Here is a 70,445-nt window from a genome sequence, read left to right on the forward strand (position 1 = left end):
AAATTGTACTACCTTTCTGTTCATATCAAGTGCCGCTCTTGAGAGAACTATCTCTGTTTCCAAGTGATTCGTGGAGAACATTGAGTGCCAGACCACATGCTAATTAAGGCTTGTCACATACCATAATGGCACCTTAGTAATACACCAATTAACAGTTACTTTAATTACACCACTTACATGAAATTAATGAAGAGTCTAGCTGATGAGAAATAAGAGCCTGTACATTAGAGCAACACAGAACGTTCATCAAGTTTCTGATGAAACAGCCTTTGAGAAATCTGTTCCTGCCCATCGCCTCGTTAAAAAATATTTTCCGGGGGTGGGGGGATGGCTTTTGGTAAAACAAGCTGGCAACAAATGGAGAAAACATACTCATTCTTGCTGTAGAAAGGGCTAAGCCAAATGTCTGAGAGACTGAGTTCAAATCCTGCCTCTATTTATTCACTGTGCTGTGGATAAATTGGAAATAAAAGGACATTCCCCTCTTTGTCAACCTGACAAAGGCTACCTACAAAACACCTCCATTGCACTTAGAGGTAAACGATTGAATGCAACTTCGTAAAATCAAAACTAAGACAATGATGTGCCTCTCAACGCGTCATTCAGCATCACACACGGTAGTTTCTAGCTATTGCGACGAGACTAGATAAGCAACATGCGTCAAATTGGAAAGGAAACAGACCTATATCTGCAGGTAACACCATCACCTATGCACAGAGAAGCCAATGAATTCTGCAAAAAACCATTGCAAATAGTGAGTTTGCAAGGCTGCAGGTTGCAAGGTCAAGATAAACGAATCCGTTGTGTTTTATATACTCTGGGTGACTTTTGTGCCTGAGTCAGTTTTCTGATCTGCAGAATGGTAACAAATTTATATACTTTATAGAATTGCTTTGAGGGTTAAGAAAATGCAGGTTCCTAAGACAAGGTTCAATAAATATTGTTTTTTTCCCCATTTTTACAACATACCAGATGGAGCACTCGTGGGCCTAGCAGGCTGTCTTACCTCCCAGACAAGCATGAAAAACTAAATGGTGGGGGATGCGGGAGAGAGGGGTGGGGACTCACTCATCTGGAGCAATACCCGAGGGAACCTCTAAAGCTGGAAATTATGCAGATGGAGCAATTGTTAAGAGAAGTTTAAATCCTGTAGCCCAAGCTACCCAATTTCTCTCATTCATGCCCTCTAGACCCTCCCCCGCCCTATTCCCATTCCTTTAGTTTATGCCTGGACTTTTATTAGCAATCTCCTAAACAGTCTTTCTACTTTTGATCTTGCTCCTCTTAAATGCAGGCTATCCCTGGCCGCCAAAGCAAGCTCTCTTAAATGCAAATCGGAGCACCTCCTTGTGCTGGGTAACCCCTATTCGTCCTCCATTGAGTCAGCGCAAAGCCCAAGCAGCTTGGTCTGGCTTCTGCATAAACACTCCAGGCTTGAGCTCAAGCCCTCATACTTTTCCCCAGACACCAAGCACTTTCTTCTTCCCCAGCCTCCCTCCATTTGTTCCTGCTTCCTAAAATTCCTCCATTTTCCTCTCCATGTCTGCCAAACCCATCACAACCACCACCCCCAAACCTACTCTGCACCCTTCCAGCCCCCCAAGGTCATCTCTCTGCCGTCACCTAGACCACACGGTGCAGAATGAACTTCCACCTCCCTAGACCCCCTTCCACGGGGCACTGGTCACATTCTGAGCGTCTTTGAGCTTTATAAGGACAGAGCCACACCCTCTTGTCCCTATTTCTCCTATGCCCAGCAGAAGCTGGTAAGTATGTGCTGGATGTACTTGGAATTCCTCTCTGCTGCCTAACACCTTCTTTGTGCTACACCAGGCTGATGACTCCTACCTGCTCTGGCCTGCCACGATGGTCTTCCCTCCACTTCATCCTGTGGAGACCTCTGGCCCTGCTGGAATCCAGCGCCTTTCAGGAGCCCCGCCCAGGGTTTTGTTGCCACTGGATTCTGGCAGCCACGTCTGCTTTCTGAGTAGTTCAGGGGCTTTCTGGCGTGGGTCCTTCTGCCTCCTCTCCCTTACACTGGGCCCTCCAGCCTTGCTTGCTGTGAAGGGTCGCATACTGCACACACAACAGATTCGTTTATCTTGACCTTGCATCCTGCAGCCTTGCAAACTATTTGCAATGGTTATTCGCAGAATTCATTGGCTTCTCTGTGCATATCTCCCTGGTGAGATTCTGATGAACTGGGTCTTCGCTGGACCCAGGAGCAGAAACATCCTCCGTGGCTCTTGTCACCAGCCAGGCTTGGGGAGGCAGCCCCTTGGTGCGGATAGGGACGTGGGTCAGTCCTGCATGGCGGCTGAGCAACCAGCCTCCCCTGCCTTCCTGTGTTTCCTAAGGCCAGCTGACTCCAATTTCTTTTTCTGAAGTGAGCAGGGGCTTGGGAACATGGCGGGAGTAGGAGTGGACTCCACCTGGGAGCCAGAGTTCAAAGGGAAGCCCCTCTCATCCCAAATGTACCTGAAGAGAAACAGGTGTGAGTAGTTAAGGGAAAAACAAGAAAGAGAGAGATGAGGAAAAACTAGCACTCGCTTTTCATTTATTTTTTTGTCTTCAGCAATTTTAATATCATAAAATTAACAATTTCAAAGTAAAACAAATTAGTGCCATTTAGTGTATTCACAATGTTGTGTAACTACCACTTGCTGGTTCCTAGTTCCAAGGCCTTTACATCACCCCCAAAATAACCCCACACCCATTAATTCCTCTACCAGCCCTCCACAATTTTATATATGACAAAGGAAGCCATTTTTATACAGAAAATCATGCATTGAGAAACATACCATTTGCTGTTATCAACTGAATATTTGGCACGTACAATTTAAAAACTTGTATTTTAGGAATTGAAGAAAGTTCAGCTCATGAATAGCTTTTCACTCCAGGGAACATTTGGACTTGGGTTTCTAGAGAGAGCATGCACCCAGTGTTCTGATCTGGTCTAAGTCTAACTCTTCTTAAAACATATCTCTGGAAGGTTAGGTACTAGCTTCAATAGAAACACATGGATCAATGAAACCACAGCAACACGAAAATTAGCTCTAGAACACAAATCTTTTAATATGCGCTGCCATAAACCCCACCAAGGGAAAGATCATTCAGTAGATTGTGCAAGGACAGTTTGAAAGTTGTTTTAAAAAATTCATATTCTTATTTCATACACAAAACAAATTTCAGATGAACTAGAGAATTAAATATAAAAACACAAAGCATCAAAACCCCTAGAGTACATAAGAACTTTGCATTATGATGAAGAGAACCATTTAAATGTAGAAGCAATCACAAAGAAGACTAGTAGGTTTGTATTTAGAATCACCAATATTAAAAGATGTTTTAAAAGGAAGAAAAAATCTTTAACAAAAGGTTAATATCTGGTGGATAATGAGATTATCCAAATAAAGAAGAAAAACACTTAGACTTGTTTTTCCAACAAAGAGGACTTTGTTAGTGTACCTGAGAGCAAAGAAATGGTTAAAAATCATTTCACAATATTCCATGCCCTAGAAATCAAATGTTAGATAAAACTACAATGTGATTCTCATTGATCAAATTCCCAAAGATTTTTAAAGGTGAAAATACTGATTACTGATAAGGACACCATGAGACCGACTTTCTCTAATACTATTTGCTGGTGGAAATGTAACTTTATGAATTTGGTAGTAGGTTCTGAGAATCTGAAAAACAATTATAAAACAGGCAGGGGAGGATGCGGAAGGGGTCAAAAAAAATCTAAGACAGAAGCAAAAATTATTTGGGACATCTCTGGCTGGTGTGATTCATTTTTCATATTTGTTCTTTCTTTTAGTGTGCAAATTATCTCTCTGTAATAAGCACTGTAACTTTATAATCAGTAGAAAGTGTTGTTTTATTTGAATTCTTAATATATATATATATATTTTGTACACATGTATATGTACATCTCTTATATATACATATATGAGTAAGTGTGGGTAATGTATATGTACATCCACACAGTATATTGCAATTATGTATATTATTTACATGATTACATATATATACACACACATAGCTCTATAGAGATATATCTCTTCAGACAGATAAAGCTATTTGAAGGAAATAATCCAAAATAAGAAAAAAGTTGATAATGAACCATATATGGCCAGCAGAACACTATAGAACAGTTCAAAAATATCCAAAATGGGCCAATTATGTTCTATCTTCTTAGCAGTACTTTATGCAATTAAAGTGACTCACAGGAAGAGCTGACGATTGCATGGGAGCATGCCTATACCAGTGTGACTGTGACAAAGTCCACAACTTGCTGGTTTCACCGTCACTTCACAGTCACAGGGGCCGCGTGTGCTAGACCGGGGTTCTCGTGGCTTCTCCTGCCGGTTCCAGGGCGGCGCTGGTCTCTCCGGTGTAGGAGGCCGCCGGCAGCCCTTGGTGTTCAGCACGATGGCAGCCACCACACGGTGTGCGAGACCATGTCCAACTGCCCCTTTCATAAGGAGACCAGCCCCTTTGGCTCAGGGCCCGCCTTCCCCCCAACCCCATGACCTCATCGTAACACCAAGATCCTCAAAGACCGTGTTCCCAAATCAGGTCACATTCACAGGTACTGGGGTTCAGGACTTTGATGTCTTTGGGGAAACACTTTCAATCCACCACATGCTACATGTGATATGTTAAAAAGATTAGGGTGTCAGATACTATATGCAAGGTCGTATCCATGCCTTAAGACCATGCGCAGAAAAATGACTGGAGAGCAAAACACACAGATCACTTGGGGGAGCAGAATGATGCAGGGATTTGTTTCTTCCCCCCATATTTTCTAGACCAAGACCTATTAACAATCCTGCCCCCAACACAAGCCTGGCCCGCCCCCTGCACACTAAGAAGCTGAGTACTTATGCATGGAAGCTTTAATTCAACAACTGTATTTCCTCTCAGTTCCAAATCCACTTCTAGAATCGGTCATGCGGTGCTGGGGCTGGACTCTGCAGAGCTCGGTTCTGCTTGGCCAGCAGCTCCTCCAGGCCTGGTCTGTAGGGTGCACGGGCTGCTGGACTTGGTCCTCCCAAGCGTCACCCCTTCCCCCTGGTGGTCAAAGAACCTTCCCATAGTGGCAGCTGAATCCAATTTTCATCTCTCCCTCTGCAGAACTGACCTCCATCTCTGTTGCTCTCCAGATACCCCAGCACCAGCCGAGCAGGGCCCACATAGAGCCGACATTTAGCTCTGGGGCTCCCTCCTCTACAGGTCTTGAGTCAACCCTCCTGAAGTCATCCCTTTCCCAGAGCCCCGGGGTGGGGCCGCTAGTCAACGACTTCATACCTAGTTAACAATTCTTTATATATTAAATTCTCTGTGCTCTAATAATCTATGGTTTCTATGTCTCGACTGGACCCTGGGTGAAGCAGCTTGCTCCAACCAGAAGTGCCCCCACCAGCTGCTAGAAATGACCCCAAGGTTGAGACCAGTCCCCACTCACACCCCCAGAACTTTAGGAGTTGGTAGCTAAATCTGACTTTCTTTCAAGAGGAATAAGTGTCTTATTCTTCTTGCATTCAGACTTCCTCTCACCCTCTTGCTCCATGCCTCCATCCTTGTCTCTCCCTCTCTCTCATTCCTGTTCTACCCATCCAATCTGAGAAAGGATACACCTTTTAAAGCTTGATGACCACCCCTCTCACTTCACAAGGTGCCACTCTAGGATGATTCTAGAAGGCTGCTGGGCCGCAGCCTGAGAGCCTGCTCACCTCTTCGGGGCCCAGGCCGGCCTCCGCTCCGTTCCTCGCACAGGAAAAGGAGCAGCCACTGTGTCCCTGGCTCCCCTTGCTGCAGCAGAGCTCACAGAGGCCCCTTCAAGGACTTCGCAGAGTCTGGTCTTCCAGGCCCGACCACAGATGGGTGGGGAGGGCCCGCCGAGGTGGACCAGGGCCTGCGCCTCTGCATGCGTGTGATGTTGAGTGACCCCAGAGAACCACATCAAGGCTCCTCAGCTTGGAATTCAAGCTTTGGGGAGCAGCTTCACTCTAAAAGTCCAGATGATCTTCACAAGGCATTTTTACAGCTTTAAATTCCGGGCTCCCAGGGGGCTATGGCAGCCACCCCTAGAGTCTCCCTCACTCTGGCTGCAGTCTGTTCCCCTGCCTGCAGACTCTTGCTCTACCTTCAAGGCCTCTGAGGATGCATCCTCCGCGGTTGCGGTAACTGGATTGGGTGCCCTCTGCCGCGCTCTGCGCCCCGTGGATGATGGGACCCCAGAGTCACCTCCATCCCTGCCCTTCCCTAGGCTTGCTGGGCTAGAGACCGGGACCCAGCGCAGGACACGTGGGACTGAGGCCTGGTACCATTTGCCATGGATTCACTGGTGCTGGCTGAGCACAGCCCTGTCCTCACCCTGGATGACCTTCTGGTCCCCTGGGGGTGTGGGTCTCTCCAGGTGACCTGGGACATGGAGGGAGGGAGGCAGCAGCTGGGTGGAGTCGCCCTGCCCCTGGGCATAGCAGGGCCAGGCAGAGGCGGGCTGGCCTCCCCTTGATGAGGTCTGTCCCTCCACTGTGCCTCAGCGCCCGAGGCGCCCAGACGTGCTGTTCTGCTGCAGACGCCTCCGGGTCCAGAGCGGCTGAGAGCAGGACAGCTGCTGGGTAATTACGGCCGCGGCCTGGAGCGGCTCCTGGGCTGAGCGGGATCTGGCCTGGCCTGCTCCTCACCCGGCTGGCTGGCTGCCACCGCACCATTTTCTCTCCCACTTGCTTAGCTTGGGTGAAAAACAACAGCAAATGTTTTCTTGCCGAAAGGGCTTGTCTCTGCACCCATCTCCCACCCTGCACAGCCTCCGGTTTTATAAACGAGAATGCTTGTCCGGGGCAGCCTGCGGGGCTGATCTGGCTGCTCCCTGGCACCCCACCACCTGCCTGGTAAAAGCCTGGTTCCTTCAAAGTGGGGCTTAACACTGCCTCCTCTCTTGAACACCCCCAGCAGGATCAGAGGCCCCGATTTGGGGTCTGTGAGCCGCAGGCCTTTGTACCAAGCTCTTGGGCCAGCCCTGCAGCTGTTGCGGCCTGTCTGTGCCCTGAGTGGACGGAGCATCGTTCTGCATCTTTGCATCCCCAGTGTCAAGCATACACCCTCCGCAGGAAAGGCTCCCACTAGGAGCCCATGGGGAGGCCCTGTGTCCCCTCGGGCTCTGGAAGCTGACCTGATCCAGAGATGAGCCTGCTGCCTCGCTGGGGAGTGGAGGAAGCGGCTGGCCAGGGAGATGTGCTGCTGGGTTGCGTCACATTGACGATTCCAGCCTCAGCTTGGGAGCTCCAGAGCGGCCTGTTGGGCCTTGGTCCCAACCTCTTCTTGACCAATCAGAGGTGAAGCCCGTTTAGGGAAGAGAATTCACCTCTGGCAGTTGCTATGTGTGCGATGTCCACAGTACTCCAGGTGGCCTGGACAGGGCTTGGGGGCACCCCCCAGCCCACAGCATCCACTCAAGACCCCCGGATCATTATCCAGCCCACATTCCTCATCAGTGTGGGCTGCAGATGCCCATGCCCCACACACACCTGCCAGGGCCCGGGAATCATCACCATAACTGGGGTGAATTTATGTTTGCTAAGGTTTAAAGTGACTCCTCTAGGTCTATTCCCACAGCCCCCTCCCAGTTAAAGGCTAGTAACAGGAGAAACTGAGGCTGCAAAGGGAGAAGTGGCTTTTCTGAGACTGCACAGTGAAATGGTAGAAGGACCCAGAAGAACCCCCAGGTGCCCAGGAATGCAGCAAGGGCACAGGAATGAGAAGGGCATCTGGGGGTACTTGGGCAGCCTTGCCCCAGCATCATTCATGGCAGAAATTTCCTGAGAACCTGCTCCCAGGCCCCCAACCAATGCAGCGGTACTTGTGATAACTCTGCTCAGAGGCGTCCTGCCCCACCCTGCCCTTCAGACCCCAAAGAACCATCCATCAGGAGGATGGGACATAGTTGGTGCAGGTGTGTACCCTGTGGAACCGTGAGATCTACCAAGGAGCCCCTGAATTGATGTTTTAAGCTTGGAGGGGGGGCAGATCTTCTCATCATCAGGAGTGAGGGGCAGGGAGGAGGGGATTTGGTCTAAAGAGTAGCAGGGGTGCAGTCTACCCATCTGACAGCAGTCCCAGCCTCAGCGCCTTGCAGGCGTCAGCTCATCTAATCCTCCCAGTGATCCAGGGAGGCGAGTGCTAGCGTCACCAGCCTTTCACAGGTGAGAAAGCGCAGGTGCAGAGAGGCTGTTCCTCGGATGGCAGGTAGCACGGCCCTGAATTGCTGCAAGGGTGAGAGATTTTACACGTTTTTTTTCAGCTGGCTTTATTATTTCCATTTTACAGGGGAGGAGACTGAGGCTCAGAAATAATTAGCAATGTATTGAGATAATTAAAAACAGAGACAGATATGGGCACAGGTGTTTAGCATAAAGTGATGCCTTTGCATACCACAGGGGCCAGGACACCACACTTGCAAGCCAAGAGCTAGAAGGCGCATCTTTTATAATCCTCAAGCAGGTGGAATGAAGTCTGGGCATCGTGCAAGGAGGGCCGAGACCTGGGGGACACGCGTGAGTCCTGGGCAAGGTGTGGGTGCCCCTCGAGCAGCAGAGCCCCTGAGAGGGTTGGAGGGAGGACTCTGCACTTTCGGAGCTGAGGGAGGAGGAGCAGCAGAGGCTGGGGTGGACAGGGGCCGACTTCCCTGCAGCCACAGCCCATGGGGAGCAGCTCAGAGCAGCACGTGACCCTTCCCGGGAAAATGGAGGCTGCTTCCTGCAGATTTAATTCGATGTCAGCTGCAAAGCTCTATTAACTAAATTGGCCATCAACCCGAGTGTCTGTTCCACATAATGGGATTTTGTACAAAACGAGTTTTTCACTGCGTTAAAAAGTGTCATGTTTGAATCAAAACTTATTCCAACGTTCGGGCTAATGAAAGCCTCGAGTGAGACTTGATCAATGGGTACCCGGGCGTTTCCATGGAAACAGGAGGAGGGAGGCAGGTCTGCTCTGAAGCCAAGCGCTCCGAGGTGACGCTCTGGGGTGCTCACCGGTGGAGCTGCCATCCTCTCCTCGAGCTGAGCCCTGGACAGTGCGGTGGAGGGAGGACGGAGCAGGGTTCCTCCGCCCGCCTGGGAGTTCAGCCCTCGAGGTTTGCATTCAGGGCACTTGCTGGGGAAGCTAAACCTGTATTGAAGGGCTTATTGCTGCATTTTTGCTGGGTCTTCCCTGCCTCAGCTCCATGGCGCTCCAAACCAAGCACTAGCTGTGCACTTGCGGCTCCCGAGGCTGCAGCCTGGCCCTCCCGAGACCCCGGGGGCCAGGAACCGAGCTGGGGGCGAGTGCTAAGATGGGTGCTCACAGGGCACCTCCAGAAACCACTTTCTCTTGCTGTCTTTAAAACAGTGATTAAAACTGCAGCGTCCAGGGCGGGGAGACCTGAGTCCAGCCCCTTGGCCTCCCCTGATGGGGACAGCGACTGAGTCCTCCGAGGGTATTTCCCCATCCTTGGGTCCAGGAGGGGGCTCTCAAGTGCCCCTAGGAAGCTGAGGCAGGAGCAGGCATCTGACAAACCAGACACACAGACAGCCTAGGAGTTGGGGTGGCCACACTGGGACTGGCAGAGAGGAGGGGCCAGGTGGCCAGGGCTCCTGCTGGACCCTCAGGCCCTGAGCGCCCCCTCTTGCCTTCCCAAAGCCCGGCCCTCCCCAGCCACATGCCTCTTCCTTGGACTCGATACAGCCGCCCTGACAGGACCACTGTTCTCTCATCACTCCTGGGGTCGCGCGAGGGAGGCTGAGGAGTCCCCAGGGTTCTATCGCTGGGACTGGATGTCGCGGGGGCCCTAGCACAGCTGCTGTGTGGCATGTGAGACATAACCCAGGGTGCCCACCACTCCCTATGCCCATGTCCAAACAGCTGTCGGCCTTGCATTTCTCCCTGAGTCCAGGCTTGGGCCCCTGGACCCCACAGGCAGCCCTTCCGAGCTGGCCCGTGCAGGCTGCTGCAGGTCTGGCCGCCGGCCACACGTCCACCCAATTTCCCCACACAGCCATATGGCGGAGGGCTCTGCTTTGCTAGGGACGGCAGGATCCAGTGAATGGCCCATTCTGTGCCAGGGACCAGGGCCTGATTCAATTTAGACCTGCCTGTCCCGGGCCTGCCTGGGGGAATAAAGCCGGCTGTCTCTCAGAGACACGGCCAGAGACCCGGTAATCAGGTTTGCTGGGGCCGGCCTCAGCCACAGCCCCGGTCCGCGCCCCATTATCGCCTGCCTCTGAGGGGTCAGTGTGGTGGCACCCCTGCCCTGTGGCTTCGCAGGCTCTTCTTTCCCTCCTAATCGAATCAGTCTCCAGCCTGGCATTCCCGGGGCCTGAAGTCATCTCCGTCGTGTGGGGGGAACCAGACATAAGGCACCAAGAGCTGGAGGCAGAGCAGAGACCATGAAGCCACTGGTAGCTCGTCTTGCCTGGACACAGAGGCAGAGCCTGAGAGGGCCGGGCTGCTCCCACAGTGATCCAGGGGTGCATCCTTGCAAATGGAGGAGTTTGTGTGGTAGAAAGAGGCAGGAATTTTATTTTTTAAAGATTTATTTATTTATGCATACAAGAGCTGGGGTACAGGCCAGAGGTGCAGGGGGTGAGAGGATTCACCAGAGACAGAGTGGGGAGCAGAACAGGCAGACTGATGAAATACACTGCTGAGGGGAGCAGTGGGCGAGGCAGGAGAGGTCTGCTGCGCCATGTGGGTTTCTCTCTGGCCAGCTGGGCATCGAAATCGTGCTGCAGAGGCTGCAGATTGCTTCATAGTGCAGTGCTTAACCTCTTGTACCACTAGGGAGGTCCAAGAGGCAGGAATTTTAAAGTCACACAACTCCATAGTAATGGTACACAACTCACAACTGCACTTTGCACTCCAGGAGCAAGATGACAGCAGGCCCCTGGCAGTGCTGTTGAGGGCAAGAAAGGCTATAAGGCCTGGGACTTGACAACCTGATAACGGCCATGCCCTCCAACTGGTACCCGCTGTCCACCCCATGAAGGAATTCTCCCCGACCATCGTTTTGGACGATTCCAGCTACTACAGCAAAATATCACAGCACGCTCACAACGGAAATTTGCTTTTCTTATAGTTCTGGAAACAAAGTCCCATATCTGGAGCCAGCCTGCTCAGTGAGTGCTCCGTGAAGGCTGCTGGTGTCCCCGCACAGTAGAAGGGGCTTGGGGACTTTCCCCACACTGTTTTAGAAGAGCTACAATCCCTCTCCCGAGTGTTCTATCCCAGTGACCTGATCACCTTCCAGAGGCCCAAACACCAGCACCTTGACAGGAGGGTTTCAACATATGAATTTGGGGGGACACATATTCAGCCCCAATAAATATCATTCCAAGTCATTTAGGAGCAAATTCCCCTTCCTAACCCATTAGTGCTTAATAGAGACACAACTCATCTAAATGACTCAAAACCTGAAAAACACAATAGCCAGGGGGTCCTTGTAATGGGATTTTCTGGTGTGAGCACAGAAACAAGGAGCAGAGTTTGGGTCCCAGCTCACCTGTTTCAGGGCAGCGAGACCAGGTGGTAGTGACAACAGATGGCTGGGAGATGGGAGCTGTCACCCCGAATGGCTCAGTACTGCCATTCTCAACATCCATTTGGATTGGGGGGATCTCTGTGTAGCAGGATGCTGCTGGTACCCCTGGGGCTTGACCTTGGCTAGAGCCAGACTTGGTTCATGTACCAAATCCTCCAGCCCATCCCTCCCCAACCATTATCAGTGCAGGACACTCCAGCCACACACAGATGTACTTCTTCCTGGCACACACACCCCAGCTCTCCTGGCTCCGCCATATCCATCCTCACACCTGCCCCAGACGATCTCCAAACCCTGCCCAGTGAAATCCACATATCCTTTCAGACCCAGCTGAATCCTCCTTCTTCCAGCAAGCCTCTCAGGATCTCTTAGATGAATTCCTAGTGGAATTCCCACTCTGTCCCACTCAAGACTGCACAGGAATCTACCCTGGGTCAGGGTGTGTGTGTGTATGTGTGTGTGTGTTAGAATACGTATAATAAAATTTATCCTCTTAACCATCTTTAAGTGTAAATTCAGTAACATTAAGAACATTCACATGTGTGCAACATCACCATGAACCATCTTCAGAAATATTTCAGCATTCCAAGCTGGAAATCTATCACATCCCCCCTCCTCGCCTCCAACCGCTGGTACCTTCGATTCTACTTCCAATCTCCACGTATTTGCCTATTCTAGGTACCGTGTATGGGAAGAATAACAGTCTTTGTCCTTCTGTGTCTTATTTCCCTTAGCTAATGTCTCCAAGGTTCATCAACATGGCTGCTGATATTAAAATGTTGTCCCTTTTCATGGCTTAGTAATACTCCAGGGCATGTGTCTGCCACATTGTGGTTATCCATTCACCTGTTGATGGCTTCTTGGGTGTCCAGTATCTGAGTCCTTGTCTTCAGTTCTTTGGGAGCTATGTGGACTTGGGTTTGCTAGACCATGTGACAATTATGACTTTTGAGGGGCTGTGCGTGCTTCCAATGCCTACTTGGGCACAAACCCAGACTGACCGTGCCCCTGCTGCCTCCACCTCCACATGGCAAACCTGAAAGGGGTCTTTGGGGCCAGATTATCCCAGGTTCAAATCCCAGCTCTACTTCTCAATAGCTGAGCCTCCATTTTCTCATTGACGAAACACAGATTTTAATATCATGACATTCACAGGGTTGCTATAACATGGAAGGGCTAATAATAAACACATGGCTTTATGGGTGTCAGGTAAAGACTCATCCCATGTCCCTCACCCATGTGTTTCCTCATCTGTAGAAAGGCATCCTATTTACAAAGCCCCTCGCCAACCCCACCTGGGCTCAGGACAACTGGGTGAAACCGTTCTGCGGCAAGTTTCTTTAGAAAACATGCCCCCCTTTTTAAAAGAAGCCCATCATTCCTCCACATGCTTCCCCATCTGTTCCCCAAATGTGATAATTAGGAAACGTTGCTGTCTCTTCCCTCGTGAGAAACCGCCCTCCCGTGCCAGCGCCGAGCGGCAGCAGACGGACGAACAGGTCTTCGTGCTATGGAAGCCCCATCCCAGGCCCCAAGACTCTTATGTGCTTCAAAAGCCAGGCCACTCTTCCAAGGAAACAACCCGAGGTGCAGGGCGAGAGGCTGAATCTCAAGAGACCCCCAAGCACATTTTCCCATGACTCTTACTGGGTCTAGAGCAAGGAGCCTCCCAGACAACTTACCCTGTGCACCCCCACTATTGGCACCCACGGTAATACCCCACATCCTCTAAGATGCCATACCTTGTGCCAAGCAGTTCTCTGCGAGTGGGTGTTCTTGTCCTCACCCAGCTGCCTCACAAAGCCCATGGGCCCTTCCAATCAATGTGCTGTCTTGCCTCCAATCGACAAGGGGAGGTATTGCTTTTCCCAAAGTCTTAAGACTGAAGGAAGGGGATGAGCATTTCTTCGGTCAATGAGCACTTCCTTGGCCTGTCCCCTCCCCCCTGGCAGCAGCATGAGAGGGAAGGCTAGCACTGAAAGACACTATCTTCTAGGAAGCAGTGATTGTGGCCTTAAGAGCTCAAGATGTGTCATCTTATATTTATGTTATAAAATTCCAAATAATAAATTTGACAGGAGCACAAGAGGCATTGTCCCTTGCATTACCCTGCATGCTCTGGGTGAGTCTTGCATGGGTGGCTGTCATGGAACATCAATAAATGGTGTTGAGGAACCACAGAAGCAAGAAGTTCTACATTGTTTCAATGTAAGCAGATTCTGAAGCATCACAGCATCATGAATAACAAGGGCAAGGCAACCTTTCCTCAAGCTGGAGATGGGAAATTAGCCAAGAACCAAGCATTTGACAATAAATATCTTGATGAAACATTTCCTGGACCTGAACAGCAAGTGATGTTACCTGGGCATGATGAGGGACTTTCACAAACACTAATCAGGCAATAAACAAATATGTCGATTCTCCTTCACCGTCATTCCAAGCCTTCACCATGGAACCACTAGGCAGGAGAGCCTCCTTACTTATACATTCCTTATTTACTGCCGCACTAGAAATTTTTCACGACCTCAAAGTCAAATACATCGTGTCTTCGCAGTCATCCTCATGCATGTGCAAAAGAGTAGAACAGCCGAGTCCCCAAGTGCACATTCTCAGCAGAGAGCAAGCAAGACATTATTCTGCCTTCTAGTGTCAGCTCCTGTACTGTAAAGAAGTGCCCTCCTCATGGATGCTTAAGGTGACATTTTGCAATTTTATGCTTTTGGCTGGCAATTTATTGCCTAAAATGCCCTCTAAATGTAGTGCTGCAGTGCAAACTGCTAAGTGCAAGAAGGTTGGGATGTGCCTTATGGAGAAAATACCTGTGTCAGGGAAGATTCATTCAGGCATGGATTACAGTGCTGTTGGCTGTGAGTTTAATGTCAATGAACAACACTCTATTCTTAATAAGGTATCTTTAAACAAAAACACATAAAATCAAGGTTATTTGTTAATCAGTTGACAAAAACAAGAGCAGAGGTCTATAGCAAACTAATCCTATATTTCCCCATGAGCAAAGGCTCAGTATTTACCAACTCAGTATTTGCTGTTACTTGATAAAACACGCTTACCATGGATAGTTACTATAACCTGCACCTCACATGTCCCATAAATGTCGTCATTCATTTTTCATTTAAATTGTGTATAGAGAGAGGGTTTCAGCAAAATAAAATTTGTCCATGGTCCTGTATGGAACCCTTTTACACTGCTGGTGGGAGTGTAAACTGGGGAAATGGATCTACCATGTGACTCAGTGATTCCACCCCTAAGAATCCACTCCTAAGACACAAAACACTAATCCTAATGGAAACCTGCACTCCTATGTTAATTGCAGCACTATTTATAATAGTCAAGACGTGGCAATAACCTAAATGCCCCAAAACAAATGTGGTCAAGATGTGGTATAGATACACGATGGAAAACTACTCATTGATCAAAAAAGATAAACTCATGCCATTTGTGGCAAGATGGATGCTGGAAGGAATTATGTTAAGCAAAATAAGTCAGAAGGAAAATGATAAAATATTGGATGTTTCACTTACATGCAGAACTCAGAGAAACCAAACACAGGGTCGGGAAAGAGACGAAACTTGCAGGCTGACCATGGATCTGAGACATCCAGGAGGAAAAGGTGAGGGGTCAAATCAGGGAGGGAGGAGCACAAGGGACTATGGTGATGGATCATGCGGGCTGTGGTGGTGGGAGAACTACAAAAACTACATGGGAGGGGAGAAATCAAATACTGTCCAAAATTAGATATGAGATAAGAAAATAAATATAAAAAATAAAAAAATAAAAAGTCCCTTAGCATTGACATTGTGTGTTTGAGAGGCTTGCTCTTCCAGGGTTCAACAAGCAGGAGCACACTGGCCAGGAGAAAGGAGGAGACACAGTTTCAACCTTTTTATAGTGTGGTTACACAATTAACACAGGATCTGGATCATCAGGTTTTTTATTTTTTTAAAGATTTATTTATTTATACAAGCACTGGGTACAGTCAGACATGCAGGAGGGTGAGAGAATTCACCAGAGACAGCGGGGAACAGAACAGGCAGACTGACGAAATACACTGCTGAGGGGAGCAGCGGGCGCAGCAGGAGAGGTCTGCACACCTGGATCATCAGTTTTTTAAGTTAAAATTCCCAACCACAGATCTTGACTAGCTTTTAGATTGTTGAAGAAAATCCAAACGTATGCATTTATCAGACACTTCCACAGACCTCAAAGCAATTTATTGAAGTTTTTAGAAAGGAAGCGATTTTAAAAAGAAAAGTTAAGCATTACAAACAGACAATAATTTCCGGTAACTCAAAAAGGGACAGGGAAAAAGACTAATTATAATAAAACAAAAATCAAAATCAACAAGCAACTGTAAACCAGAGACACACGGGGTGGGGGGTGGAGGAGGGATTAGGGTCAAAATAAGGGGTGGGGATTGTATGGGGAATATAACTGTAGGGTAAAGAAAATGTCAGGCTTTTCTGCCCTCCCGCCATCAGGATAGATGATGGATCCTTGCGGTCCTGAATGCATGCCTGATGGCGGGCTCCTGGAGTGGGGTGTGGGCAGATGTAGATGGGATTCACCTGGGCTGAGACTGTGCTTTTAAGGGCGGCGTCACGGGGACACCAACAGAAGCCAAGAAAGAAGCCGAGGAGAAGCCGAAAGAAGCTGAAAGAGAAACCAAAAAGCAGATAACGAACAGAAGCCGAGAGAGAAGCAGAGGACGCCGGAGAGCCCAGATAGAGTGAAGACTTACTGGGGGCTGGGAGGTCTGCCAGCCTCCTGGACCCCCAGCACCCCTGCCTGCTGTGTACCTGGTAATCCCAATAAAAGACCTGCAAAAAGCCACTGAGGACTCTGACTCCTCCTTTACCCGGTCTGCATGGGATCAGAAAACCTGCGCTGTGTCCTGTCCTGTTCTTATAATAACCAAGATGAAAATGCATACATTGTGCAAAAATGAAAAATGATGTAAAAAATACATAAAATAAAATTAAAAAGTGCTTAAAAATGGAATTCTGGTTTAAAAAACAATGGAAGAAATATTTCAATGTGAAACTAACAAATATCTATTAAAAAAAACAGAAGATGAAACCAATTCTGAGTGTTCTGATGAATTTCATGGAAGTGGCAATTGGATGGAGTCTGCATTTTTAAATCCTTTATGAAATGGGGGGACATGAATACTTAGGGAAAACTATGAATATGACCGACACGAGAATTAAATGGCATAACCAAGGCGGGGAGAAAACTCTCCAGTGTTTCCTTCACCAGGATGCCCCGAGTCGGGGTGACTGCTTTTTTTATCTGCCCTGGCCCCGTACTTGCCTATTCTTGGAGAAGTCAAATTCACCATTAATAACCTACAATGGACCAATTAGGTTCAGCAGCAAAGCTGGAATTAGTTGAAATTTTAAATGTTCCCGTTTAGCTTAGGGAACAAATTAGACCAGAAAGTCCCATTTTACATAATCAGGCAAATTTACCATCATTAGTGGCAATTAAGATAAACTGTTAATGACTCTGTTTACCTTGGTGGGAAACAGGCGGGTGAATGTGCCGGACACGGGGCTTTGCCGGGGCTGAGATCACGGGGCCTGGAGGGTGTTCTTGCTTCTCTCCTCATGGGCCATCAGAAGACACACGGATCCTGAGGGGGAAACACTTCACAGGTGAGAAATCCAAGGCTGAAAGTGTGGAAGGCCCAGGACCCAGCCCGCTCACCTGCCCAGGGCCTGCTCTGGGGCGATCCCTGCCGCCCGCAGCTGCACCCCGAGCTCTTGCTGGCGGAAGGGGCAGAGGAGCAGAAGGGGATGGGACGTGGTTCATTCCACTTTCATGTTACAAAACGAACTTAACCCTAACAACGCCCACCTTCCTGGAGAGACCCGATTAGCCCCATTTTACAGGTGAGAAAACTGAGGCCGGGAAGCAGGGGAATCGCGCAAGGTCATGCATCTTACTCACTCTGCAGGTCAGTTCAACCCCTCCCCTTCAGACACCGACACAACCAGCCTCATCCTCAGCCTCCGAGGAGATGGGGAGTGGGAAGAGGCATCAAAGAGGGCCTGATGGGGCCTGCCTGCCTCTCCTTGGGCTGCCTGCCGTTGTAGGACAAGTCCCGCCAAAGTGGCTTTCTCCTGTGGCTTCCAGGCTGGGAACAGGGCAGCACCGCGGCATTCCTGAGCTCAGGAACGGGAGGCAGCAGGGAGATAATTAAGGGGTAGGGAGCAGGAGGGAATTGAAGCAATTACCCAGCTAATTGAGGCCCAGTGGCCACTTTCCCTGAACATCTGGGTGCCAGGCTCAGGAGGGTGACTGCCCAAACCATCCAGGTAATGGCAGCTGAGCAGTCCCCCAAAGTTGGAGGGGAGGTGTCTCTGGGAACCCAAATTTCTTGCTTCGGGGTGATGTCTCCAGTCTCGCCTTTTCTGGGTGAAGTCGGGTTGCTCGTGAGGTTATTGCCCGCAAGGATTTTCCGATCTAGAGATTGCTTTCTTGTACATGACATTAAAGAATTTTTTCATCCCCTCTGTCACACTGCTGCATCATCAAGGTGGTCCCGTTTGCTCGTGGAGAAACTGAGACCCAGACAGACGGGGGCGAGCGGGAGGGTGGGGTGAGAGGTTGCTCAGGGGCACGTCCCCCAGCAGAAATGAACGGCGATAGCTCGGGCCTCTCCCTTCCGAGCCCCACTTGCCCTGCACCTCCCGCTCCCGCCTGCTAAGAGTCCAGACACGTGTCTTCCATGCGCGCCTGCCCACCTCCAGCCCCCACCCAGGGCGACAAACCTCTTTGCCATCCCCGGAACGAATGTGGAGGTCACCGCTCAGGAGCTGGGATTCTCCTCGCTGCCGCGAGCCCAGCTCTGTGTTTGTTGTGTACACAAAGGCAGCCTAAGTTAGCACATGTGTTCCAGCGGCTTCCACCCCCAGCCCCTCTTCGGGGACCCACGGGGAATTCTGCTAAGATAATTATCTCCAACTGGGGTTTTGTTCAGCGCTCTGGTAAGACAAGCTCCCCGTTTAGAATAATAAGGCCCGGCTATTGAAGGCTAGCTGGGAAATATTTTTCAAACAAGCAGCTCGTGTATGTGTTTCACATATGCGGCTCATTAAGGTTTATAAGCGCTTTTGGTCTTCGTAATAAAGCTTGTTTTTCAAAAGGTTAGAGTCAGTACGCCCCGGTTACTGCCCGTGCCCTGCTTCCCTCATCACACGGGCCCAGAATCCTGGGACGTGTGGAATCCAAGCAGTGACAGCCTCCGGCCCGCTGCGGGAAGGATGCACAGCCCGCCAGGGGCAGGAGCTGGCGGGAAGCTGCTGCCCGGCCCACATGTGCCCAGAGCACTGCGGTTTAGCAGACAGGCCACATCTTGATCTCAGTGGCACGCAGCCTGGCAGCACATCCGACCACCTGCACACTTTTGGGTCCAAGACACCCGAATTCTGATTAAGTTGACTGGAGGGATTCCTTGGCACTGGGTCCTTGGGTGAGTGTCACATGCAGCCAGAGTCGAGACCACCGGAGCCTCCTGGGCTCCTGTGGCTGCACTGGAAGTTGCCAGGAATCATCCTCTCTCTCCTTCTAGAGCTGAGCAAGGTCCAGGAAACAGATGCAGCAGGCCTGTAAGTCGCAGAGTCAGGTGGAGAACCTGGCTCTGAGGTGTCTTCTTCCTAGCCCGCCTCCTCACAGCCCCTGGCACTGAGAGCCAGCATCTGCTGCGCCAAGCTTTACCTGGTTTCCACCCATCCTGACAGAGCAAGGAAGGTGGTATGAGGATAACAGTCTTGCAGATGTGGAAACTGAGGCTCGGACAGGTTGAATGAGCTGCCGCAGGTCACAACAGATAGGGAAGAGCTGACTCCAACGTCCCGGGGTGGGACAGGGGCCTGGACTGTTGGAATTTGGCCCTTAGGCAACCAGCCTCGGGGCTGTGCGACCTCTCATTCCTGTGTCCAACGAGTCTGTGAGGTCCTTCAAGGACTTTATGCAGAAAGATGAAGCCAATGTCCATTTACTGTGCATCTATTACGTGCCAGACTTCGCTGGCAGCTCTACCTGCACTGAAGAATGTGGTCTGTGAGGCAGAAATTGCTCTCCCCATGTTGAGGGAGAGGAAGCTGAGACCCCTGGTTATCAAGTGACTTGCTCCAGCTCACAGAGCCCTCAGGGTCCGATCAGGAGGCCCCCATGTGGGGTTCCCCACCCCCAACGCCCATTCTCCCCACCCCACCTTCCACCTTCCACAGAACGTGGGTGTGACCTGGCCAGACTTAGAGAAGAATTCCTGGCAAATTTGAACAAAGATAATTTTTTAGTGTGGGGGGATGGGAATGGCTTTATTGTGGCCTGAGCTGATTTCAGCATTTGAAGTGCCTGTTAATTTGGTACCAGGGCACTTTGATCAATTAGGTTTCAGTTTGCTATTTATGAACCCACTAAGAGGGTGCTTTTGCTTTTGTTATTAATTAGGGACACCGTTCTTTTAAGATATTCTTTGATCCAGACAATCTTTGCCTTGGGTTTCTTTTAAACACAGCCATGGAGGCAGGTGAGCATAAGACCAGAACGCAGTGAGAGCCCCGGCGAGAAGCCAGGACAGCTGGGTTTGGCCCCAACACCGTCCTGACCCACAACATGACTTCAAATGAGTCACTCGACTTTGGGTTCTTCCCCAAAGGGCAGATGATAACCTCCATCCCAGTTCCCTGTGAGGGATGCTATGGGAGTGAAAACGAGAGGATCAAGATAAAACATTGAAACCTACAAAGGACTGTACAAATGGAGGGTTGGTTGCTAAGCAAATTATTGCTATTAAAATATAAAAGCTGTTTACTAAAAGTGGCCTGAAAAAACCACATGATTACTCCTGTTTGGAAAAAAGTTATCGAAAACAGTTGATGAAAGCACACATTTGCTCAGCATCCCGCCAGGCCCAGGGGGCCACCAGCTGTGGACAGAAGAATCACTCGTCCCCCATCCGTCCATTCCTCAGCTGGAGCCTGGCCAGGCCCCGGGCAAGGGAAGGTGCAGGGAGGGAGCAGGGAGGAGCCTGCTCAAGTCAGTGAGGGGGACCCGTTCACACACTGATAGAGTGAGGCTGCATAAGATAAGGACATAAAGAGGGAAGGGATTTCAGGGGATCCCAGAGATGGCAGAAATGAAGGGGGTGGGTGGACCTACTCCTGGGAGGGCCGTGGAGGTCGCCTGGCCATGCACACTTGGCCTGCATGCTTTTGGTCTCAGCTTCATCCTCCACTAGGCACTCCCTCCAGCACACACCCTCCACTAGGTCGCACATCCCCTGATTGCTGACAGGAGAGGCCTCTGCTCTGTAGGACATGAGCATGGCAGGGGAGACTTTAGGTGGTGATAGGGCTTGGCTTGCTGGTCTACCTCGGCTGCCCTGAGCCTGGGCCTTAGGAAGTCCTCTGAGAAAATGCCCATGAGCCTCTTGTGCATACCCCCCCATCACTCATTCATCTGAACATTCATTTCTTCACTACCAGTTCCCACTGACCCACGTACACCCGACCAGTTGACATCCATCAACGCACAGGCCCCCTCAGTATCAATACCTGCAACTCAGCTCATTCAGCCAGTTCATTAAGAGGCCAGTATTGCCCAGAAGCTAGTCTATGTCACAAGGCATCACCAGCAGACTCCTTTAAATTCAGCACCCCATTACAAGGAGGTCCTTTTCTCTGATCACCTAAGAGAGAAAATATAGTTCATACTTCTAGCAGAATTCATGACTAATTAAATGGGCATATGATCACCCAATGCCACCTAATCTTTGCCTGTATAATAGAGAATCCAGGCTCACTTTAGGACTAGTGGATGATGGAGATCATATCCATTCTGCAGACAAGGAAACTGGGGCCTAGCAAGTGGTGCGTGAGCTGCTCTAGGTTAGGCAGCAGGTTGTGGCAGAGCTATGGACGGCTTCCACCTTGCTGCCCAAGGGCAGTCTTCAATCACATATTATGACACATTCTAGATTATGTCCTACCAGCTTGAACAAACGCCCTTTCAGACTCAGATTTTTTATCCATAAGCAAAAAAAGTTTTCTGCTAATCTTCAATTAACCTTGCAGCCATATTATCTAGATCTCTGCAGTAGTGACCAGTACACAATCCTTAAAGTTTCCTGGAAACAGGCTCACTTTTCACCTAGAACAGGATGGACCTGGTAACCATGACAGTGTCCATTTATCCATTATTAGCCCATTTGGACCCTTCAGTGGGCTAACAGGGGAGCCCTGGGGTCCTCTCCAGCCACGGCTCGGCTCTCTGCCCTTTGTAGAGGCTTGGCATGCCCAAGGTTGAGACGTAGCTTCAGAAGAGTAGGTAGAACCAGCCCTGTTCTGTTCCCTGGCCCTGAAAGTGCAGGAGCCGAGCGCACAGATTAACATTCACAGCAGACCCCTCCTTCTCCAGCAGTGAGAAGCTGGAGGAGCGCCAAGCCTCTCAGCATCGGCCGGATCATCGAGCCGACTGGTCACTCTCAGCTGGCAGCTTCAGGACTATCCCACGGAAGTGTTTTGGACCCACAGGTCCTCAGCCCTATTAAGCACCTGGTTACCAGGTTACCAGGCCTGGAGGGCAGAGACTGTGCATTTGCTCTGTATCCAAGTGCTCACACATCGCCGATGCCCCAGAAGTGGTTGTGAGTCGGTGGATTACCTGTTGGGCTTGAAGACAGTGGGCAAATCCCCTAACCTCTTCACCCCTCACTTTTCTCATGTCTAAAATGAGAAAACTAATAATGCTGACTTGACATGATTCTCGGGGGGCTTGAACAAGAAATGCTATGGGAAAAGAGTACTTTTAAGAGGCAAAGCCCTAAGAAAAACATTAGTTCAAAGAAGCACAAAAGGCTGCGGGGAACCAGGCTTGGGGAGGAATTGGGCTGAGCGGGGTCCGGGAAGGAATGCTGCAAGAAATAGTGTGACAACCCGAAAGGTCAGTCCTACTGGAAGGGATCTGGTCATTCCTGTGCTTATTTGCTCTACAATCGGAAAAAATACCGGACAGATGAAAGCCACCGTGCCGTGCGCAGCCTGAACAAGAACTGTGGGGAAACGAGTCTTCTCCTGGTGCCCTTGGGGGTGATGTCCGACCAAACTGGGTGAGGTGTTCACCGCTGGGGGGTCCTGCTGCACGGGGCCCGCTGGGCTACATGTGCTTTATCCCACTTAATTAGGAGTTGGAGGGAGATTCAAAACTGCTGCCCCAGAGCGATTTGGGTTCTGGAATCCAGGGATCCGGGAGGGTTCAGGTCAAAGGCTTTCCCATTATTAAAGTGTCCAGAATGACAGAAAGATCCAACGCCCGCCGCCTGACCTCCACCTCCACCTCTGTCCCCCCCCCAGCCTCGGGCACAGTCTTATTCAAATAAACAGTCCTGGGTCCCAAGCGGAGGGACTCCGAGGCAGAGCAGAGACCCTAATTGTGCTTTAATGAGGCCAGGGTTTGCTCCACCGGCTGTTTACTGAAGCCATTTCAGTTTGCTGCTTCTGGCCAGAGATGGCAACCACTAGCTAGCCTGCTCAGAATAAATGTCACCGCGGAACCAGGGGAGGTTGGGCCAGCTCCCCACGCCTTGCGTCCCCTCACTCTTCGAAAGAGGTTGAGGACCAGAGCAGGCCTGTCTCTAATGAGGTGGCAATGAAAGAAGGGACAGCATGCTGAGAGAGGGGTGCATGGGCATTCTGGGGGCCTGGGCCCAGCTTCCTCTGTGTCAAAGAAAAAGCTGGCCCTGGAAGGCTTCCTGGAGGAAGTGTTGCATGACAACGGCTCAGGAGCAGACGCTGTCCTAGAACACAAAGAAATACACAATTAAGTGACTTACCCTATATGATGACTCCCACTGAAAGAGAAATACCCCAAACCTGGGGGGCCCAGAGCCGCTGATTGCAAGGCACTGTGCACTCACTTTCAGTCTTCACCACCAGTCAACAAGGAAGAAAGAGAAGGGAGATTATAAGCAAGCAGCAGTTTCTTTAATATTTAGATTGATGGAGGTTTAGCCCCAATATTCCAAGGGGGAAACTGAGGCTTGGAGGGGTAATGACTTGGCAAAGGTCACACAGGGTGGAGCCAGAATGTATCCAGAATTACTTATTCACTCACCAATGACTTACTGAGTGCTAACTCTAAGCTGGGTGTGGTTCTAGATGCTGGGATTGTGTCTGGAGATCATCAAAGACGTGGCCTCAAAGAGATGAGATTCCAGGCAGGGAGACAGACCAAGAACACACTGACATATAATGTAACGTAACATCTGTACGAGCGGCTGAGCGCCGCTGCTTGTCTGGGACACACAACTTCCCTCACAGCCATGAGCGTCTGGCTTTGGATGAGTCCCTCGGTCCTTTTTATTTCCAGGGGCCCGACATTCAGGCTTAATAGCATGCTGCTTATCCACACGCCCTCCATAAACCCTAAATGCTCCTTTGGGGGCTTGTGCCATCCCCACAAAGGCAGTGCAGCATCAAAGAACTCTGTTCTCCGCTGATGCCTGCGGCGCAGCTGTCCTCAGCAGCCTGGAATCCTCCCCAAAACAAGTTGGCCCCTGGGGTTCTCCTGTCCTTCCTGGAGGTACCCTCTGAAGTTCCTGGCGAGGAAGTTCTGGTTCAGATAAAGGTTACCCAAATAGCTCCCGCCGCCCAAAATGTGGTGGGAGATTTACAGGAAGCGGGGAGGGGTGGCCTTCCAGGAGCCGTAAATCTCCCCTGCCCCAGGCTGGGAAGAGAGCGCACCTCAACACTAAATCAATTTCATTGGCCTGCTCCGAGATTTCTGCACTTGGAGGCAGGGCCTGGGGTGGGGAGGAAATAGCTGTCAAGCATCCGGAATGATGAGGACAGATGCTGGAATCAGAGCTTGTGATTTCCTGTGGCCCAGAGGCTGCTTGCTCTTCGTCTTTGCTTGGGGGCCTTGTCCCAAAATGCCTCTGTCTCAAGCACAAGTAGCTGAAGCTCCATGGCTGGGGTCCCTGATGGCTTTGGTGTCCTCTGGGGCTGCTTTCTCCCAGCTCTGCATGGCCCTCTCCCCATCCGTCACATCTCGGCTCAAATGTTCCTTTCCAGAGAGGCCTTCTCTGGACACTGTCTAAAGCCAGCCCTTACATCCCCTCCTTTCTGGGAAGCCCTCCTGGACAAGCTTGCTACAATTATGGAGATTCCTGAATCTATATTTATCACTGGGACTGCCTGGAGAGTCTCTCTGTCTACACCGAAAGGTTGTCTTGTCTCTACTGCATTCCTGGTCCCAGGAGGCCATGTTCAAACTTGATTGGTCCATTCGCAAAGCCCTATGTGTCTCAAAAACCTGAATGGCGCTGGCCAGATTCAAACCTGGCTTGCTTGTCTTCAAAACCACCATGAAATTCAAAAACGCAAACCCAGCCAGTTCCCGAGAACCTACCCTACACTGGGTTTGGCTGTCTAGCTCTGGGGTGCAGCAGAGTGGCTGCACCCCTCACCTGGGAGCAATGGGGGGACTCCTATTATACCAGGACAGGACATAGCATATATAGTCATGTGTCACTTGCCACAGGAAGTGTGCTGAGTGAGAAACATGTCCTCAGGCGATCTTGTCTTTGGGCGAGTGCAAGGCAAGGAGGCAAGAAGTCAGGACGGTTATGACCTCACTAGGCAATAAGAATTTGGGGACCACCCTTATCTCTGCCATCCCTGGTTGACCCATCACTCTTCATGCAGCACACGGCTAGAGTAGGTGCTCAGTAAAGATTTATCCAATGAAAGAAGCAATGACTAAATTACCAAAAGACATCCATTTCCACCTTCCACTTACAGCCTGAGTAGCAAAGATGAATGGTGCGGAAGGGAATTAACCTCTTTATTCCCAACACAAAGAGTGTAGAGGGAGGACCTTTCACCAAAAGCATCCGTGGGGTGTGCTTGGCTCTGGAGAGAGCTTTATGCTTATCTCATTCTACAAAAAGATTTCATGGAAGCAGTTTTTCCTCCTCATTTACATGGGGACATTATACCCAGAGGCTGAATTATGGGGTGAGCACAGTAAGGCTGTAGACAGCTCTTACCTCCTTGCTCCTTTCTTGCTGTTTCCCCAAATTAGGTCTTTCCAAAGGTCCCTGCAGTCGGGACCATGTCTCCTCCCCTTGACCCGGCCCCACACCTCGTTTCTGGCAACAACCCAGGGTATCACCACTCCAGACCTGGTGTTCCTCTGGCCATGTTCATCTGCTCGCTTCTGGGGAGCAGAGGGCTACCAACAAGAGGAGATGGGGGTCACTCCCCTCGCTGTGGTAAAGCAGCCCAGTTGTCTGGGCTCCCTGACAACTGACCACGGGCAAGTGCTGCTTTCAGTTTATGGGGTTTCGAATAAAATCACCTTGGGGTGAAACTGTAGTGGGAAAAGATAAGAAAGGGCAGCTCACAGTGTTCCATCAAGGTTGGCACGCCTCTCTTCTATTTGCCTCCATGTTCTTTCATACAATTTCCCATGCCTCCTCTCACTCCTCCTGCCCCATCCTCACAACATACCCTCTTTGCCATCAACAAAAACTCCCCACACATCTTCTGTGATACCTTGCTATGTACCCCCAAATTAAGATATATAGCCCCAAATCAATAGATAGATGGATGGATGGATGGATAGATGGATGGATGGATAGATGGATGGATGGATGGATGGATGGATAGATAGATAGATAGATAGATAGATAGATAGATAGATAGATAGATAGATAGATCGATCTCCAATCACCAACTTCAGGAATGTGTCTAGGTTTCTTAGTCCCACTTTGATGGGAAAAAAATGTCAACACACTCAACTTCTCTTTCTGGTCACATTTTTAAATAGCCAGCATCTTTCCCCACTCGTCCATTCTGCCAACAAATGTTCAGCACAATGCGAACAATCAGAGTCTAAAGACAAATCAGACTCAGGACTGTCTCTCCAAGAGCTCCTGGTCTACTGGGAGAGCAAGGTCACAGCAGTTACCCATGGTGAGTGAGGGGGCCGCAGAGCACTAGCTAGGTGGACGCTGGTTGCTGGAACAATGTCGCTGTCTTGCTACAATAGAAATTTATCTCTTGCTCATGAAACAGCCCAGTGCTTGCTTGCTGGTTGGCAGGAGGTTGAGTGTGGGGCAGTCACTGTCCCACTGTCCCCTGGAATCTGGAGCGCGCCCCAATTTGGGAAGGAAAGAACAGTTATATGGGTGACCTGTGAGCCAGGTGGGGCTGGTCAAGTTCATGGGCTTGCTGTGTGCTAAGTCGCTTCCCGCTGGGCACAGCCGAGGATGATCTTTCTTGAGAGGGAAATACAAGCCAAAGATGACAAAAGGGACACCAGTGTGGAAAACCTCCACTTGGCTAGCTTGCCCCTTTGCATCAGAGAGCTGAGCATTGTAAAGATGAAGTCACCTTGACGAAGTCTCACTCTCAACTTTTGTCTTTGTAGGGTGACCCGGTGGCATCCCAAGGCAAGTCGAGGGTGTGCTGGGTTCAGACACTTGACACCCGCCCAAGAGGAGAGGCAGAAGAGCCAAGAAGAGGGTCTGCCCTCAGGGAACCAGCCTCGGGGCTGGGTGAGCATGAGGCCTGGAGGCGCCAGGCAGGCAGCACGGGGTAGTGCTAACTTCTCAGGACGAAAGGCCCGAGACCACACCCAGCCGGGAGCTGTTGCTCAGCAGGACCAAAAAGCCATCTGGGCCAAGCCTCTGAGTACCAGAGTCCTTGTTTCTAGCACTTTCCAGGTGGGTCTTGTCTAGCTCATTAGGCAAACTGGAGCTCTGGAAGAAAGAGCTCCTCAGGGTCAACTAAGGTTCCAGAACCTTCCAGCCACAGACCCTCACTCCACCTTAGAGAGGCAGTTGCTATCACACCATGGGAAAGAGAAGGGGCCTCAGCTCTGCTCAGCAAACTCAAGGCAGATCTGCAACCAGAAACCCAGCCTCAGGTTCTCCTCAGTTCTTTTTGCCAAATGCGTTTACAAAAGAGAAAAACCGAAGGAGCTGTATTTCTTCCAACTCGGTTTCGAGTCTCGGAGGCTTTCCTGGAGAGACAGAAGGCACGTGGGAGGCTGGAGGACGGCCCTGCTTCTCCAGGGGACCGAGGTGTCGGGGAAACGTGATGTGAGGAAATACATTTGCACAGAATGAAAAAGGGAGAAAGGGAGCAATTTTCAAACCTTCAAGCAATTAGGAAAAAAGGCATCTCAGGAAATAAAAAATGACCCTTTCAGGAATGTTCCTTCAGAGAGTGAACAAGAAGCCCACACATCTATTACATAAAGTAAATAGTCTGGTTACCTGATTTTCTGCATAATTGATGGGGAGAGCAACATAATCACTCTGGCATTCATTAACAGAGCTTGAAAGCTAGTTTTAACACCTGCCACACGCTCACACACACACACACACACACAAAATGCAGGAAAGATAAATCGCTGTGGAAGGAATGTATTTCAATGCACCACCAGCCAGTCTCCCTGACACGGCCCCCTCCCTCAGTCTCGCTGGTCTCACTCACACCCTTCCCGGCTGCCCATCTCCGGAGCCGTGGCCACCGGGACACCTGGACGCTGCTTCAGGGCAGTCACGGCCGCCGACGTCCGCGTCTGGGGACCAGGGCGGCTGGAGGAGAAACAGGAAGGCAGCCGGCCTCCCGCAGACACTCCGTTGTGACTGGCTGTGACCTTGGCTTCCGTTTCCTCCTCTATAAAACGGAGAGGACTTTGGTATCCACTTCATGCTCAGCAAGGCCCCAGCACGTGGTCAGGGCTGCAGACCGGACCTGTGCTTGTCGTATGCACATACCTACCCTTGACAGAAAAGGCGCCTGGATTGGGGGGAGAGATGCCTTGGAGGGCGAGCTAAGTGCTGGCAGGCGAGCCCTGAAATAGAAGCAGAGCCACACAGAGGAGAGGGGGAGCAGTTATCTCTGGGAGGGAGGGAGTCGTGCATCCTGAGATGGTTTTGCTCAAGAGGGACTTGGAGGATGCGTTGGAAGAGGGAGGAAGCGGGTTGGCCTACTGTGCTTCACAGATACCGCAGGGGATTGGCTTTTTATTTTTTTTTAATTGAAGGTTTGTGGAGAAAAGTGCCTCTTGCTAAAGGCTCAGCTGATGGCAAGCAATTTTTGGTAATAAAGTATTTTTTAATTAAGGTACGGTGTTTTTTTAGGCGTGATGCTATTGCACGCTGCCATGAGAGCAGCCTAGTAAAAGTGACTTTTATACCCACTGGGAAACCCAGGCACTCATGACACTCGCTTTATTGTGATGTCCGCTTTATGGTGGAGGTCTGGAACTGGCCCGAGATATCCCGAGGTGGCAGGAGGGTTGGCTTGCACCAAGTCCACAGGGAAGGCACAGCAGGGCTGTGCAGAAAATCACTGTGGAGTCTGCAGCGCTGTGCACAGGAACAGAGGAGGGACCTGGACTCACCCCTCAAGGCAGGAGAGGAAGGTGGGGGCCCCCTCCACAGGGGTGTCCGAAGGCACTGCCACGTGAGGGCTCCTAAGAGGGGTGAAGGGGCCTGGTCTGGAGCCCTAGAGCCTCAAGGCTGGTGGGGGGCACTGCCCCTTGCCGGGCAGTCACCACTCCTAATCCTCCTGGTCTGCAGGGTCACCTTGATGCTGCAGCAGCTCAGAAACGAACTCCAGTTGCCCAAATGAGGGGCCTGTCCATGGGGCAAAATAAACAACCCTCATAAGATCCAAATGCTTGGATTCCTGAGAGCTGCTGACAAGGCTGAAGGAGACCCCTTAGGAGCCAGTGGATTTGAACATGAATAAAGTAGCCTCTGTCCAGTGAGGGAAGGATATGATATGAACATGCCTCATAGGGATTTGGGGGCCGATCCAGATTCAGGGACCTAGCAGGCAGGTGTCCCAGGTCAATGATCTTTCAGTTCCATGGTGCTGTCTCCCCACCAGTGCCACAGGGCTGCACAGCTCCAGAGGTGTTATGCAGCCTGCGGGCAGTGGGGAGGGTGCCCCCGAAGGTTGATCAGTGCAACTGTCTGCAGCAGCCATGAGGTGAATCAGATTGGAAGAGATGGGTCCTTCTTCAGTCGGGGGATGTGTGGACACAGAATCTGACGTCACCCTTCTCAGGCAAGAGTTTGGAGTGGGTCTAGCCCGGGGTCGCATGCAAAGCACTTGCCCCACCCCAACCTTGCTTAGTGGACCTTGCTAAGCCTCCCATCCTGACCAGGAGAGTCATTGCTAATTCATTCATTTTAAATACATTTACTCCATGCCAGGCCTTGTCAATTGCTCACCTACCTGCCAGGTGTGTCAGACACAATTTCTGACCCTCTAACTCCAGGTTCACATGAGAAACCCAAGGCCCAGGAAGGATGGGGACCTGCCCACAGTGTAACGGTCAGTCACGGAACCCCATCCCCTGACTCCCGCTCCAACTGTGATGCCTCCAAGCTCCTCCCCTTTGACCTTTGACCTAAAGCAAAGATGGCAATGACAGCTCCAACTGACTGGACAGCCATAGCTATCTGAGAGACACGTCGCTTTCTCAAGGCCCTCGTCACTGTCCCTGAGGAGGCCACAATCCTGGCCGCCAGCCCAGGTGACTTATCATTTTCAGTAATTGTGTGAGGTGGCTTAGCTCAGCCAAGCAACTCACATACCTGTCAACCTGCATACATGACCTGGCAAAGCAGGCTTGAGCGAGTCCATTTCACATGTGAGGATGCTGGGGCTCAGAGCCGTGGGCTGGCCTGCCCTTGGGGTCACAGAGCAGGAGATGAGCCAAGCCCTGAGCGCTGAACCACAGGCTGAGCGTCTGTCCCCAAGCCCGCGGCCTTTCCAGGAAGACAGAGAATCTGCTGCGTGGCGAACCCCTCTCTTCACCATCGGCCTTGTCACCGTGGCTGCACATGTTAATAGTTTTTTCCTTGGAAATACCCTGCTTTCATTTGGCGTTGGCTTCTGCAACTGTGCGGTTTGCGAACAATATGAAAATCAGCATTTCATCAAGATGTAAAGCTTGTTAAGCAAGATCTTGAAATCCCTAAAATTATTCTTCCAGTATCAAATGGAACAAAGGATGTTTGGATTTGAAGTATTCATTTTGCAAAAACTGAAGTTTGTGTTCATGAATTTCTAAGAAATAAGCTCAAGCAGAGACAGTTGAGGGTTTTCCATCCTGTGAGTTTTGGGGTTTGATACAAACCTGGTTGCCAGAGAGAGCGCGGTGGCGAAAAATGGAGCCTCCCAGGGAGACGTGGGCACTTGCTGTGTGGTTCTGGGCTGCCCGTCTCTTGGTCCGTGTTTCTCCACTAGCGCTGTCGGATTGGACACAGTGTCCCCTCTCGCCTCTCCAGCCATGATGGTCTTGTGAACGTGACCTCTCGGTCTACACTCATTAGAACAAAGTCAGTCATCTCCCCTGAGGGAGCCATTCCTTAACCACAGCGGGTCTTTCTTCCCCGAGTTCAATCCCACGTGCAACTGGAAGGCAAACTTTGGGTCTGGGAGTAGCCTGATGTCCAGCTACTCAGCCCAGACCACAGACCTGTGGCCATGATAGGCGGGGCTGGGAGCTTGAGGGGCCTCCCAAGCCCCCTTCCAGGGCCATGTATCTCCTCTTGTTTTCCAGCTGTGGAGGGATCTGGGGGAGGGAGGAGACACAAAGAGCTGAAGCGACAAGACCTCAGGAGGGTCCTCCTTTGAAGAAGGATTCTGATAGGAGAAGGCAGGAAACATTGTTTTGAATCTTGGCGGAACCAGATCATCCTTCAACAAAAGGGCTTTGACGTGGAAAGCAACACAGCAAAAATCCTACCTGTTTCATGCTGCCTGGTGGTAAGAACATCAGCTCCGCCACCTGCCAGGTCTTCTGCTTGCAACCTGCAGAAACGGAGGCGCCATTATCCACAAGAGGAGCGTTTGGAAGGTTTAAACTAGGTGATGTATGTAGGGCGTCCGGTGCAATTGCCGGCACATAGGGGCAGCCCAGGAATGTTTACTAAGTGAAAATGGAGGCTTGTGCGGTGTCCAACTCTCTCAGTCTAAGGACGGTTTGGAAGGACAGAGGGGGACGTCAGTGGGTGAGTGGGGCTGAAGGAAAAACAAGGGGAAGCCACGGAGAGCCAGCGGTGAGAGGAATGGAGGGCGATCGGTGGAGATGAAGCAGGAAGGTGAACGGAGAGGCAAAGGCAAGCCCTGGGAGAAGAGACTGGGGAGGATGCGGAAGGCAGGGCCCAGGGAGCTGCAGAGTAAAGAGAGATGGCACAGGCAGGCCTCATCTCTTACTCAGAGAGTGAGAGGACATACAAGCGCTTTCCGGTCAGGGCTGGAGATTCAACGACTTTCCCCTCCAACGACCTCTCTTCTTTGGAGAGAGACAGGCCTGTCTCTCCACCCTTCCACTCCGCACTCCAGAAGGCTCTGCATGATGGACCCTGGTTGGGACAAGACCCCAGGTGACCCTGTCCACCTTCCCTCGGGGGTCCCCACTCCCTCTGGCTAAGACAGCTGGAGCTACGCTCTGAGGATGGCTGGAGGCCCACTTTCTGGAACAAAGCAGTGATTTCCTCCAGCACCGCGATGGCCCACCCCCTCCCCAAATCCTCAGGGAAGGGCAATTTGTGGGAACGGAGCTGCTGGGTAATAGATTTCTCTGTCAACATGATGAGTGAAAGAAAGAACGAGGTAATTACCAGTAATGCACTTCAATTATGTCTCTGCCTCCCCACCCCCCAACCCCAGCCTCATGTCCCCATTTAATTTTCATTTAAAACAAAACAGTTGCCACAGACCCAAAGCTAAAAACAGAAATCCCTTTCAGCTCCTGGCAAATTAGCAGGAATGTCTTATTATGGAAGCCGTGGGCGACAAACTTCTTCCAGAGCAATACAGGAAGCGGGCCTGCCGGTCCCCGGTATCCCTCGCCTCCAAAACTCCATCCTCCAATGCTCCAAGCAATTAACCTTGTCCCCCCAAGACCCCACATCGCCCTCCCCGTGCAGGCCTGGCTGAGCCTCTTTCAAAGCCCTTGCCTGAGGAATTCTGTCAAAAATCAGTAGCACCTTGAGGAGGCCTGAGGTCAGGGGACTTCCTTGCTACACAGGAAGGCGTGTTCTATCAGAAAAGGGAAATGCTCTCAGACCCTCAGATCTCGGGCAACTAAAAATAAACTAATAGGCCTTAAATTAACTTTTTCTTTCTTTTGCCCCCTCTTCTCCACCCCCCACTTTCCACTAAGACTTTTCAACTTGAAGGAAAAGCATTTATTATCTGAGAGTGACACACAGGAAATTAGACTTATAAATTGTGCTTAAAATGTTAGAGTTTCCAACTTTCTTTAATGCTAATCTTCATGCTAATAGGTTGTGGAGATATGTGTTTTGACTTGAGAGAATTTTTTTTTCTTTTCTAATTAATTCTCGGTACACCACATGAAACATTGGCGGTGGAGGGCTTCCAGAAGTTTGCTCGGGGTTGGAGACGGGCCCTCCTGACAGAGTTCAAACGGCCATTTTCCTCTGGAGCTTCGAGAACCAGTCCTGTTGGTTAGTGTTCATTCAGTCCATGCAGAGGGCCAGAGCCCCCGCCGCACCCGCCACGTGGGAGGACGAGGGGCCTTGGCCTTGCCCAAGTGGCCGCCCCAGCCTGACCTTGCACAGTGTCCCTCTCTCTTCTTTCCTCCCTCTCTCCCGCTCTGTTCCAGTCTGAAGAGCCCCCCAGCTTCCCTGCCCCTGCCAGGTTCACCCTGCACCCACAGCCCCACGCGAACCCTGCTCGACATCTCCCCACACCCTCGCTGAGGCCTCCTGGCCTTTGCAGATGTGTTCCTTGCTGGGTTGGTATGTGAGGAAAAGTCTACCCGCTGCAGGATGCCCCGCCCCCAGAGCCCAGGACACCTCTGGACCGGAGGACGCTCCCAGGTGCCATGGTAACGCGGGGAGGGGCGGGGCCAAGGTGTGACGTGGGTGGGGCTGGTCTCCTGGCTTTCCAGGGGCCTCTGCCAGCTTCCAGGAGGCTGGGTTGCTGGATGGGGGAGAGGGGCCGATTAACCTGTACTGTGATTTAAGAAAAAAATTCACATTCTCTTATCTATAAGAATGAAAATAAGGGGCCTCCCTGGTGGCACAAGGGGTTAAGGCACAACCTATGAAGCTGTCCGCAGCCTCTGCAGCAGGAGTTTGATCCCGGGCCAGGGAGCAACCCACATGACACAGCAGACCTCTCCTGTCTCGCCCGCTGCTCCCCTCAGCAGTGTATTTCAGTCAGTCTGCCTGTTCTGCTCCCCACTCTGTCTCTGGTGAATCCTCTCGCCCCCCCCCGCATCTCTGGCCTGTACCCCAGTTCTTGTATGCATAGATAAATCTTTTTAAAAAATGAAAATAAAAGTACCCTACCAACCCATGGAAGAGATGAACTAGTTACTCCCCCAAACCACACCCCCTTTCCTCCCAGACACACGGCCCTGCCACCTCTCCCAGCCTCCCTTGTGGTGAGCAGTGGTCATGTGAGCCAGTCTGTCCGATAGGTGAGCCTCCCAAGCTACCCGTCCCCCAGTCCTGCCCCTGAAGCCTCCTGTGCACGCTCAATGCTAGTTTCCACCCCTCCTCCGCAGGGGGGTGGGGGTCCATCAGCCACTGTGCCCTCGGAGGAGGACAGAGCCCTGGATCTGTGGACCCCAAATGTCACTCAGACGGGCGCTATCACGAGGGGTGTGTGTTCTACCAGCATCTGGTGGACAGAGGCCAGGGGTGCCACTAAATGTCCTTCAAAGCACAGACTCCATTCCCGTGACAAGGAAGCATGTGCGTCTCAAGTGTCAGTATGGCGGCCTGAGAATCTCTGCTCTCTGTCAGCCTGCGACTCCCAGTGAAGGAAGCAGGAGGTACCTCCTGACCAGGTAAGCCAAGCAGATTTCGTGGCAGTTAGTAGAGGAGTTAGTGCACTGTGACCACACCCCACTTCCTGACACTCAGCACGCTGCTCATAAACAGGAAGAATGTTCAGACAGGTACCCCTCATTTTACTGCATTTGGCTTTTACTGTGTTTCACAGATATGGTACTTTTTGCAAAAGCCTGTGATGGTGGTTAGCATTTTTTTAACAATAAAGTGTTTCTTGATGATTGCACATGCAACAGACTAAAGTATAATGTAAACATAACTTTTAGGTGCACAGGGAACCCAAAAAATTCATATGATTCACCTTATTAAGATAATTGCTTTACTGCGGTTGTCTGGAACCAAACCCAAAATATCTCCCAGGTGTACCTATATTTACACACTGCCCTAAATCAGACCTAATGAACACTTCTCTGTGCTCAACAACCCAGTTCCAGCACTTTAAATACCCACTGCTCCACACCTTGAAACAATGACTTGTGTCTGTGGGTGTCAGCTGAAGTTCACAGTAAGTCTCACAGTGCAGGGACTGATGCTCAGCTATGTTCAGATGAGCTCAGGAAGCTCTGGGGTCAGTAGCGTTCCACACTCTATTGGTGGCTGGGGACAGAGACCTCAGTAAGCTTCTGCCCTTGCCGTCAAGGAGTGTTCTGGCCCGTGGGAGAGAGAAGCTTAAAGAGACAGTGGAAATCTAGAATGCAAATGTTGGCAGGGCAGCACACATAAGAGGCACTGATTTTACAATCTAGCACATGGCATTAGGGGTTCTTCCTCTCCCCTTCCCCGAGCACACCCCTGGAAGTCAGAGGTCCTTGGCCACATGCCAGGGAGTGCCACAGAGAGGGGATGAGCAGCCAGACCCTAATGCCAGCAGTGGCCAAGCTGTCAGCATGACACGTGACCTTGGCATTTCTCATCTCTCCATCCCAATAGCCCCACCCTGGGCCTAGTCCTCCTCTTCATAGCCACATAGCCTGTGATATGCATTTAATACTTGTGCAAATGTGTCACAAACTGTCCCCAGGCACTAGGGACAGTCACCAAGAGAGCCTTTCTGGCTACATCTTTATATTGCTGTGATGTGCCAGATACAGACCAAAAACAAGACCAGGACCTTAAGATGCAGCTGCAGGAGTGAGGACCTCATCTTACCTTGGGGCTAGAAGTTTTCTAGATAGCAGTGACATCTAAATTAAGATTTGCAGGGATGGAATTAGAAGGGCGAGTGTTGAGGAGGTGAGAAGCAAGTTGAAGCCGAGACATCGCAAGAAGGGAGAAGACAGCATGCTCTTTTTGAGGCGTCGTGAGATTGTTGACTCACAGAGGATGTGGTGAGATGTGTCAAGAGTGAGGTTAACCGGTGACCTGTGTCCAGACCGCACAAGGACTGCCTAAGTGAAGGACAGCAGGAAGCACAGAGGTTTTCCCTGGGGGTGAGGAGGTATCATGATGCTGGATATGCTCTAGAAGAATCGGTCCCACTGGCCTCTTGAGAATGGGTTGGCGGAGCAAGACCAGACCAGGTTGTGATTACCCAGGTGAGAGACAGCGGCCAACACACTCTCGTGCTGGGGGGTGGGATTGAGAAACGTGCCCTTGAGTTTTAGTTTCCAACCTCATCCACCACACAGGGGCTACAGAGAGACTTAAACCTGCTAATCTGACTTGTCAGCTCCCTGCCCAAGTTCTTTGGTGACTCCCATGCCCGCAGGATCAAGGGCAAGCCCTCTAGTAAAGGTCCTGCAGATTCTGGCTCATTGGCATCCTTTCCTTTTTTCCTCTAAACCTGAACTTCACCCTGGCCACCCACTCCCTCCACAGCTCCATTAGCACCTTCTTCAGGAGATAAATCCTCTTATTAAATCCTCTTATTTGCACCCAGCTGGGTTTGTGCCTTTTCTCTGCAGGTGCTTGGTTCCTGGTTGGTGATCTGCCCAGCGAGTCCAGCAGCTTCCTAAGGACAGGAACTGACCCCAGCATGGTGCTGGAGTTCACTCAAAGGCTCAGCAAATAGCTGCAGAAAAAAACAACTGAATGGATGGATGTTTGCATGCTTCTCCATCCAGACCTTCCAACTGGAATTGGCTATTTCCATCTCCTCTCGGGAGACCGACCTGTCCTTCAAGATTGTGCCAGGCCAGTGTTCGTAGCTATAGTACACAGCTCCCAAGAATGAAGGAATTTGTTCCTTCTCAAAGAGCCATGGGCTGTGGGGTTGCAGTCCAGGTGGTGGGTTTCTCCACCTGTGCCCAAGTCAGGACTCCAGGACCAGAGAGGCCTCGCTGCCTTCAGCACATGCCTTCCAAGATGACTTCCATGAGAAGGGGGAAGCTCAAGGGGGGTACATGCAACCCTCAGAGTGGCTAGTTCTGGAAGTACTCACAGCATGTCACACCGTGCACTGTCTGAAGGAGCATGTGCAATGCCCGGGCAGTCAGGTTCCAGTTACGTGGAAGACAGACCGTCCTAGAGCCGATCATCTTAACCAACATCTGGCTCAAATGTCACCAACCTGAAGCCTTCCTGGCTCTCAGAATCTGTAGGGAATCTCCTCGTCTAGTTCTGCAGGTCCTTGCACTTCTCACCAACATGGCAGAGGTCATCTGCCCCCTGGGCCTCTGTAGCTTCTTTCCAGAATAATCAGCAGTTTGGCTCTGCCTTCTCTCCCTTCTGACACGCTGGAAGGACGCTGCAGCGGGAATTGGGAGAACCAGCTGGCCCCGCCACTGGCTCCCTGTGTGATCTCAGACAAGTCTCCCCCCCGTCTGGTCTCATTTTTCCCCGGGTATACAAAATCGGACAGGGGCCCTGCTAAGGTTTCTCCCACCTCATTTTCGGGGGTCGCAGGTGAGCAGCCGTCACCTCTCAGCCCTCGGCTTACTGCTCACTCTCAGCCCTGCGGGAAACCCAATCATGAGCTCCCTGGTGAGGGTGCCCAGGGTGCTGCCAAGGCACGTGGGGGCCCGAGCGGAGGGCGGGGAGAGATGGGGCAGCAAGGTGGGCAGGGTGAGTTAAAGTTTTGGTGTCATCACTTTGTGACCTTGTGAAATGGGGTGTCTCTCTGAACCTCAGCCTCCTCTCTCGTAAAAGACAATCCCGATACCTGTCCCAGGTGAGATCTTCCCGGGGGGAAGATCCAGTAAGACTCAAATGTGAAATCCATTGAACACAGGACAGGCCATGCTTCACTTCACCTTAGAAATGCACCTGTCCCAGAACAGTGCATGTCCTGCGCCCCGACATGCTCCGTGACCCCTCCGGAGAGAGGGCGGGAGGACCAGGGCAGGGGCAACACTTCTTGAGACCCTCGTTTGAAGCCCATTTCTGGCCCCCTCTCCTGCTGGACATGTGGGGAGACCCCCATGCAGCAGACAAGACTGGGAGACCATGACTCTGGCTACTGCAAGGGGGGCAGGCTGCAGCTGAGGCACCCCCTGGCTGAGGGGCTTAAAGCTCACGGTGCCGGGAGGAGCCACATGTGGCGATGGTGGCCTGAGGGGACAGCAGGGACTGGTTCCCCGAGTTGGAGGGACCAGGTCAGTTGGTGGGGCCATGTCAGCGTCGCTCCTGAGAGTGAGGGCGAGGGGTCCGTGACGAAGCTGGAGCAGCAGGCCCTGGAAAAGTGAGGTGTATGCCTGCTGCCCCGAGCTTCAGGATCCAGGACCCCTGCCCCCAGAATTGCGCCAGACTCTGGTCATTTGTGTCACGACAGGCCCTCAACCTTTGGGGTAGATTGTGGAACCTCACCCTGATGTGTCAGTCACATCACCAACTCCAGTGTCCATGCATATCCAGTGAGGCGGGGTGGGGGGTCCCCACTTGACCCAAAAGCAGCCATGCCCAGCAGCTCACCTCTGATTTAAAACCCAGCTAGCCCGATTTCCAACTCCACGCTCCTTCTGATCCGCCACGACAGTGCCCTCCTCACAGCCCAGCTGAGACTCCCCAACTCCTAAAGAGAACCAGAGAGAAAAGGCATGGTTGAAAGCAACACGTCTGCCCCCGCCCGCCCCCATTAACCCCTGAGAACACAGTCCCTCGGCTTCCTCCTCACCTGCAGGGTTCTGAAGGGACCAGCCCATATTTCATTTAAAAAAAAAAAAAAAAAAGATCAAACACCCTCCACCAGTGACTTTAACTTATTTATGGGTTTGATTTTTTTCTCCTGGATCATTTCCTTTCATTCCTGCCAGAAGTCGTTGCCTGCAACCCTCCCAAGTTATTAATAAAAGAAGTCAAACGGTAGCCAGCACCGCGGCCCGATCTTGGCTCCCGCTGACGTGGTCCGTGTGTGCTAGAAGCAGATGTTTTCACCCAGAACACAGGCCCTTGCCAGGCTGCTCGCATCTGTCCTGTGTGCCGATGAGAACTACAGGAATTCAGAGGACAAAGTCTCTCTCCAACCCAAAGGGACGGGAATGAAGAGTAAGGATTGCCACTTAGATCACGTCTTCTGCGTGCCCAGCTCCCGGGGAGGTGCCAGGGATGCCCCGAGCAAACCCGCTGCACCGTCGTCAGCAGGGCCCCTGGTCCAGCCGCACTTGGCTGAGCTACGTCAGCAGTTCCTGGAGGCCCGTCCCAGCCACAGCAGGTGGCTCTCCTGGCCTCGCCGGGGCGGGGTGCTCTTGATACCTTTGTTCAGAGTTCTGAGTTTACAGTCAGCGGAGGAGTTTGGGCAGAGATGTAGGCCAGCACCCGGTGCAGATGTTTGGCAGCGGAGACGCCTTCTCCAGGAGGGAACGGCTGGATGAGCACGTCCTCCAGGCGGTTTCGTCTTGGCCGGGCTTGTCCCCAGCCCATCTCACGCCCATTAACACAGCGGATTAACTTTCTCTTGGGTGTCACCAAGTTGAAACATTCCCTCTTGGGCAAAGGCCTGACTCCTGAAAGTCTCCCCCTCCCTCTTGCCAGGCAAGAAGGAGCCCAGGGACAGCTCCAAGCTCCCCTGAGAACAGGAGCTTGGAGAACAATACGAGGGTGCTGAAAATGGAGAGGCGGCAGCATCTGGGGGGAGCCCGTGGAGAGGGGGATCCAGCCCAGGGGAAGTGGGGGTGGAGGGGATCCCCAGCAGAGCTAGGTGGCGAGGAAGGCAGATGTTTGACCCAAAGCCACAAGAGCTCGCTTCTGGCGTCGCCCTTCCTGCCCATGGACAGTTTACCTGGTCTCTGTCACCTGCGGTGGCCAAACTGTAGTTTCTTCATCTGGAAAGTTGGTTTTTCAGGGAAGAACTTTTCTGTTTTGTTTACCTGGAAAAGAGGCTGCGGGAATCAAATGAGACACCGAGAAACGGCCCTGAGACTGGCAGATCTGTTCAGACTCTAAGGGGGTCCTAGCGATCTGCTTGCTGGCGTAGGACTTGGGACCCTTTGTGTCCAGGGATGACACAGACCCGAGTGGCTTCTGCTCCTGCCACCAGGCCTGGACATAAGTGCATGTCTGCCCACGTGGGATTTTCTCCAGCCCTGGAGGGAGCGAGGGTCTGCAAGGGCCTGGGGTAGCCATCCCGCCTCCCCCAGCACTGTGGCTGGTGTCCCAACGGGCAGGCTCCTCCCCCGGGGTCTGGCCTCGGAGCAGCCACAAGAGTGAGGCTGTGTCCAGGGTCCTTTCCCTGGCTGCCTCTGGTTGATGGCCCTGATGGCCACCCACCCACCAGCAAGCTCATTTGCATGTCACCCCCCATGGCTTCCAGTGAAGAGGAGGCAGGGCACACAATGAGACGGTTATGCTCAAGCTGCTGCCCCGGGTTCCACCCCAGGGCCTGTGCTTTCACTGTGGGCTCCATTCATTGCAGAATACATGTAGCCCTAGTCACTGGAGCCCACCCCAGCACCCAGCCGCACCCTGGGGGTGGCCGAGGGTCTGCATCCGTCATGCAGCATTGCTCAGATTCCCGGGGGAGGCACGGAAGGTGGCACCGTCTCCCCACAACAGGCCCGCCCGGAGCAATCCCCTGGCATCCGGCCTCCCCACTGGGCCTGCTCCAGGCTCAGCCTCCCTTCTCCACTCTCGATTCGGCATCTACTACTCAAGATGGCCTGTCGCCCCGGGCACACGACGGGCGGCTCAGGACAAGGCTCTTCCCGCCAGGCTCTATTCTGCAGAGACAGGTGTGCAGTTAGGTGTCGGGTCGTGTGCTGCCCAGCCCGGCCCCGGCCCGCGGGGTGACTTAGGCCAGATGCTTCCACTCTCTGAGCCTCACTATCCCAATTTGTAAAATGAGGATATTAATTTCTTCCTCAAGATTGTTTTCAAAATCAAATCAACAAAGTTTGCAGCATGTCCGCACGCCTGTACTGTGTCAGTGTCAACGAGGTCGTCTCTCCGCAGGCCGGCAGGGACACGGGGTGCTGCGGACGTCACTGAAGGGACAGGAGGAATCCCCCTTCGCCTTAACTGCTGAAACGATTTCAAAGCCCTTGGCATGGACGCTGCTTGGGTGGGGTGGTGCGGGGGGCAGGTTGACCTGACCCGACGTCCCCACCGCCCTTGGTGTGGACTTCTGGGATTCTGTGGGTCCCATCTGGGGGGTCCTCCCCGCAGACTGTAGCTTCCCGGGGCCCCTGAGCCCACAGGGCCCCTGGATGCATGTGTTTCTGATTCTGATTACACGCGCTGACATCACCCCAACGGCATGCCCGGTTTGTTGGTTTGTTTCACGACCACCGAGCTGGGAGCACAGGAATTCAGGGGCCAGAAAAATTGGATAATGTGGCACAGTCTGCCTTTGCTCTCTGCCCTCCAAATCCTCTGGGGCTCTGTGGGCTTGCCCGAGGTGGTGGTTCCTGTCCCTCGTCACCGTGAGCATCGGGCAGGGTCCCTCACCTGCTCCCTCACCTGCCCCCTGCCTGCCCCCTCACCTGCCCTGTCTCCCACCTAAGAAGCAGCCAGGACTCCCCGGCAGAGGTCTGAGAGCTGCCCACATGCCGAAACCTTCCGAGGGCCTCGGGAAATGTCCGTCGGGGACAGACCGAGGGACAGGCTGGGCATCTGGGGTGGTGGCGGGGAGAAAGTCAGGTCAGGAGTCAAAGCACCCTGCGTCTGAGACCTGGCTTTGCCCCTCCTGGGATCAGGGACGATGGACTTCGCTTCCTCCTCTCCATCACGCCGCCCCATCTGGAAACAGGTTGGCGAGGATGAACACCACGCGCGTGGCACCCGCCGGGTGCGCCTCGGTGGCAGGACTACGTGCATTTCTCCATCTGTCCCTGCACTCCTGGAGCCCGGGCCACACCCTGGAGGCACAGCCGTGCTGGCGCTTGGATCCTCAGGCCCGGGCCGAGCACCTGCCTTGGGCTCGCCCAGGGAGCAGCTGGAGGAGGATGGCGCCTGTGCTGAGGACCCGGTGCCAGAGCCCGGAGGGAGGCAGCTGCTGGGCCTGGGAGGAAGGAAGCGAGGATTCCACGGAGGAGGGAAGGTCTGTGCCTCTAAGGGGGGGCGGGGATTCCCCAGCTTGGGAGGGGGGCGCGGAGAGGAGCGGGCACTGCAAAGCCCCTGTCCTCTCTGCCAGCCTCATGCTCCACCTCTGCCCAGCAAGCCCATCCCCCATCCTGCAAATCAGTCCAGGGGAAGCTACCTCTGTGCTTGCACACACACACACACACACACACACACACACACACACACACACACACACACGGCAATCTTGGAGGCTCCACCTTCTGCCGTGTCGCTCATGGCCCTGCTACTGCCCCGGCTCTCTTCCCAGAGGGCAGCGCTCTTCATGCAGGACCCAAGGACAGACCCCAAACCCGGTGAGGCCCCATCCAGGCGGGAGATGAGGACGGGGGGCGCGGAGATGGGAAAGCGAGGTGTCAGGGTTCATGCCGGGGCCGGGCCGTGTGTCAGGAGCTCGTCCATCGTGGGACACGAGGCCGGGACTGAGGATGAGGACCAGACGGCGGGGGCTGGGCAATCCCAGCTTGGGGGAATGAGGTTCCCCCCAGATATCTGAGTCAGCTTCCCTCACACCTGCACCCAGGCCCCAGCCACGCCCCAGCCCAGGTCAGCGTGGAGTGATTCAAGCATCTCGGGGTTCCCTCCGAGCCTTCCCTCTCCTTCCCCGCTCCCCGCGCTCCCTGCATCTCCTCCGTCCTCCCTCCCTCGCCCTGTCCTCTCCTTAGTCCTGCCTTCTCTCCTCCCTCGCTTCCTGCTTCCTTCCTTCCGTAGGGCTCGCTCCAGGTAAGGACGGTCCCTCCACAGACGAACCAGACAAGAAGCCTCCTGCGGGGTCACACGCCTCGAGGAGAGGATGAGCCGAAGTGGAACGCGGAGCACGAGCTCTGCCCTGGAAGCGTGTTTGGCAGGCGTGGGGAGAGGCCCGGACGCCGGGCTGGGCAGGCACCTCCTGAAGGAGGTGATCTCCAAGCTGAGGCCTGAGCGCCAATGAGCCTTCCCGGGGGCAGAGAGCAGGAGCTGGGGGAAGGCGCTCCGGGCGCGGGGACGGGAAAGGCACAGTCTGCAAAAGGCGGGGACGTGGGCGCAGGACAGAGCCTGGAGCGCCAGCCACGCGAGGGAGAGTACCTGCCTGGGCTGGCGCCAGAGCCCGAGTCTGTTGCAGGCTGCAAATCTGCAGGGGACCAGGACGCGCCCTAGTGCTGCCCGCAGAGGAGGTGATGAGATTTTTCTTTCTTGAAAGATGGGCTGGCTGCCGAGTTGGAAAGGGGGAAGCAGAGACTTCAAAGACTCCAGTGTGAGCGCAGCCTGCCCAGGCCAGGGGTGTGGGGGTGAGGATCACCAGCGAAAGTGGCATGGCCCGTGGGGATGAGAGGGGGACAGGAGCCTGACGCACAGGCCGAGGGGGCTGGCAATGCCAGACCTGGGTTTGGCCCTGGGAGGAGGAGTGGACCCTTCCATTCTCTAATGTACCCCAATAAACTCACTGTTCCCCTGGCAGCCCCATTTCACAGCTGCTGGGGAGATGAGCTAGCGAGGGCCTCATCTCTGAGCCTGGCCCCTCCTTGGGTACCTGGTTGTCAGAGCACTTGCGTGAATCTACTTGGGACTTTGGGGCCCAGGGGAATCTGTACCCCCAAAGGCTGCCAGCGCAGCAGTGTCTGCTGGGCTGCTATGGACCCCGGGGCTCTCCTGTCCTGCATCTTCAGCCAGACACTGTCCATGAGGGGGAGATCTCTGAAGTGAGAAGTCTAGACCCTCAGATTCCCTCCAGCTCGTATGCTCTGCATGGCCCAGGCAATCAAGGAAAACTTCCTGTAGGAAGAGCTATGGAGGCTGAGACTGGGGAGTGGGTGAGATGGCTCAGCCAGGAGAGAAGAGGAAGGGAGGGAGATTTAGGTGAAGGAAATCAGGGTCATCGTGTGAAAAGTAGAAAATGGTTGCTGTGTTGTCCCTGTCTGTATCCGTGAGGCAGTGTGATGGGGGGTGTGGGGTCGTTTTCTGTTCTAAGGATATCACCCACAGATTCGGGGTTCCAAGAGCTCAGGGATGGGGAGACCTGTGGTGGCCGGGGCCATTAAGAAGACTCACTGAGGAGAGACAGGCCCGGCAGAAGAGGAAAAGTTGGGGTGCACTAAAGGGCAGCTGGGAGCAAGGCGCACCGTCCCCCAGGGCGTGGAGTGGGAGATGGGAGATGGGAGCCTGGCTCGGGCGGGCAGGCCAAGGGGCCGGTGTCTACCCGGGAGTCGGGTTCAGCCTCTCTTCATCCCTCGCTTTGTATTTCCAGCTCTGTGGTTTCCTAATTTATTTGGCTTGAAATTTGTGTCAAGCTCTTTTTTTCCAGGTGTAATTGAAACCAAACCTCTAAATGCTTGCTCATTCCTGAGGGAAATTAAAGGTGATTTCAAGCAGGAAGATCACAGATTTCAAGAAAAAGGGCCTGGGGCTTGGGGAGAGGGGAGGTTATGGAGTGTGAGGGCGGGGGAGTCATGCATTTTGGACTGGGGCGGCCAGAGGCTGGGGCCTCTTTGGTGAGATTAGCTGCAGCTGATGGCACTCTCCGGCGGGAGGAGCCCAGCCTGGCAGAGCTGGGGAAACCTGCCCCTCCTCCAGGCTCGGCTGGGGTGTGCCAACTCAGGGCCTCCTCCATGCGTCCCCCCCAAACTCATCTTCCCCAAAATCCTCCCTGGCCACCCTGCAGGGTGGCTGACAGGCTCAGGGAGAAGCGCCTGCCCCTCTTCCCAACCCCCCCCCCCCACCCCGGGAGCTACTCGACCTCAGACAAGCTCTCAGCCTTCCTGAACCTCCTCAGCTCAGCTCCCGCCTCTGCACACAGCGCGATCCCGCAAGCGGCAGCAAGGAGATGACCCCCTGATGCGCTCAGGGTGTGGATCACGTTGGGGACCAGCAGACTGATGGCCTCCCTTCGCCCGGACACACGTTTCCTTAGGGAGTGAGGGCCGGCTCCATGGTTACCTTGGAAACAAAAACTGTTCCTCCTCACGCTCTTGCCTGTCATTTACCTTTTTTTTTTTAATTTTTAAAAATTTATTTATTTTTTATTATATATTTTATACAATATTTTTACATTTTTTTACATCGTTCATTTTTGTGCAATGTCTGCTTTCTCGTCTCGGTTATAGTCCCCGTGAAATTCCCACCGGCTACCACTTCTCCCATGTGCCAGGCCCTGTGCCAGCCACGCTCTGCACATCTGAGCACCTCACACCACAGAAACTGGGACGTGTCTTCACTGCTCCCCCTTTAGAGCTGAGAAAACCAAGACTCAGAAAGCGCGTTACCTGCCCAAGGACATGGGGCTGGGCACTGGCAGGACCTCGGGAACTGTGACCTCACGGTGTCCCCTCTGCACGGCTCTGAGGGGCCGCAATGACCCAGCTGTGGAAAGGGAAGCTCCCGTACAAACTCCCCCCAAGATGATGCTCTGAACCCCCAACACTCGCCTCTCTCCTCTCCCGCCCTGCTCTTAACTCTCAGCCCCAAGACCTCTGGCCCCTCTCGCCTCACCTCTGCTGGCACCGGCTAGTCTCCCCAAGGGATCTTCTTCCACAAGGACCCCCCACAAAGGGCAAAGAAATCACAGTCCAGTGCCCCAACCCTCATAACTGGACAAAACAAGTTCCCAGTTTAGGGTTTGGCACCTTTTGTGTGTCCCTCGGGGACAGTCTGGAAGCTGCAGGAAAGATGGTGCCAGCTTGCCCAAAGGAGGCTGTCAGGGTTGGAGGGAGAAGGGAGCCCTCTGCTCCCCACTGTGCAGCAGGATCTGGATGGCCCCTCTAGAATGCCCCCCAGGGCGTGGCTCAGCTGGGGGTCATGGGGGCTGCCTCCCAGGGAACCCCATGCCACCTGCGACCGCCTGCAGCATGTCCACAGCCGCACCTGCTCCCACCCAGGCCACCCGGGGCTGCGCCTGGGCCTCTTGTTCTTGCCCCTGGTTACCTCTGTTGGAACTCCCCCTGAGAGCCAGGGCCTGCACCCTGCCCGGCCAACCAGGCCAGGAGGAACATGGGGCTGGTGTCTCCCCACCCGGCCCCATCAGCTGGATGTGGGGCCCTTCTGTCCTGGTGCTTCTCTGCCATGGAAAGGCTTCCCCTCGGGAGCAAATAAATACAAACAGCCCAAAACTGAACTCAAGTTTCTCACTTTCCCCAAAGGTCATGGGTGCCTCGGAGAGTGCCTCCCTCTTGGCATTCGCGTCACCGTGTGGCCAAGGGGCACTCAGGGACCCCAAACAAATGGGGCACACGCTCTAAAACAGGGTCCTGCCATCTGCCTCACAGAGTCGCGGGAAGCACACTCCTGCTGTGAGGAATCTCCAGAGAGTTAGCGTGCGTGGAAAGGGGAGAGAAGACAGGAGGTTACTAACCCTATAAAACACCCGCAATTACCCATCCCAAATGTCCAGCCAAACAGGGTGAGTCCCAAACAGGGCCACTGAGGCCTGAAAGCTGCCGCAAGTCTGAGGCAACTTCTAGTGGACTCACAGGAAAAGGGTTCTGAAGCAGGTCCCAGAAAGCTGGCCCCAAACGAGACTGATGGAAGCTGCCTTTGTCTCCTCCCTGTGAGTCTCTCACGCACAGGTCTCTGCACGTCTCTCCTCCCTGTCTTTCCTGCCTTGTCCCCTTCCCAGCATCCCAGGTGCACGTCGGCTGCAGGAACCAGAGCTCCCCTTTAGCCACCTGCCCTCCAGGTTATAGAGCTTCACCTGGCCGCTCAGCTCTACCCTCACTCCCAGCAGCTCATGGCACCTGTAGTCAAGGGGACCGCATGCGAGAGGGGTGGGGAACATGGTGCCTCCCCGAATGGCAGGACCGGAGGCCAGCTTTCTTGCTTCTGCATTTCTGCCCCGCGACCTTCACTAGGTTACTCAGTCTCATCGAGCCTCGGCTTCCTCATCACCCAAGGGAGGCAGATCATCTAGAGGAAGGTTGCCCAAGTTGTCGGTGCTACTACAGCTCTGGGGGGTGGGGGTTGGAGGGCTCCTCAAAATGCTGGTTGAGTAGGCCTGGGCAGGGCCTGGGAGTCTGCATTTCTAACCAGCTTCCTGGGGATGCCATGCTGCCCGCCAGAGAGTGTGGACCGAGACAATGGGCAGGGAGGAGGCAGAGTGGCAAAGAGGTTGAAGAACTCAAGTCCTGGGTGGTTGGTCTCCTTCCTGGTCCTGGGGGCTTAAACCTCATGAAACTTGCTGTGCCTCAGTTTCCCCACCTGTGAAATGGGGAGAGTTCCAGTAACTGACCTCGTAGGGTTACTGGCAAGAGAAAGCCTAACGCCAGGACCTGGCATCCAGGGCTTCTCTTAGCCTGAGAAGGCAGGTGACAGTGCTCAGCCCTGGTTCTGGCGCATAATAGCTGCTCAGTAGACGCGTATGATAGCAAAGACGGGGTGCGGGTGGGGCGGTGAATAGCTCGGTAAGCTTTTGAGCTGGCTTTAGGGAAATACTTAACAAATTAAGTATTTGAGCTGGCTTTAGGGAAATACTTAACAAATTCCAGAAGTGTAAGATTTTCATCTTTTCCGGATCTCACAGAGGCACAGACAGTGTTCAGCTGCCTGGTCTGGTTTCCCGATTTAACAGTGGGGCTGAGGGCAGAAGCAGGGACCCCTCAAGGGCTTCCCACCACCTGAGAACCAGCCAGCTGCTGCTCCTCGGCATTTGGGCTTCCTCTGTCTGGGATGTGCCCAAATATGCCGAGCCCAGAGTCGTTCTTCTACTGGGGGAAGGGAGGCAGGGCTTGGGAAACGCAGGAGAGGTGATCAAACAACCGAGTCACTTGTGTGATTTGGAGTCTTGTCTCTTGCCCCACCCTCTGGGGTCTTCTGGAGACGCTCACATTCTGCCTGGCAGCAGTTCCCACCCGTTCTCTCTGTTTGTGGGGTTCTGTTCTAGAAAGTGACCGCAAACACCGATGTAGCAAATATGGAGCCTTCACTCCTGGGGAAACACAGGTTAGCCCCCTGGGCTATTTAACTGAGGGAGGCAGCGCCTCGCTCCATGCTGCTGTCAAAAGACACGTGTGGCTGAGTCGTGGACATCGAGCTCACGGCCAGAGGCACCCAGTCCTGAGTGAATGAAGCTCACCTCACACCCACGCTCTCTCCTGAAGGCCCATCACAGCTTCCTCACTCTCGGGAGCACCAGGCAGCATTTCAGCACTACCCGGCGGGGGGGGGGGGGGGGGCATCTGAAACAGTGGAGTCAGCCGCAAAAACTCAAAAATGCAAAAAGACTCCAACACCTGACCCCGCAGTTAGGACATGGTCCGTGAGAGGCGCTGGCTCCGGCCCCAGCTCAGCGGGGAGCGCGCCTGCTGAGACTCCAGCACACTCCCTGCGTGTCTGTGAATGACCATGAACCCCCGCCAGGAGGACTGATTTGGGGATATAAATGCATTTTAGGGAGTAGCAAAATCACGAATGCAGACTGAGGAGGACTGGACGTGTGCTTCTGTTTCTACCCACTGCCGGGCACTCTGGGGCTGGGGGGTTGGGGTCCCTATCTGCTCTCTCTTGTGCCCCTACAGCCCCGGAGTCTGGGACATGGGGGAGGGGAGGAGAGGGAAGAGGCAGCAGCAGCACAGCGAGCTGGGTTGGAACTGCTAGAGAGCACTGGGAGACCCCAGGAAGACGACAGCTCCCGGCAGGTGATTGCAACCCAGCTGAGGCCCTGGGTTGCCTCCATAAGAAGTCCTGTGGACACACAGGGAGGGGTTCAGTTACCACCACAGTGGTGATGAGGTGCTAGAAAGCTCTGTGGGAGGAACAGAGGCCTGTTCCATAGGTAGAAACTGGGGGGTGGGGGAGGAGGGTGGGTTTGGAGGCCAGGAACAGAAGACACCACAGGTGTGCTCGGAGCACACGAACATTCCAGCCTGTGTGTCTGTGGGTAGCGAGGGGGTCACCAGAGCCCAGGCTGCCCACTGAGACCTCGCTGACAGGATGAGGAGCTCGCCATCTGTTTGCAAGGCACCCGGGGGCCATGGAGATTTGCAGGAAGGTGCCCGAGGGGAGATGCTGATGACATGGTCACCACTACAGTGTGGATCCTCTCATCATACTGGTGACAGTCCCGTTCAACAAGCCCCTTTTGGTTGCAGGACAGTGGAGCAACAGAACTGGCCAGGGGCTGAGATCTGGGACCTTCTGGATTGGTGAGGCCCGTTCTCTCTCTCGACCCCTGGAACACATGGTCCTACCTGGCACAGGCTCGAGGATTAGAGAGGGTGGGGGCGGAGTGTGCAGGGAGCCGCGCATAGGGACACAGGCCCAGGCTGTGTACACATGCATCCTGTCTACTGCTGCTTCCCTGCTGATCTCTTTATTGAGCGCCTATTGTTTACTGATTGAGTAGCAGCACTACTCTGCTATCCACTGGGCTCTCTGCATATATGATCTGATTTAGACCTTATAACAATTCAATCAGACAGCTTTCATGCCCCTTTCAGAGAAAGAGATTGATAGAAGAAACATTCTGATTTAGTAAGCGCCTGCTGTATGCAAGCTTTGCTGTCCTAGACAGGGAGGCAGTGTCCTAGGAGAGCCCCGTGTTTCAGGCTCACAGTTCTAGGCTCTTACCCTTGTTCCTCATTCACTATTTATTGGTTTTTGTTTTTTAATTGTCTTTTTCTGCATTGTATTATTAATACAATTTATTATACGTTACAATAACACTGTTTAAACCTAGCAGTGTACACACACACACGTACACGCATACAGTCCATTCTTATTATTCCTGAGTCTGCATTTGTGAATTTTCCTACTCCCTAAAGTGCATTTGTATCCCCAAAAGCAATCCGCCTGGCAGGCGATCACGGTCATTTACGGACACACGCGGAGCAGTGAGGTGGAGGTGACGTTAGCTTAGCACAGTCTATGATCTAGAGGCACAGGTTCAGACCTCTCGAGATGAACATCACTACCAGACCCCCACCACAGCCCATTGTGCCTTTGGCTATTTGGATTGAAGGGGACCTCGGCTCCCTGAGGCTGCTTCCCCCTCTGTAAAATGGGGTGCTGTGCGGGATTTCCTGGGAGTTAGAGGACCCATGTTGGTGGGTCTAAAGGGCTTGGGGCGGTGCCTGGCATAGAGTAGGTGCTCAGTAAATGGGTTCTGGATTAAGAAATGCCCAGCAATCTCAGACCCGTACACGACTGCAGGAACTTTGCAAACCTCTCCTGCTTCCTTCCTAGAAATCTTCATCAGGAAGAGATCTTGGGCTGACCCTGAAACTAGGGCAGAAGGCCACACTTCCATGTGGTTACAATTGGCCTTTTGAGGGGCCATCACCCGAGGGGACAGCGCAGGCTCCCCCCTCTCCACACCAGTGGTCCGATTAGCGCCAGCCACCAGAGTGAGGCATCCGGGGGCAGAGGCCGGGCAGTGATGGATAACCCCATCCAGGGACGCACACACAGGGCTATTTTGGGGCCTCCTGCCTGGGAGGCGGCCTCCTCGGGGCACAGGGGCCATTGACCCGGAAACAAATTAAAGGCACATCTGTTGGGAGCCATTTCCAGAGTGGCTCCAAGCAGCCGCCTGCTTTCCTGGAACAAGGGGGCTGTGTGTGTGGTGAACTGGGCACATACCATCCAGGCTGAGGAAGGGGGACCGCAGAAGCCCCAGCCAGGAAGGGGCAGCCTTGGGGGAGACAGGGGCTCAGCAGAAAAGGCCGTTTCTCCGTCTAGCGAGTCTTGGTCAAAGAGGGGCTATTTTTCAGGGTCCTGAGTCACTGAGGACAAAGATAGCAGGATACTGGATGTGGGGATTTCCCAGCACTCACATCATCACCCGCTTTCCACTTGAAAGAATCCGAGTGTGAACTCTCTCCTCCCACTCACTCCCAACCACCCAGTCCCTTCTCATGGTCACTCATGGCCATCTTGGCTTACATATTAGGACAGCCCTGCAAATCAGGCTGTAGAGCACCTCAGCATGCTTGCTGATGACTAATAAGATGACATTTGTCTCTGGGACCTCCATCCAGTGTCCTCAGTGTGCCTCTGAGGCACCACAGCAGATACATGTGCTCAGTAGTGTGTGGATGGATGGATGGATGGATGGATGGATGGATGGATGGATGGATGGATGGATGAATGGTTGAATGGATGGATGGATGGATGGATGGATGGTGGGTGAATGGATGGATGGATGATTGGATGGACTGGTGGGTGGGTGGGTGGGTGGATGGATGGATGGATGAGTAAATGCATGGATAAAGGATATATGGATGAAGAGCAGAGGGATAGATGAGGGACGGATGAATAGATGAAAGATATATGAATGAAAAATGGATGGCTGGAGACTGGATTGAATAAATGTTTTGTTCTAGACACAGAGAACAAAGAAACAATAAAGACACCTAACACATGGGCCCAACATTCCCTCCCTTGGATAAGAAAGCTAACGTGAGCTGCTTTAGATCTAAATCACAAACACCACTTCCACGATGGGACCTATCTCCCTCTCCCAAGAGAAATGAAATGACAAGTGGAGAAAGAGGAGAAATCAATTCTGGGATCTCAAGTTAGACCACTGCCAGCAAGAAGCGTTCCAGAAAGGAGAACGTGAAGAATGCCATCTGACTGTGTCGTCTGTCCGTGGGATTTATGTGACGTCTCCGCTATGTTCACTGACCCACTTGTTGAACAGACACATTCCCCAAGCACTGACTCCAGTCCAGGCTTCATGTGAGGGGCTGGGGAAGCATCCAAGTCCTGCCCCCCGGAAGCTCACAGTCAAGTGGGGTACAAGCAGGCAGTGTGAGCCCAGCCCTACTGTGCAGTAACAAGGTCGGAGCTTTGAAGCCAGGCTGTCTGCACTTGAGTCCTGCCTCATTAAGTGACCCTGGGCATGTTGCTTGGACTATCGAGCCTCAGTTTCCTCCTCTGTAAAATGGGGATAGTCCTAGATTAACAAGCACTATTGTTTATTAAGGCATTTAGAATGTGTCTGGCACCCAGGAGGCTCTAAGAACCGCTTATTAAATAAAATAACAGCCCCGGTTGGGATGCAGAGCCGTCCTGGCGCTGGCCCCACTGATCAGAGTGATGTGGAGCATCCTCGGGGACAAGGGCCCGTGAAGGAGGTGGCATCGCAGCTACTCAACCATTTCTTCACTTCCTTCTTTTTTTAACTCGAAGACATTTTTGTTACGTGATTCTTTTTGAGTTCATTGCCTGCAAACTCAGAACAAGTTTATGGCTGGCTGTTACTGGAGCTCACTCTTTTTGAACTCAAAGTCACAGACATTAATGAGCATCAGACTCACAAGCCCTGACTGAGCCGCTCCCACAGGTCCATGGGCCCATGGGCGGTGGGTCCACTTTTACCTTCTGTCAGCTGCTCCTTAAACGTGTGGGCCCCAAGTGTGTTCCAGGCTCCGTGTGAGGCCCGAGGTGCATGAGCTCAAGGGTGTCCCAGTAGATGGCTCTGCTCGCTTCACCTGGGGCGACTCAGCAAGGGTGAGCAACTTGCCCAAAGCCACACAGCAGGTCCATCCATCAGAGTTGTCTGCAAACCCAGACAGTCTGGCCTTTGGCTTTTCCACTTGGCTGCAAGTCATGTGAAAAGGTCACCGGACAATTCTGTGCCTTGGTTTGCCTGCAGGGATGACGATGAGACTCAGTCGTTAATTCCCACGGTGCCCTGGGGTAGCATGACGCTCGCTCTAAGTTCTGAGCATTGGCTGCTGTCACCATCCTCAGACTCACAAACCCCGCCCTGTCCACGCGTGGCCTTGGGGCGCGGTGGCATCCTGTGGATCGAGTCCCCTCCCTCCACAAGGGTTCTGGGCTTGGGGACCGACATGCCATTTACTGGGGGGAATTGAGAGGAGGGAGACTGTTCTTTGAGGGCAGCATGTGGTTTGAGTTTGAAAGTTGACTTCCTCACAGTCTAATGAGCCTCTGAAAATGATTAAGCAGAAGACAGAAAGGTTAAGCCAACGCCTTTTTATCGGGAGTGGTAATGGAGTCTAATGTCTCCAAATCCGTTTCCCGACGGCTCCTGCCATCTCTCCATGAAGGGACTAGTTTCCTGGTGCGGTGGAATTTTAGCCCAATCCCTCAACATGCAGGCGAGGCGAGGGCCTGGCTGGCAGGCCTTGCCTCATACTACAAGTTCCTTCTGCATCTGCAGGGCCCGGGATGTGAGCTGAGAGCTCAGGGTGTCTGAGACAGAGGCTCCCCCCGCGCCTCTGCTCTGGTCTGCTCCAGCTCCTTCTGCTGGGAACACCTTCCCGCGCCCAGCAGGAACATTCCTGCTCTTAGAAGTTCTCAGGGAAACCACCCTTGCTCTGCATTTCCTCTGGGCTGGGTGGGACTTTGCACACAGATGCCTAAATTATCTACATAGGGGTCCTCTCCTCCTACTGATTCAAAGATATGTCCTATCTGGAACCCCAAACGTGAAACCTCATGGTACCAGGCAGGGATTTGCCTCCCCAGGCCAGGAGAAGGCCCAGCTCAGACCCACGTGCTGTTAGGAGAAAGGTCTGGTCTGCGGGTGATTGTCAGGTCACAGGGCAGTGTTGCTGCATCTCAGAGTCGACAACCAGGAGCACTGAGGTCCAAGGTCGAAGAAGATGGATGTGCCAAGTCAAAGGGAGAGCAAAGTCACCATTTGTGACCCTTCTTTTCTAGTCAGGTGCCCGGGGGTGGTGGTGCCCACCGTCTTGAGGAGGGCAGATCTCTCCTTGGTCTCAGATTCCAGTGCTCGTGCCTTCCAGAAACACTCTCACCTGGAAGCAAGGTTTCACCAGCAATGTGGGCATCGTCAGCCCAGTCAGTCTGACACACATAATCAGCCATCACAGGGAGAAGGCGAGACTCCCAGCAGCTGGGCCTGGGAAAAGGCTCATCACAACAAGCCAGGGATGGTAGAACGGGCTGTGTGTGGGGTGAGAATGCAGGAGACAGATGCAAAACGAGCCTACAGAGGCCACCAGCACAAACACAAAAGGCCTGATGTGCTAGGAAGGGATTTATCCTGCTGGGAGCCACTGGAGGAGCTGTTGAGGGGTGATGGGGCAAGACAGACGAAGCAGCCACTCTGGGAGCACCGGGCTGGAGGCCAGCTGGGGAGGCGACCCGGGGTGGGTGTCTGGATGGGATGGAGCACGTGCTGCAGAGTGAATGTCCTCACGGAGTGAGGCCCAGGGGATGCCCTGGGAGGCAGCCCTCGGACCTCTCAGAAGAAAGCAGTTCCTGCAGGCCTGGAAATCAGGAAGAGCTTCCTGGAGGAGGTGGCAGAAGTTAAGTCTGGTCAGGAGGAGGACTGGCTGGTCTTGAGAGCGACAAGATGACTCGGAGCCAGGAAACAAGATCTGCGGTGTGTTCTGGGGTCCTGGGCAGCCCTGTGGGTCTGAACAGTGGCTCTCAGATGCGGGAACGATGCCAGCGAGTCAAGAAGGATCCAAGGACTGGCAGTGTGTGCTGGGAGAGGCAAAGGCCTGCTCTCCCCATGCTCCACTAGGCCTCCAGACTCTGAGGACAATGCCAGGGAAGGAAGCTGTTCTCCTGCAACTAAAATTCCAAAGGAATGAGGCATCCTGTAGCCCAACCACCCTCCTAGTCCTTCCATGTCCTTCCTCACTTCTACACTAAATCCCTCCACAAGGACCTCTCTGCTCTCAGAGCAAACCTCCAGTGTGCAAATTCAAGCGCATTTCAGACTATTGAAGAGGAAGCTTGTGGCAGCGCCTCCCCGCCAGGGAGAGGATGATGGGCCGCCGTCCTCTTCGGGACAGACGTGTTCTTCTTCAGCCCCGAACGTAACGTGAACGTCCGGGGAGGCACAGCCAGGGCAGCCGGCAGGGACGAGGCGTGCGGTGTCCGCGGCCCCCCTCCACTTGCCCTCTGACTGCTCTGTGCCTGTGACTCGCCCTTTCCAGGCCTCGCTTTGTTCATCTGAAAAAACGTGATGGTAAGCCCATCCACAGGCAGTAGTTCACGGGGCTGTGGGAGTGTGCAAATAAGCTCTTGGGCGTGAAAATACTTTGGAAAGTAAGACGCGTCCTCCAGTACGAGGGGCGGCTGCTGCTGAGGACGACTGTCACTAATCTGAAGGGCCGCGGGAAGAACAGTATTGTTCACAATAGCAGAAATGCAGCCGGGGAGAAAGCTTCTCTGATCCTGGCAGTGACTTAAAGCACAAAGCTGCGGCGAACAGTGGACCTGTCCTCACCCTAGACGGGGCGGCTCAGTCCTGACAACACGCTACTCCCCACAGGGACAGAGGCCCCCCAGAAGCAAGCGCCCCCTCACTGGTGGTCCCCCAGGAACCTCTGGGGAGGCCTTGCGTCTGATGACGGGGAGGGAGAAACTCAGCCGTCACCCTGGGCCCACTGGCCCTTCGCGGCCACGGAGCTAGAAGCCTCATCCTCAGCGTCTGCTCGTGGCCTCATGTCACGCCCCCGGCTCTCACGCAGGCTGGGCCCTGGACATTCCGCTGTCGGGGCTTGGGAACGGCTTCCAGGCCAGCTGGAGCATGAGGGTGGCCAGGGACCCCACCCTCGGGGCGGGCCTGAGGGGAGATGGAAGAGATCAGGACCCCCTGGGCGGTTATCGCCTTCATCTGTAAACAGCGGCCAGCCCTCCCCGGGGCGCCCCAGCCTCACACTCGGGGTGACAGCCTGTTTGGATGTTCCAAGCCCCTCACCCAGCCGCCTTTGTTCTCCAGGCTTAATGAAGGGACTACTAAGCCCCCTGCTTGCCAGATAAGCTGACAGGGCTGTCTTTTAGGGTTATGGATGGTACACAGGAGGGGACAGGACGAATTCCTGTGTGCGGAGGGGCTGGGCGCGCTGCCTTTTGTCCAGGGCTGGACTCGTCCCAACTGGTACAAGTTTGGTCCTTCAACTTCCCAAACAAACATTTCTGACACGAGCCAAAAGATTAGAGGAAGACACGAGAGGCAGGCATGTGGGGGCCACAAAGGACATCACCCCTGAAGGCCAAAGGCTGGGGGGGGGCAGCGTTTCTACCTTCCGCTCACCTCCAGACTGGCTCCCTGCGATCTCTCTATGCGTGATGAGAACTGGGCCTCACTCAGTGCGTTTGAGCCTACAAAGTGCTGGAAAGTCAGGGTGGGGAAGCAGGACGCTGAACGGTGCTATCTGCTTTCCGCTCTCTGAAGGCTGGCTGAATCACTCACCATCCCAAAGCAGCGGGGCCAACTCCTGTGGTTGGGGTGGGGGCCCCATAATTAGCATTTTGGGGAGCTACTATGGTCCCCTGGAAGCTGTCATCTATTTCCCTGCGGGACGGCGGCTCCAGGTGGAATGGGAAGGCGTCTCCGGATGGAAGGCCTCATTGGGGTGCTCCCCCCTGAATGGCAGGTGTGGCCCCCTCCAGCCTCTGGGCACTGCACCCACCCTCCACATCCCAGGCAGCCCGGATCCCCTCCCCAGATGAGCCCTAATATGCACAAGCTTCCTTCACTCTCCCACCTCCCCTCCCACCAGCTTCATTGTGCTCCCCTGTGGCTCAGCTAGAGATCAGGCCCCACTCCTGGAGCCGCCAGTGCCCAGGCCTGCCATCACTGATGAGGTGTCCAGAGCTCTGGACAGCAGCCCCACCCTCCAAACTTTGCCCCCTGCCTTAAATTCCCAGGGAGTCAGAGGCGCTGGAGGCGGAGGGCCATCGGGGCAGGGGCGTGCATCCTGCTATGTTTTCTTTGACATGGGGCAGCCTCCTTCTAGCCCCTTCTCTTTGGCCAGAATCTTCTCTGGCAGTTAAGATAGTAAACTGAGTCAGTGTGTCCACTAACAGTGCTTTGTGCCAAGGCAGGTGAGCAGGTGTGGAAATGGGCATTTTGCACAGCCGGATGTGCCTTGATTTGCCTGTGACTGTGCCACCCCCGCAGCTGCTGGGGCAGAAGCCCCACCCAGGAGCGCCCTGCCTCTCCGAGTTACCCACCCTGTGGAGCCACCGAGGGCCAGGTCCAGGGGCCTGTCAGCAGCTGCCCAATCACAGGCCCAAGGGCCGAGGCCACCAGGGCCTCTGGGGCCAGGCCTGTGGGTAGGGGTCAGCCTGATGCATTATGTAACAGAAAATAGGCTGTGACAGAGAACAATAAACACTGGGCCTGGGGGAGCCACTTTCCTCCCGGCAACTTCCCCGTTGGTGGAGAAAGGCTTCTTCTCCGACTTTCTTCCTCCCACGGGAAGGCAAACTCCTCCTCAGGGAAGTGCCCGCAGCTGTGACCTCCTCCAGGCCCCCATCCTCCCTCACCACCTCTCACAGCTCTGTGGAGAGCCTCCCTGCCGCCCAGTGTCCCCAGAGCCCTCTGTACAGCGCCGTGTTCCCACCCCAGCTCTCCAAGGCTGCCCCAGGGCACGCTTCCGCCACCTAGGCTTGCTCAGCCCCGGGTCCCTCTCTTCACCTCGCCAGCCCAGGGGCCTTCCACAAGCACCTTCCACTTGCTGGCCCCCAGGCCACATGCACATGCTGTTCCCACTGGAACATCATCCCCCAGGTCTTGCCTCGTCTATAAATCTTCCCCAATTTTTTTTTTTTTTTTTTTTTTTTTCAAATTTTAACTGAAAATTTTCTCCGGCACTTAGCCCCTGGGTCCTCCTGGTTATTTCTTTCTTCAAAGCATCTTCTTTGTGGCCTCTGCTTTCTCTGTTCGTCTCCCCGTTTCATTGTCAGCAAAGGGACGGTGACTTATTCGCTGCGGTGCACCCATGCCTGCTCTGGAAGGGCTCAGATCGGGGGAGACAGGCATTTAAACAAACGCGTGCAGCAAAGCTCTAGAGGTGCCACAGCGGAAAACACACAGCATCTTTGTTTAAACGTCCAGGTCATGGGAGCCGAGGAGCAAAGGCAACGGGAGGAAACGGCTGGTTACGCCAGGAACCAAGGCAGTTAGCTGAGAATTGCTGGAATGTTCCCAGGGGAGACGACCAGCATCGTAGGCCACCTTCACAAGAGACCACCGTCCTGCATGTGGTGAGGCCCTTTGAAAGAGTCCTTTCATTATAAATCATAATCATCTTAAATCAATAACTATCACAAACCTTCACTTATCAGAGGAGAAGTCTCTAATGTAAGGGAACCCAAACAGCACCAAACCTAAAGAATAATGAGCCACAAGGAATAAGAAAACCCCTTAGGATTCAGGCTCTGCCCTGACTGGGGGGCCAGGGGGACACCCACAGAAGACACTGAGCCTCAGCTCCAGAGGAACCAAGTGGCCAGACAAGGTCAGGGGAGAAGACACGGTGACTGAGGAGGCCAGAGAGGAGATTAATCATGAACTTCAGCAGGAGGAAATCAAGATGCTACAAAGTGCATCTTCCTTACTTTGCCTCATTCCAAAAGACGCTTGACATGGGAGGGAGACAAATTTCGAAAATAGTAACTAAGAAAGAAAATAATAACTGAGGAATGTTAATCATGAAGGGGACACAAAGAAGCCAGCCCAGAAGAGGCTGCTCAGACCTAGAGGGGAGATGGACAGGCACAGCCAAGTCCCCGCGCTGCCTGTTTCAGGACACAAGCACCAAAATGGCCGAGGGAGAATCGTATTTCAGGTCACGTCCCCCATCTTTGATTAGCTCCGTCTTCAGCGCTGTCTCCTTCCACAAACCAACGCCCCGCTGCTTGCCGGTCCACCGACTCACTTGAGAGTTATTCCTCGAATGTCTAGTCGGAATGAAAATGCTTCGTCAATCTCATCGGCTCCTCACCCATACACCCCAGGGCTCAGGACGGGCCCTGACCCGTCGTGCTGCTCACCAGTGAAATCTGACCCACAGCGGAACATTATTCAGCCTCCACAAAGAACCAGACTCCAACATACACGACAGCATGGGCCACCCTGTAGACATCACACCAAGTCTTCCTTAAACCAGAGGGAAAAGAACAGACATCCTCGGCTCACTGCGATACGAGGCCCCGTCGAATTCACGGAGGCACAGGGCAGGACAGAGGTCCCCAGGGCTGGGAGGCGGGGGTGAGTGTTTGATGGGAACAGCCTCTTTTCAGTTTGGGAAGATGAAAAAGTTCTGGCACGGAACAGACAGTGGTGATGGTTGATCAACAGCGTGAATGTCCTTGACACCATCGCATCGTGCACTTAGAAACCCTGGACGGAGCAACTGTCACTAATGTGTCGTCCACATTCGGGGGCGAGTGGAGAGAGCACACACACAGCCTTCTCTGCTGCTCTGTCCCTCCGTGCCCCACCCCCTCAGCGTCATCCACGTACAGGCTGCAGGTTCGACCGAGGGGATCAGCTAGCTCCTTCCCCGCGCTGTTTCCTGGAGCCGGAAAATGAAGTCATCGCTGGCCAGCACTGCGGGTGACCGTGGGCCCCTCCGCCTCACCAGCTGCTCCGCGGGGAGAGGAAGGGGCTCGGGATGGGAATTAAGCATAATTTGTTCTCACTGAAGCATCATTTTCAGCTGTTATCCTCTGAAAAGTGTCTCCCTGGGAAGCCACCGCCTCCATGAAGATCCCAAACACGGCTCCAGTCCTGACAGCCCCTCGCAGGCGGCCCTCCCAACCTGGAAGCCACTTCTGTGTGGGTCTCTGTCCATCGCCAGCTGGGCCCGCCGCCGACGGCATCGCGCGTGCAATCACACGCGTGTGTGTCCTGCTTGGGGGCTGGCTTCTGGGGCTCCGCACAGGCCCAAGGAGATGCGTCCAGGAGGCTGTGGGAACCGGCCACTTGCTCGATGATGGATTCTAAAGAGTCGGCTGTACTTCCACAGGTGAGGGAAAAGGACTTCAGGGCGGAGGGTGGAGACTCGGGGTGAGCACACGGGCTTGCCCAGAAGGGCCGGTGTGGCTGGACTGCCGTGGCTGACCTGACTGAGATTCAGAGTCAGCTGAATGCACAGAATCCAGGGAGAGCAGGAGGAGAAGAGAAAGAGAGAGCATTGGGGGACCCCTGTCTGGAGCGACAGCAGAGGGAAGCTGCCCTCCCAGAGCCCCGTCGAAGATCTTTGAGCCCTGGGCTTGGCACTGCAGGATCGTTTTCCCTTTAGGGGAATGACATGCCCCCTAATGCAGCCCAAACCTAAGACTCTCAGTCAGGGCCTCTCTCCAGCCCCCAACCCAGGCCTCTCCCAGGCACGCGCACCGCTGCCCAGTCACCCCCTAGATCAGGGCTCCACTGCCTTTCTAACCCTTAGCGCCAGGGGCGAGAGGAGCAAAGCCATTGCAGCCCCAAACGCTCTAGGCAGACAAGGCCTTGTGTCCCCTTAGGGGTCCCGACACCCATGGCTCGTCCCATGCTCAGGCTTTGCCTGCTGTGGAGGGACATTGAGGCCTGTTTAGGATTTGTTGTAATTAACGCTGCTGTTGGGGTGTCAGAGCTGAGGCCACCGGAGCTCAGAGGAGGGACCCGAGGCCCCGGGGGGGCTGCCACCCTCTTCAAGGCTGCAGACTGGCCCTGGCGCCCGTGGCCATGGCTGTCGAGACTCGCCCACCTCCCAGCCGAGGGCTGACCTGTTGAGGACAGAGGCTTCTCCCTTCCTTCCCAGCAATCAGTGAGCAGGCGGCTTCCATCACGGCCTGGGGACGGGACCTGCTGCGCTGTCAGAGAGCCGGTCCCAGCCCCGGGAATGTCCCGCTGCTTCCTAACTTCAGTCCTCCGGGCCGCCCCGTCCAGCTGTGGGGCTCTGCGAGGCTCAAGGAGACAAGGGGGGAACACAGAGTGCCCCCTAACCAGCCTTGGTGTGTGGCTACACCCACACACCTTTTAGCGCAGTGTCCTTACTCCTGTAAACCATGCTGCATTTGACACGGGAGTCGGGGAGGAAGAAGTTGCTGCCAATAACAGGGTGGCTGCCTTGGGCCCTAAGCCAGTCACCCCTCTGTCAGCACCCCTCCCTGAGGAAGACCTGGGGTATGCGGTGGCACAATTACCTCCATCTCACAGAGAAGAAACCTGAGGCTCAGAGTCGTTTGCCCAGGCCTTAGTATAGCATAGATGCTCAGTGTTTGTTGATGGACTTATTGATTGTACCTTATAAAAATGCTCATGATAAATCAGTTGAAAATGGTCGGCACTAATGGGATTTTCAGCGACTTCCAGACGGCAGAGCAGAACTGGAACAGCACTAGAGGAAGAGCATGCCCTGCCCCCACCCCACTCTGGTCCCTGCGATGAGACTCCGTCGCCTCAGTGTGGTCGTTTGACCACCCCACTCGGCGGGACCCCGCCAAGTCCCTAGGGAAGAAGGAGGCACCCAGGACACTTGCCCCTCAGAGCCGCAGGTGCAGCTGGGAGAACAGAGAAGTGCTTTGTGGTCACGTCCTCTCCACTCGCCCCATCCGTACTACCAATGCATGGGCCTGGGACCCATGCAAAGAAAAGCCACTACCCTTTAGGGACCTCTGTCTTGTGCAGAAGACCCCAGAACAGCAGCTAAGTGACCACACAGAGCTGGCCACAGCAGGAGTCTGGGCCCATCTGTGCGGCTCCAGCCAGAGGACAGAGTGGACAGTGTGGCAGCTACTGTAAGCCCAGCCGGACCCTAGGGTGGGCTCAGGCAGGTGCAAAGAGGGTGAGGGACAGGGGGACCCCCACTGAGAGCCAGGCCTGCAGCTCAGCCCCAAGGGTGCGGGGAGGGCTGGTTGTCACTATAACAATGGCCTCATCACCAGCCCCACTGCTATTTCCACTCGCAGAACTTCCCGCTTCCCATCGAAAGAAGGGGTGGGGCTCCAAGAGCTCGCAAGACTTTCCGACCAGGTGTGCGTGGTTCCACAACTAACTCGAAAGCCCTGGGGTTGCCAAGTCCAGAGGCCTCCGTGTTGGGTGCCAGCCCCAGCACTCACAGGCTGCCTAACTTCCAGCCTGATCTTTAAGCCCCTGCACCTCAGTCTCCCACTCTGTAAAATGGGATCATAACTGTCCTCTCCACAGGACCACTGCGAGGGTCAAATGAGAAAGCACCAGCGGGAGGCTCACCCACTAAACCCGCTCAAGAGCGTGCCCACCCCTTTTCCTGCGCGGTCATTTTCCCCGAGAAGACAGGCTGGCTCCGGGAGGGTGGGAGCCCTCTTAGCAGTGCTCTCTCACTGTGGAACTGGACACACAGGTGGCCCAAGGCAGTCGGGGAAAGCCAGGCCCGGAGGCCGGGAGGCCGGGAGGCTTGTCGATGTGACCCACCACCAAGAGGGCAGCACCGGCCAAGGCCAGCAGCCAGGTCCCCCAGCCCAGGGCCCGCCCGCCCTTGATCCCCCAGCAGCTGCTGCAGAAGGCCATTCTGTCCCCGGCCTCAAACAGGGGGCTGCAGCCCGCTTGCTGCCTGGGGCCTCGGGGTGCTGGAGGAGAGGCTGCTTCCGGGCAATAGCCTATTAACACTCATCACCCATAAAACGGGTAGTTTTCAAATAGCCAGGTAATTGAGGCCACTGGGTGGCAGGGGGCTGGAATTACCTGATTAATTGCCTCACTCCTGGGCCCCGCTTGTTTAGACACAGCCCGGGAGGAGGGCTGGTGCTTTGAAGCCCCGTGACACTCTGCCCGCGCGCCCTCCAGCCCCGCTTCCTGTTTTGCGCAGGGGCTGCCCACCTCATCCGTCAACACCCACCAGCCGTAAACTTTTATTTTTAATCCTTATTTTAAAGAGCGATCCCTTGGGCCTTTTCTCTGCTTTTATCTAGATCCAAGAGCCATATTCATTCATTTCTTCATTCATTCAATAAAAATTTATCAAGTGCCTGCTACCTGCCAAGTTCTGTTCTAGACTCGCGGGGTACCGCAGCAAAAAAAATAAAAATAAAAACTAGAGATAGAATAGGGCCACCCGGCTGAACCCTGGCGCATGGCCGGGGAGGCGGCAAGAGCCTGTAGCCCTAGGAGTGTTGGTCCCTTTTCTTGAAGAGACGGACAGTGACATATCTGCGTGTGGGGCTGTGCAGAGATTTTAGAGGACACTCACCCGGAATAGCAACCACGCCGGATTCCCTCCACGAGGCCAGTCCCCGCTGGAGGACAGGTGAGTCATCAGTGAGCACATCTTGCAACATGCCAGGTGGTGGCAGGAGTCTGGGGAAAAGAGAAAGCAGGAATTGGGGGACACTTGCACATCCAGGGGCACCATGGGGGTTTCTAGGGGGAACCAGCACTGCACAGACTAGCACTGGAAGTCCCACATCCCAGGGAAACACTCTGTCCCCAGGAACCCAGGGCGGCTGGTTCCCCGGGATCAGGTAGAGCCACACTGAGAGCGGGCAGCAGGCTTGGCTTTTTAGGCGCTTGAGCTGTATGGAAGGTGGGGAGTGGGGTGTGCTTTGGAAAGGCCTCTGCCTGCAAGAAGCTTTCCTTGGTGAATACCCGGGATACACCTGGCGTCTTCCATACTTCTGAATAACGCCAGGGAGCAGACACTGTCACCATCCCCGGGTGACAGAGGCAGAAGCTGGGAAGGGAGAGGCTCCATCCCCCGCCTGCTCTCTCCAGGCACAAGCGGGGCGGCCCACCCCAGGGCCAGAGTCCTTCCCAGGACCGCACGCTGGCTCCTGTCACTCTCGCTGCATGTCCAAGAAGCAGGCAGGGCAGGGATCAGCCTCCCACTTTACAGATGGGGACACGGAGAGGCCCGCACAGGAAAGAGACCTTCCCTGCCCAAGCCCCGGGTCTACCTTCTTCCAGGCCAGTTCCTGGAAGCGGCTCAGCACCTTCCCTGGTGATGCTGTTGCGAAAACTGGCCTCACTGGCATGGGACCCTGCCCTGGCCTCTCCCTTTCCCCGAGGCAGCCTCTCTCTCCCCACCGCCAGGTGAGCGAGGGGAAACCCCTCACGCACCCACCCACCCACTCCCTCTGCTCCTTTCTCCAGGGGGGAGACAATTATTTGTTTTTCCTGTTGCTCTGATTTATGGGCCACTTTGTTCTTTATCTATTTGCACAAACTCAGTAAAGTGACCCGCTCCTTCCCAGAGGTCAGAGATTCTGTCAACACCTCCGGGTCACAGGTCATCCACCGGCCCAGGGTGGAAGGGGTTACAGGAGGTCACCTGGGAATGGACGGCAGATTCCAGGTTGGCTCAGGCCCAGTCTCTGCACAGGGCTCCTGCAGGCGCAGAGGGAGGGTGAAGGGGCACAGAGACCTACTGTGCGCAGACTGACACATCTAGTTCCAACTAGAGTCTGACAGGGAGACATGAGCGTCTCCATTGTGTGACGCGGGAGCAGATGTTTGGAGCAATGGGGGAACTTACCCAATGGTCCGGGCATGGCGCATCTCCAGATCTCCCGCACACTCTGTCTGCCTGGGCACACATGCCAGGAGGGTTCCCCAGACCGGGGCTGCTTTATGCCGCTTCTACCCTTGGTTCTACCCTTGGGTTAGTGGGAACACCAGCCTGGGCTCACTGTCTCCCTCTCATCCCACCCCTGCCCCCCTAAGGGCCCACCATCCTCTCCGCCACCCCCCTCCCCACATCTCCACGGGCCCAGACTGTGCAGAGTCTGGGGTTGTGTTAACAGGAGGGTCAAAGGGAACAAACCCACGCCACTGGGTGGGCAGGCATCACTACCAGCAAATTGGAACCCTGCCCAGCTCCCACCCCAGCCCCAGCTAGACTGAAAAGCTCAGGGAAGAGTCCCAAAGGGCAGACACCCTGGTCATGTGACCTTGGAGAGCCTCAGCCTCCTCCGTCAGTACATGGCACTGACTGCCAGCCACCAGAGGAGAAGCCCACAAGATAGAGCTCAGGAGTGCACCGAGGACTAAGAATATCAATCTCTGCACTTCACAGAAGGGGATGGAAAGGCCCCAACATAGAAAGGAAATTCAGACAGGGTTGCCAAACAGGCCTAAACTGGCATTGCTTAACATAAGGTTCCAAAAGCCTGGCCAGGAGTCCACAGCCCCTCCCCGCCTAGGGCCAAGACAGCTCCTCTCTCCTCTCACTCTGCAGACAAATCCCCAAATGGATTCACCACACGCTCTCAAGAAGCTTTAGAGATCCCTCAAAGGGCTGCTTTAGCCATCCAACGCTAAAATAATGTGATCCAGTCTATTTCACTTCATTCCCAGTCAACCTCTGGGAATTCTACCCAGGTCAGCCAACTCACCTCCTCTAGGCCCAGAAGAGCCAAAGAAACTAATGATGATAAACACAACTCCATTAAACTTGACCCAAGTCAGCTCAGTACGTTCATCACAACTCAGCAAATTCCATCGTATCCCAATTAGCTCCAAAACAACCCCATCCAATGTTACCCTCCCCCATCCCATTCAGTTCTTCTCAGTGATGACAGGTTTCCCAGCCCAGGCTAACCCAATTCAAGCTAATTCATACTAACATGATACAGAATGCTTCCCAACCCCGAACAACACAATCTATCCATTCATATTACAATCCATCACAAGCAAATGCCTCCAGACACATCTTAAATGTAAAACATTTTTTTTAAATAAAGTGAGAATTTAAATCTAAAGAAAATAGCACCTGCTGACACTTCCAGCCATTCAGCTTCCAGTCGTTCCTTCAGTGTAGGTCTCCCTTGGGTCTGTGACATGATGCTCTCATTCCAGCCTCTCTCTGGGAATCTCTCCCTCCTGTTCATCTCCTCCCTGTCATGATCCGTGCTCTTGGCAGCCCCCACCTCCAGCAAAGATGACTTCCCAGGAGATTTCAGCCGCAGGTTTCTCTCTTCATCATTTCCCCTTGGAATTAACGAGAATCTTCCTAACCCAAGTGAACAATTATACTCTGATTTCCCTTACCTTTTATGTGAATGGGGTCTTCCCCCGTCACAGTGAGAGCTTCTGGAAGGAAGGAGCACACAGTGAGACAGTGAATTCTGCATGCCATATTTGGTAACAGATGGGAATTCCAATGATGATTTTAACAATGCATACTTTTTACTCTACACGTTGTCGTGTAGACATCTTTAGAATCTCAGCCTTTACAAGGATGCAGTTCTATTGGATGGATTTATCTTCAGTCATGCTTGCTTCTAATTCATTCACTCTGTAGCTAGATTAGGTTTAAAAAACCTGTCATTCAGTCTTAAATTCCTTGAATGTTTTCCATTTCCCTTGACAAAGCCCAGATTCCTTAATAAGACTTCCACAATCCTTCAAGACATGATCCTTGCCTCACCAGCCTCAGAACCCCCTATCCTTTGCTCTCCAGCCTCTTCTGGGCCTTTCCATTTACTGTCTCTGGTACTGAAAATTCACCTCCACCCCTCCACCCGGGGAGTTTATTCTCCTACTTCAGGCCCTAGCTGAAAAGTCATTTATTTCAGAACTTGCTAGATCCCTAGACTAGTTCGACTTCTCTGGAAATCTATCTCCATATCAGTCTACTCTAATCAATATTGCCGTGTCTTGTGTAATGACTCTTTCCCCATAAATATAAATTCCACAAAGGCGAGAAACATGTCCAACTCTTTCTCCTTGAATCCTGTGTGTGCAATATGTGTTGAATGATGAATAAGATACTGTCCACTGCCTCTGACCCAATTATGAAACGAGACTCCAGTTCATTCATTCATTGATTTTTTCATTTATTCTTTCAAACAAATTCCTTGAATACATGCCATGCATGTGTTCAGAGTCATGCATGTTTTCAGCTCTGAGCTCTGAATGGCTAAGAGCTCCAAGAATCACTAAGGGGATCCTCAACTTGTCGCCTTTACTTAAATCTACATATTTCCATAAAAGGAGCTTCCAATGTATTCACTTGCTCAACCACGTGTAAGTTATTTGGTTTTTTTTTTTTTAATTTTATAATCACAAACTTAACTCTGGACTGTAGCTCAGCTCGGAAGAGAACAAAGAAAACATGGAGCCCAAATAACTGTAGGGAGAACATAAAAATGACAGGCTATTTTGAGAAGATGAGGGTGCCGGGACACTCTCCTCAGCCATATAAGGAATAGAAGCCATATGTAAAACTTGTGTTTTAAGATAAAACACAGGTTACACTTATTAGATCTGTCCATAGTTAGCAATGGTGATTTTGCCATTCCTGGGCCCAGCGCCTCTGCGGCTTCCACGGTATTCAGGCCTTCTTCACCTTGCCCAAGCCCACATGCGTGCTATCCAGCCTCTCAGGCTTGGCCATGAAGATGAAAAACTGGAAACCGTTTGTGCTGGATCTGTATTTGCCGTGGACGAGCTCCAGGACCTATATGCTTCACGATGAAATTCTCATCATCAAATTTCTCCCCATAGATGGACTTACCGCCAGTGCCATTTGGCATGTAAAGTCACCACCCTGGTACATCCATCCTACAATAATTTTTTGAAAGCAGGAATCTTGAAAATCAAATTCTTCCTCCCTAGCACTCAGAGCATTTAAGTTTTATGCTGTCCTTGGAACATTTTCTGCATACAGCTCAAAGGAGAGGCAACCCAAGAGCTCACCATGTCAGAGAACACCGTGGGGTTGACCAGCTCTGGTCGAGCTGGGGCCAGCAAGGTGGCGACCACATATAAGCCGAGAACCTACCTGTAGGGTGAAGAAAATGTCAGGCTTTTCTGCCCTCCCACCATCAGGATAGATGATGGATCCTTGTCCTGAATACATGCCTGATGGCGGCACCTGGAGTGGGGTGTGGGATTTAGATGGGATTCACCTGGGCTAAGACTGGGCTTTTAAGGGCGGCGTCACGGGGACGCCAGCAGGAGCCGAGAGAGAAGCAAGAGAAGCAGAAGCTGAGAGAACGTCGGAGAACCCAGATAGAATGAAGACTTGCTGGGGGCTGGGAGGTCTGCCAGCCTTCCGGCCCCCCAGCACCCCGCCTGCTGTGTACTGGGTAAATCCCAATAAAAGACCTGCAAAAAACCACTGAGGACTCTGACTCCTCCTTTACCCGGTCTGCATGGGATCAGAAAACCTGCACCGTGTCCTTCCCTGGCCTTACACTACCTTGTCCCCAGCCCTGTGTCTAGGCCAGGAGGACACAGAAGAGGGTAAGGGGCTGACTGGTCCAGACTGGGTAGGTAGGCAGGTTGGGGTTAGGGAAGGTTTCACAGAGACCTTGTGGAATAAGGGAGGGTTTACTAGGGCTGCCAAAGGTACAACAAATTCCAAGCAAATAGGGAGACACCTACGAAGGTTGGATCCTAAGGCAGGACTGGGTGTGAGAGAAAGAAACAAAGAGCCAGCAAGCTTCCACTCAGCCTCGCCTTTGCCCGTATGATGCCCTCCCTCAGGAGACACCTGGGAAGCACCTGAGGGCTCTCTCCTGGATCTGCACCAGCTACTCAATCCCCATGAAGGACACAGACGCAAAATGGCTCATTCGAAGAGACCCACAGGGCTGGATTTTCCCAAGTCCAAACACCAGCAGCTCCCCAATGTTCTCATTTTCCAGGGAAAGCCCCCAACAAGCATCCACCTCTTTGGTCCTTAAAGGGAAGACTTAGACACGCTGTCGACTGTTGACTGGCGTGGGGGAACTCTCACTTGCTGAGGCTACTTCTAAATACGCTCAGTGGCTCCCGAGGAGATGATTCACATCGCTGTCAGGAACACCCACAGATTTTTTTTCCTTCTGGATTATTAACATATTTCAGGTGTAAAGTGGTGAGTTTTTCACTTAAATTATTTGGTTAATTGCCCTGCAGGTGGAGACACATTCTCAGAGGGAGGAGCAGGCCAAGGCCGTGAGCCCATCCCCCCAGCCCCGGGCACCTTGGCACAGAGAGATCTTTGTGCGCAAACCGTCTGGTAGAAATAACAGTTATTATTATTTGAGAACATGAGCTGTTGGAAAATTGGCCCATGCACAAGTGGGGAAAGTGTGCCCCACCCCCCGAATTGCCTGTATGGGCAGAGAACTAATGAGCTCCCTGCTTGTGATTTCAAAACTGACCTGGTAGGGAATTTCGCCTCTGGAAATACTGCCAGGGGGTTTGAAATGAATACCTTCAGAGAATGTTTGAACATCAGAGAGGGGAGCGCTCTAAAATTCCTCTAAGCCCACCCCCCATTTCAGAGAAGGGAGGCCACGGCCTGAGAGGTGTGGCCCCTCGCACGGGGTCATGTCACAGGTAAGAGGAGGGGTACAGCCCGGCTGACTGGTACCCACCCCTGGGGGCTGCATCTGATTCTGTCCTCCTGTGGAGGACAGCCTGCCCCTCTGAGCCAGCCCCCTGATGGCCTCTGGGCCCCCAGGGACAGTGGCACCCGATGGGGCCGAGTGGCCAGCCACACCTGGGACATTTGTCCTCACAGTCTTGCGTGAGCCAGACCTCCAGTCTTCGCAGAGTTCGACGCTGCTATCTCCATCCTGTGGAGAGAAAAACGGAGACCCTGGAAGTGGCATGGCCTGGGCAAGGTCACCAGCTGGAGACTGTAACCAAGTCTGATGGATTCGAAAGCCCCATTGTACGTCTGAGGGCAGAGAGCCAGGGGGATGCAGGGAGATTAAGAAGGAACTGGGGGTGAGGGGGTGGGACTTTGTCATCACAGGACCTCCAGAAAGGCGCTTCCCCTGGGAGGGGATACCACAGCGCAGGCCTCCGACTCCATCTGCTGCCCCCTCCCCAAACACACACCCCTGCACAGAGCCTTCTGGCAGCTCCTGGGCAATTCACTCCTTCCCCATCGAGTCCAAAGGGCCTGCTGTCAACACGTGCTGTTGGCTCTTCCTTCCAGAAGCTCTGTCATTCCCCAGTGTTACCCTATCTAGGGAGAAGAACATGGAGGCTTAGCCCATGGAAGGGACTTGTCCAGCCTGTGTGTTTGGCTCCAGCAGATCCGGGACCCTGTTTGGGTCTTGGGACTCTGAATTCAGCGTTCCTCCCCAGGCCCAGCATGCCTCATCTCACAGCCCCAAGTGACCATGGGAATTTCTTCATCACTCAGGCAGGTAAGTGGACGAGGTGAGCAGAGCGAGGGCCATGGGGGCCTCTCCTTTGCAAGATGCTTTTCCTCCCAGGGCTAAGGTCCAAGGCCGGAAACTACCGCTGCCTCTGGGCAGCCTCGGTGAATGGACCTCACCCCGGGCTCTCCATCAGGCCCAGCCTGGGCTCCTGCCCTGCTGCTCCGGGGCAGAGCTTTGCGGTTTGAACCAGAGTCAGCAGAGGACCCGATGCCAAAGATGCCACCCGCTGTGGCCCCGAGCAATGCACCCCAGGGTGCCCATAAAGACGGACAGACGCACGAGGAGCGATCTGCTGCCCTCCCTGCTGAAAGAAGGCCATTCTCGACGCTGCCAGCTGCGCACTGCCCTCCCACACACCCTCCCAGGAGACGCGCAGACAAGAGGCGGATTCAGCTCAGGCACAATGAGCGCACAGAAGACTGACCCCCCCACGTCTCCGCTCTGATGCTCACGGCCGCACCCACCTCCCCACCCAGAGCAAGTGCCAGACAGGCAGAGCCGGCTCTGGGGAAGCCCTCTCCCTGCCCTGCCCTCATCTCCACGCACCAGGCAAAGTCGGGGCTGGGCTCCAAATTCCTGCCTACACCCCCTCAAGGACCCTGGGCTCCTCATTCCGCTCACTGGGGTTCCGTTTTCTCAGCTGATGACGTCCTGTCCTGTCCACCCTGCCAAGGCCCAGTAGGGGCCACTGGGTTTAGACCCCAGGTGCTGGCCCTTGAAGGTGGATCTTTCCACATGAGGGGT

The 70,445-nt window shown here is 53.5% G+C and overlaps 4 long non-coding RNA genes across 5 annotated transcripts in view; 2 read left to right on the forward strand and 2 right to left on the reverse strand.

The window, feature by feature from the left end:
• Nucleotides 1–27,636: 27,636 nt before the first annotated feature.
• LOC119259539 (uncharacterized) lies at nt 27,637–30,064 on the reverse strand. Of its 2 annotated transcripts, XR_005128489.2 has the most exons (4): nt 29,875–30,064; nt 29,033–29,267; nt 28,408–28,480; nt 27,637–28,302 (listed from the first exon to the last, which is right to left on the reverse strand). It is a non-coding gene; the product is annotated as an uncharacterized LOC119259539 (long non-coding RNA). The 2 variants fall into 2 exon arrangements; XR_005128488.2 differs by lacking the exon at nt 29,033–29,267.
• Nucleotides 30,049–33,530, forward strand: LOC119259541 (uncharacterized). The gene is made up of 3 exons (XR_005128490.2): nt 30,049–32,262; nt 33,029–33,122; nt 33,397–33,530. It is a non-coding gene; the product is annotated as an uncharacterized LOC119259541 (long non-coding RNA).
• A 930-nt stretch (nt 33,531–34,460) lies between these two features.
• LOC129146865 (uncharacterized) lies at nt 34,461–36,470 on the forward strand. The gene is made up of 3 exons (XR_008554167.1): nt 34,461–34,474; nt 35,673–36,013; nt 36,383–36,470. It is a non-coding gene; the product is annotated as an uncharacterized LOC129146865 (long non-coding RNA).
• Nucleotides 36,471–54,064: 17,594 nt separating this feature from the next.
• LOC129146866 (uncharacterized) overlaps nt 54,065–70,445 on the reverse strand; it is a 23,733-nt gene continuing 7,352 nt past the window's right edge. The window contains exons 2-4 of the long non-coding RNA XR_008554168.1: nt 69,029–69,104; nt 62,789–62,895; nt 54,065–54,410 (exon numbers count right to left, since the gene is read on the reverse strand). This is a non-coding gene — a long non-coding RNA (uncharacterized LOC129146866). The remainder of the gene's footprint in view (nt 54,411–62,788; nt 62,896–69,028; nt 69,105–70,445) is intronic.

This window comes from Talpa occidentalis, unplaced genomic scaffold (genome assembly GCF_014898055.3).
Source record: "Talpa occidentalis isolate TD23 unplaced genomic scaffold, MPIMG_talOcc4v2.1 talOcc4.5, whole genome shotgun sequence".
Lineage (NCBI taxonomy): Eukaryota > Metazoa > Chordata > Mammalia > Eulipotyphla > Talpidae > Talpa > Talpa occidentalis.